We start from the raw sequence: 72,089 nt of genomic DNA, 5'->3' as shown, positions 1-72,089 counted from the left end.
GCTTTGTAGCAGACAGAGTTCAAGTGGAAATATTTGAAAGACATTTTACCTAGCTTTGTTTTTTTAATATGAAATGGCGGAAGGAGGAGAAACGGATTTAGTGGCGGAGTTACTGGGAACGCTTTTCTCAAGAAGGACATTTCTGAACAAACTGGACAGTAAGAAACGACCCCACAGCTAGCAGCCCTGACCAGCCAGGAAAAGGATCTGTATGCAGCGTCGGAGAAGCGTTGCACATGTTATGGCTGGGAATGTGTTTCATTTTAACTGAGCGTCGGTACTTTTGGAGAGACTCGAGTGGATCTACAACTCAACGACCACGTTCGCAGGGAAACAGCTCCACAACCGCGGCCCGCCCTTCACCGGTCCACAGCTGAAGACGACCACCGAACTGCGCGGAAGACGGACAACCGACCGGCAGCGGAAGACAACCGAACGTCGGTCGAAGACGACGAACGAACAGCGGCGGACCACGGACAACCGACCGGCGGCGGATCCGGTTGAATGGAGAAGGACTTCTTACTGGAACTGATGTACTGGGATTAAACTCTTTGTCAACAAAGAAAGGAGGATAGACAGCATTTCGTAAGTGAAGTTCGTTTGTTTACCTCTACTGTTCATTTGTCTATCGTGGCGTTTTTATGAATAATATTTGAATGGCTCGTGCTCGTGTGGTGGAATGCGTGGATCCGCTGCAGGTCTGCTGGATTGATTTGTTGCTTTGTTGTCATATGAATATATGCGACTGCTCTTGTGAGTTTGTCATTGTGTTACATTGATTTGGACTATATTGTCCGTTAATGACGCAGCGTCCCATCATGCTCGTATTCATGTATCTGCACTCTGCTTTTCGTGTTTTGTATGCTAGGTGTTGAACTTCATGTAACATTTTATTTCATTTGTCAAATGTTGCAGTGTTATGTGAATATGCGGCTTTTACACGAAACAAATAATAACCCGTAGCTGTGACGTCATAATGAGGTTATTAGAAGTGTCGAACAGCACTGAAGGCCCAGGTATAAAATCCCGCCACTGGTTTATGAGGACATCCTTCAGGCAAATGTATTTGCACAGCTGGTAGCATGTTACCTTGCACTGCAGATGGATTCTCGAGATATCACAAGATCACACCATAATCGCGGAGTCACATAGCACGCGGAAACATGTAGGAAACAATAACGCGCTTGTGTTTTTCTGTGAAAGTCCCTGCCCCTTTTTCAAACAGTTCCAAATGACGTCTTTCAGATGTGTCTGTGTGGCATGTGGCTGATGGTGGAAAATGATTATTTTACCACAAGCACAGCGAAGAAGCTCAGGTGGTTGCAGCTGCAAATGAATTCACTTCCATTGTCGCTGGTATCACAGCCGCTTGTGCTCCAATAACCTAGAAACACACGCACGCACAAATGATACAGTATAAATCATCTTTTCATTGAAGAGCAAAAAAGACTGTAGGCCACCCTGTGTAGCCTACCTGTTCCATCCTCAAGCAGTGACTCCTTCCAAAACACACAAGCCCCATCCTCCACCTGAAACATAACAAAGAAAAAACTATTCAAAACCAGAGGAAAGCAGAATAATACATTCTCCAACTGGGATGCCCTCACAGCTGCTTTTGTTCTTCTACCTGTTTGTTGTGTTTGAAGGTTAGTTTGATGGCTTGTGAGAGGTCACTGACAGGATGGTTCCCCGCCCTCACTGCCAGGACTAACCCCCCCAGAACAGTCCTTGGACTGGGCCTGTCTAGTGTGATACGTATCCCGCGTCCTGTTCCTTGAAGGGGGGGACTCAACTGCAATGACAGAGAGAGGTGACAGAGAAGACACGTGGCGTTAACACTGTTGTGTGGTCAATTACATTACATTACATTACACTACAGTCATTTAGCTGACGCTTTTATCCAAAGCGACTTACAATTCAGATGCTATCATACCGTAGGCACAGCTACGGGAGCAATTTTGGGGGTTAGGTGTCTTGCTCAAGGACACATCAACTTGCAACTAGTGGTGCCGGAGCCGGAGCCAGGGTTTGAACCACCAACCCTCTGATTGAAAGACGGCCCTGCCACAGTCGCCCCACAATCAGATTTGAATCAGCTTCTTCAATCGACCGTTTTCTCCATTTGCATTGATGGCCGACTGTGAGTTCATGGAAATCGATGCAAATCAGCATACTCAGTGCAAACAGACGGATCAATGGAGTCCCAATGAGACAGCGAGACGGACGAAAAAGGGAATAGAACATCCGCAAAACCTTTTTAAAAAAATTCATGTGGAGCATTATCCAAACGTCTTGTATCCATTTGTGGACTAATGGGAATCTAAACGTGACATTTTTTGCTGAACAAAGCATTTCCCATGAAGGAATCTGTTCAAATTCCTTCACGGAAGGATAAACCCATGATGCTTTATTTAGCAAGTCGTATGTTGAAGTCTATTTGCACTGATGTGCGTTTATTCTTCCTCTCTTCTTAACGCCATTCGACTCTTCTTTCTGGGCCCAAGGAGAGTCTGGGGACGTGAGTGCTGTACACAATTTATACTTTTGTTTGAACTATTTCTTTGAAGTAGAGATCGCTGTACAAAAACAGGAACTGAATTCCTGAACTGCAGCCGCTTCTCATTTCCCAAAGCTTACAAAAATGTCAAAAAAAGAGGTCTGCAGTGAAATGTTAGACCTTGAGAGCTACCGACCTTGAAGAAAGTGCTGTTGATCACAGTGGCCACCAGCAGCACCTCCTCCTCAGACGTGGCTCCTCTGCTTCTCTGGAGAGCTGAGGATGAGATTCGAACCCTGTGTTGAGGAGTAGGACTCTCATCCGCCTAAGAATTACAACACAAAACAATTTCTTTTGTTTTTTTTCATTTATGGAAAAGACGACACAGTGGAGCCGGACGCCCTGAACCCCGATTAGCATGATGAACTGAAATGTTTCTTCAGTTTCGCTCATCGTTGGCACATTTCACGCCCAACTCCCCATTGTTTGAGAGCCAAGTGAGACAACAGCTTGGGAGCCCAAAAATATGACCTCACCTCTTGCGTCCAGCTCACCCTCCGATGAATGAAGTTCGCCATTAAACGGCCTTTTACCGTACAGCTTCCAATTCTGTCCTCATAGCAGCTGCAACGCATATTTCACACATTTCAGCAATCCAGACAGATAAACATGAATAACTATTGATTTTAGGTCAGGAAACAAAACAAATACTTTGTCTTTTGTCCTTTGACATTATTCCTATGATTACACACAGCCATTTCCTAACACTGTGGTATAAACAGTCATGTGCTTTTGGTTCTTAAAAAGCTGACAACCTGGTGACTCCAACAGCATTATGGTATGTTATGATCATTTCTTATTATGTTTTAGGGAACACATGTGTTCTTTAGTGTGAGCTGAAGCGTGTGGGTTACCGGGTCCAGGGGACATCGCCTTTTTGACACGCGTCCCAGACCATTTGACAGGGTTCTGTCCGGGTGACAGAGAAGGAAAAATGAAAGAGACATTTTCGGGCATATTTTGATCACCACGTACAACTGTGTTTTCTTTTTTGTGTTGCACAAATGGTTGAGTAAGAGTCCCCAAGCAGCAGTATTTTTCTCTTGGTTTGAAACTCTTCGTCCTTAATATTACAACATTTAAAGCGGTATTCACCTCATAAGCTCGCAGCCGAAAGAAAAAAAACAACTCACCAAAAGCTTGGGTCATAGACAGCCACACGAGTGTGAGGGGAACGAGAGAAATCCACATTGCGTCTTGCTGTTCCTCACACTACACACACAGATGATGCACAGCCAGGTTCTACATGCTTGAGGTTTCTACTTGATGAGCAGGGAGTTTCACATCTACATATATCACATGGTGGTGGCGGAGCTGGGGGTGTACAGCTCACATGGACCAGAAGTCTTTTTTATCGGAAAATCTCACCGATGTTTCTCATGAGAGAGCAAAATGTCACATTGATTTATAGATTAGTGGTACTGAATTATCACTGAGAGAGAGAGAGAGAGAGAGAGAGAGAATTAAACCTCCTCCATTTATAATGTGAATGATTGTTCATAGAGAAAGAAATAATTTTTGACTATGAGGAAAGAGCTTAGAGAAAAGAGGAAGTTTCCAAATGTTACAGTTTTCCTACGCAAGAAGCAAAACACTTGTTAAGTCACAATGGCCAACAAGTACTGACACTAGCAGCTTGCTAGGGAAGTGAAACTCAGTCTGCTCCCACATTATGTTCTTCCACAGCTGGCAGCAGACATATGCAACTCACACGACCATTAAGAAGTTTTTTGAATAATTCCAAGATGCATAATGATTTCGAGGACTGTAAACCACACACAAATAGCAACACATTCTTATGTATTTCGACTTTATTCAGAAACACATGTACAATATTCTACAGAAGGCTAGTTAAGGACACAGCTTTACTGAAATCACACTTAAAGCGACACACACTTTTGAAGTTACAGAAAACAATGTTGACATCAAAAGTTCAGGGAATTTTCAAGCTAACACGTCAGGAGGGTTACATGTGGGAGTTTCCGTTGCTGTGCTATCAATGATTACATCATGGCTTTATAACCTAGGCCAGGGGTCGGCAACCAAAGAGCCATTTTGCCCCATTTTCCACCAAATAAAATCCATCTGGAGCCACAAAAGCAATTTGATACCACAGCTTATAAAGTTTGATATATAGTTATATTATATATACAAAAACTATAGTTAGTTCATTATTTATGAAATTATTGAACAAGAATAAAGACAATTCTTGGCAATTTATTGCTATTTTCAGTGACAGTATCATCTCAAACTCCAAGATAAGAGGTGTTCTCCCTTTGAAAGATTCTCCACTGTGCAAAAAATAAAATAAAGATAACCGTCATTTATTTCCATGTTATTTTTTGTCAAAGCCTCATGTCCACACTACTCCGTTACCATTTGAAGACGCATATGTTTTGCTACGTTTACACTACGCCAGAGTTTCAGAGCACCAAGAATGGAGGAGTTTGAAAACGCTCCCGAGGACGGATACGTTTGAAAACTCCGGGGTTGCTTTGTCGTGTCGACGGCGTAAACGCATACATTTGTAAACGATCACGTGTTCGCTCCTTGATTGGTTCTTAGCAGTCACGACGTGACGGAGATCATCTCGACAACGATGCTGAAACGCCGCGTGGACGGAGATTGTTTTCGTTTGTTAAACGTATTAGTGTGGATGTATCCTCAAGGAGCCGCAACAGAGGGACTGAAGAGCTGCATGCGTCTCCGGAGCCGCGGGTTTGCCGACCCCTGACCTAGGCCCAAACGCAGCGTCCCGCTAAACCCTGAACCCTCAGGGAGGGCAACGTCACATGTTACAGTATGTACAATTGTGGGCGTTTCTTTTTTAATGGGTTATTTGTCAAATAATATATTTAAAAATGTTTTTGTCAAAACGGCTTTAATAACAAAATGAAAAGAAATGGTTGATGAATAAAGTCGTGTAATTTCTGATTCCATGTGCTTTTGTGTTCCATCTTTAATCCCTAATGGCTTTGTGTAAATGTAATTTGCCAGGCTGAACACCCAGATGCCGTCCTCTTTGTTTACATTCTTTTTCTTACGTCTCCATGCTTCCACTGGTAACCCTGTGTCTGACGTCACATTGCTATGAATTGTGGGTAACTCAATGTCTCAAAATGTCTGCGAGAGAGCCCATAAACAGTCGAGGATTCTACACTGGGACAGAACTAAACCCTTAATGGACTTTGCGGGAACGCGCCTCAAAGTCTGTGAGTGAGGACATTAGGATTGGGCCGTGGACTGATAGCAGTCTAATCAAATTTGACTCCTGAAGTCTTCACAGGAGTGGAAGTCATTCTCTCCTCCATGTTTCTCTTCCTCTGCTTCTTGGCTGCCAGACAGATCCACAGGAAAATAAAGAAACCTTCACAAAGAGACGTATTAAAACCGTGAGTGGAGTTACAAGAGAATATATCTGACAAAGACAAACCCGTCAACACGTAGACAGATTAAAGAACCTTTGAACAGAGAGGAACAGAACGGGCAGCAGACCTTGTGTGGAGTTGAGGATGCAGAAGAGGTAGAGGATGGGATAGTTGACGTATCCTGAGCCCAGGAAGGCCAGGCCCCAGGTGGTCCCCATCAAGCAGGTGAGACCCATAACGGTGAGGCCACTCCTGCAGGTCTCACCGAACCTCAAGGGGTCCCCCTGATTTGCTCCCTCGGCCCCTGCTCCGGGCCTCGAGCTGCTCCTGAACACCCGTTTCATCTTGCAGATGTTGGAAGCCACTGCTATCAGTATGCCAGTGTTGAATACAAATATGAGGGTGAAATACACCAGGTTCAGGGAGTAGAAGAAGGAGTCATCCGTGATCCAGCAGCTGTGGGACAGACGTGGGACTATAGTTTCACCGATAATGCAGGGAGACATGCAGTAGAGCGCGTGAACATAATGATAAATAAATAAAATAACGTGATCTTAAATGTTTAAAGCTACAATCCATCCATTTTTTTCATGAAATCAAAAACAGTTTTTGATACTATTTACGGGGGGTATTTGTTCAGGAGTAGCCACTCAGTGTATTTATACTCTCTCATTACCTCTCTGTATAATAGTTTTCCTTGTTAGTGGCGGAGTCCGCCATTCGTTTGCAGCATTCAATTGTCTTCACTCACTCACACGTTACTGGTGTTATCACTGTAAACCACCTTGATGTTACCACCATAACAACAGGGGTGTGACCAAATTAGTGAAGATTATAATTTGAAGGCCTCTTTCATACACTTTTGATAGAAGATTATAAATACACAATATATTTTGTATGTGATATACAGCACGTCAGAAGATGTTTATTATGTACACTATTTCTCCTCTCGGACATGTTTGTCATATTTAGAATAATCGTGTATATAAATCATATATGTGAATAAACATAAGCTACATTGTGATAAACCATGTGTGAAAATGGGAAGAACCCTGCAACACAAACCCTGTATGAGCATACAAAGTATACAAATGATGGATTGTGATTATTATTCATTTTGTAAAGGGTTTGGATTATTATTCTAGTGAGAATTGATTATTTCCCTCAGCTTGCCAGCAGCAGCTAGTAATCACTTACATGCCGTTGGTTTGGTTAGTATCAGCCACCCTCATTTGTGTGACTCCATAAAACTGTTTAAAGTCCTTCACTCCCAAAGAGACCGCCACGATGACACCGGGGATCCCTGAGAATCACACAAACACACACGGCTCAACATCGCAGCAATTCTGAGGTGGAAGATGCGTTTAAAGACACAACCTGCTCCTGATGGACTTTTTCCACATCAAGTGCGCACAATATGACATCACGTCAAGAACGTCAAGACATTTCCAGTGTTTCGACAACAGAGTTTGATGGCAGGAAACCTTCGAAAAACACGAAGGAAGCAGCTCAATAGCCAAAATTCAAAGGCGCAGGCGGCAGAGAACGGGTTTTGGGCTTCACTAGTCTGAGCAAAATCACTTCAGCTTGTTTTAATTCTGTCTAAAGAAGGAGTGAGACCAATCATACACTTGTGTCACTGTGAAAAACCTTTCAGTGATTGCACGCTCAAAGTTCTGCTGGTCATATTTCTTGACAATCCGGGACGTGTTTTCAACAGCTTCATTAAAAATATCCAGCAAGGCTGGTGATGTTTGGACAAATCCAGGGCCAGGCACGGGTTTGGAACTAGTTTGTCATGACACACATCCTTCAAGTTTTTTTTTTTGGATTTGACAAAGAATTTCAGAATTTCAGATAAATAGTCTGATTTGTGTTGTGCTATGCTCATTTTTTTGTTTTTCCATTTGAAGCGCCCTGTAGTGGTCGAACTTTCAGGGGTACGTTTCAGGTACTCTCGTGGACATATCCTGCAAGTTTTGGTCTATGTGCTGAACCATGTCCTTCTAAAGTTCATCGGTCAACATCTTGAAAACTAAATAAGATATTGACAAGCTCTTTGATACTTACCGATGGTGTCATTAGTAAAACGGAGTAGGCACTCTTGCAGCACTCACCCCATCCAGCGAGAGACAGTTTGGCCAGGTAGTGCTTGAAGTAGGTGTTGAACACCTTTATCAGCAGAAGATAGAGGTGAAGTGCCTCTATGGCCATCCAGGTGAAACAGCAGAGCAGGGAGTAATGCATGAGGGCCGCGACAAACACACACACCCAGGCCGGCTCCACCGTGGCCCCCCACTCGGTCAGCAGGAAGGTTGTATTGAGTAGGAACAAGGCCCCGCTCAGAGATACATGAATGGAGATGGAGAAATCCATTCTGTGGTTTCTGAGGAAGAGATAGGAGGAGAACGAGTACACGGTCGTCTCTTGGACATCAGCTGAGAGCTAGCTGCACAGAATACACGTATACCTACCGACTGAAGACATATATGATGAGGGACAAAGCGGTGAAAAACGCAGACAGGCTGCAGCCTATGTAACTGATGGAGGACAGGATTTTCCAGTGGACTTCTGAAATTGGGTTTTTCATCTGCAGAAAAATATCGACATCGATATTATTTCCAATTTACAGGTTCACTTTTACCAAACGTCTGGGGACAAGTCAGAGAGTGATTTTCAACACTGAATGAAGCGGTACAGTACTAAATAAAGATGAGTAAAGGATTGGCTAACGGGTTAATGTATCATGGGGAACACATCAGTCAAATCAAGAGAGTCTTCTCACCAGCAGGACGGCAAAGGGTGTTGAATGGTCACAGTTGCAAATTATTTCAGTTGGGTAGACAATGGTCTCACATCCATCTTTTTTCCACAGCAAATCTGGAAACATGAACACGATAACTTGGTTAACTCTATCAGGTTGAATTCTGCTGCTGTCTTAAAACATCATTCTATAAAGATGGGACATTTTCATGCAGAAATAATCCGTTTTTTTCCATTTAGTGCAATAATAAACAATAAAGATTACATTACTTGTCATTGCATGAATACAAATAAAAAGCATATATATATACATATATATGTGTGTGTGTGTGTGTGTGTGCTAAATTGTTTTTATATACACACACCCTTTTGTTGTACAATGAATATGAGTTATAACATGTCATTGACGGCTGACAAACAGTCTTAAACACAGAAAATAAGACACTATAAGACTTCTTAAGACGTCTGAAGATGCAAGCTAAGGCATTATAACAATAATAATGATTGATATATACATAATTTATTAATATATGTATACATTGTTATTATTATTAATAATAATAATAATGCTTTGCTGTTTATCCTGCTGTAAACAACAAACTACATATACAACCTACCATGTTCATGAAAATAGTGACACTGTAACCGGGAGTCATTCTGTAAACATACAAAGAATACAGAGCTCTTGAAATACAAAAGCATGAAAACATGGCTTGTCACGTGGCATCATCAAAATAGAGTCAAATCAAGTCAATCTCATGAAAACTTTTGCCAAATTGTTTACATCCGTACAATCTGTGCAGCATACAGCACCGTCTATCCTTAGAACGATCGAACTATCGAAACAGATCGATGCTAAGAACGTGAAAGCATGCATGCACAGACAGACTTACTTCCATATCCCTGAGTGAAAGATTTCGGAAAGTCATCTTGATTGGCGTCTCCAGATTACGAAAGGGTTCTTTGCCCAGTAGCTCTATCCTGAGAACCATTGATGAGATTTCTCCCTGTCCAAACTAAAAGACAATTTCTATGACAGTGTACATATATACATAGTATATATATACATATATATGTGTGTATGTGTACTGTGGAAAATGCAGGAATAAATAGGATGAACGATATACTTGGAATTGGCTATGGTGCATGTAGCTGACCAAACCAACAACCCTGCTCTCCTGAGGGATGCTCTGCAGGTTATACACAGGCAGCCAAACGTCAGGGATGGATGACTGGTTCTGAGGCAACAGCTGACCGTGGAAAGAAGAAGATGAGGTTAAGAAGGGCAGTTTGTGGATCACATTCAAAGCGCAAAAAAACAATCACCAATATTAATCTTGATCGACATTTAATAAGTTCTAGCTGAGAACTGCCTAAACCGCCATCCTGACGTAACAAAGTATTTAACATCACGTAATCGTTGTCATCGCAGTTCCTTCTCAAGTCATCGGCGCCATCTTCATCGCAGCTTGTGTACCTGTGGCGCTTTTATCTGGATCCTGGGGTCGGGGGAGTTGAGCGCAGCCTCACTGATGTTGACCACGTGCAGAGACAAGCTCTTCAGGCTGTAGATCATGGAGCCGCCGGTGTCAAGCTTGGACATCTGCATGATGTTATGGATTATCTGTCTCTCTGTACTGCAGAAAGACAATGAACATCAATAATTTGCCGTCATTGAGGATGTGGAGAGGAGAGGAAAAGAGTGGAGATCAAAATCTGTTCATTGATTGGTCAGCTGATCTGATGGCCGGGCTGTTGTGGGACCAGCATTACTGTCATATTAATAACATTGAAAGATTGTTAAACTGTAGATGATAGGTCAACTACCTGTGGAAACAGGAAGGACAGCAGCGACCGCTCAGTTATTCATATGTATTCATGAATATAAATATTACATGTGTTTAGGAACTGAATCAAGAATTGAGAAGACACGCTTGTAACGTTGTTTATTTTTTCTTCATAAGCCTAAAGCTTTTCTTATTTTCCTCTTTTGTTTTCTGTTCTATAATATTAAGTCGCAGGTATTATTATTAATCCTATAATATTAGCCTGAAGCTATAGATTTTATTTAGAAAATGTAAAGCTACCTTAATGGCTCCATCATATCCAATCTGTTCTTCGGAAATGAACATATTTATACAATTTGAGATATTTCTATCAGTCACGTTCTATGATTCCCAGACCCCTCAATATATCTATCTATACTGGAGCAACAGTCATCAGACATCATGTATTAAGCTCTTTAACTGTTACTTCTTTCTCCACATTTGACAGCTGAGATGCTGAGCATCATGAGTAACTGCCTCAGGGGTTGTATAGAAGTTTATGAGAAAGTGACTCTACTTCTCTGTAGATTTATTACCTCAGTAAACATTGTAAACATGAGTTTATACATGAGATGGCGGCAACGAATAGTCTGAACTTTAAAACCGTACATTCCTCAAACCAATGGGTGACGTTACGGTGACTAAATATATATTTTTTATATATATTAGTGTAATTGCCGCGTAGTTTTTTTTTCAAAACCTCCATTCATCCTCTGGGAACCATGAATGTTTGTTGAGGTATCTCAGTCTGGACCAAAGTGGTCGACCAGCTGACGGACCGTCATCGCTAACACTAGCGCCCAGGCTAAAAACGGATTCATAGAAAACAGTGTGAACTAAATGTGTCTGCAGAGCAGCAGCCGGAGGAGTACACGAAGCATCTGGTCTGACACTGACCTTATGAAGGCTTCCTTGATTGCATGGTCCGTACTGAAGAGCAGTGGACATGAATCCCTAAAGTAGAAGAGATCCATCATGTTCTCCTGGTAAGAGCTTTCACTTTTCAGCGAATGAATCAGCCCCAGGAGGGTCACGTTGTTGCATAAGTTTAGACTGCAATTGTAATCTGCCAAGTGAGAGAGGAATCAGACATATATGCAGATATGTAATCAGGCTGTGTTTTTGGAGACAGGGCAGATGGGGATGGATATAAATAAGGCACAGCACCTCTTTGAGTCGGCGTGTATGCACGGCCTGCTTGAGATTCAGCGTACTCACTTGGTTCTATGCTGACCGCAACTCCATCAGGTGACACGCTTGCCTGTGAGCAATTAAACGTTTCATTGAACTTCAACGAATTGTTGGAGGTGCACTGAAAGATGCAGGGGAAGCCATTCGCCAAGCATCTCAGGTAACCAGGCTGCTCAACAGCGGCGTCACGAACCGTCACGTTGATTTTTTCCATGATGATGGTGATGTTACCATCTGAAATGTTGAAACAAGCTGAACACAGAGACAGGAGATGAGTAACAACTCACTGCGTCTGTACAAATATTCAGTAACAATTATACAAAAAAGGACTTCTCGTCTTTTTTTTTTATGTTTTTTTTTTTCAAGCAAGCATATATTTACATTCACAGTACAAGAAAGAAAAATGGCAAGCCTTTTTTTGCAGAAGAGATTAAGAGATGCTGAGCTACAGTGGCATTTTATTAGACCCGTTTGTGCAATCACTTGACTTTCAATACTCTTTATTTTCTCTTTTTGAACTCTACAGAACCAACGTTTAGTCAATTCTTCTGTTCTGCTGTGCTCGATAACCAACTGTGTGCTGTTCTCCTGCCGTGTTGAAACAGGCTGGGTAGCAGCTACGTTTTTTTATTTTTAGGTACACTGTTCCTTTAAGATTGAGAGAAGTCAAAAATAAAGAGCAAAAAGAGATCGACATAATTAACGAAATTAATACTATCTATTTTATCCCATCTAGAACTGATGCATTACTCCGTCTTTGGTGTACGAAGCCAAAATGGAAGATAAAATTCATACCTCGGTCAGCCAGTGCTTCAGGCAGCAGCAGTAACAGCAGTAAGGGAACCATTGTACTTCCTCTGAATACGTGTCTGATGGAAGGATAAAGAGCAGGGTGACACAAATATGATAACCCTCATTCATAAATGATACATTTATAGTTCATTAAATTGATATATTACTGTTAACAAACAATTAATTTACAATAATTTTACAACTTAATTTAAGTTATTTTAACAATTTATTGTTGTTTGTAAATTATTACCAAATGATTTGTAAAACATTAAGAAATCACTTTGTAAAACATCTATCTCAACATTACAACATTACATAAAAGATACTTGTAGCACTTTTGGCTAATAATTGGTAGCTAAACATTATTTGGATGGCTAAAGTTGCAGCTGATGATTCTAAAACTTTGTTAAATGGTTAATAAATACTGAAATGTAAAGCATCTACAAACATTATTAACTATGACAGATAGTTCAAACGTTTTCAATGGCTAATAATTGGTTTCTGGTCCATCTATTTATAGATGTTTTACAAACAATTTCTGAAAGGTTAACAAATCATTTGGTAATCATTAACAAATACTTAATATAATGAATATAATCAGAATGTAATTATTATCGTCTCTTATCAGCTATGATACAATATAACTATTTAAAATGACACAAACTAATGATAGCAATACTAATAATTAGTAAACATTATTAATGATAATTCCTAACTAAGATGCAACTAACTATTAATGTACTATTTATTAATGATGGCTATTATAAAGTGTTGACGTACAGTCGGACAAAAAGCAACTAAACAGAGCAGAGCTGCATGTATGACGCCCTCTGCTGTTCTTTCGCAGCTCGTTCTATGAAATCCAAAAACCCACAAATATGAATTTTCCCTCCAGATTCCCTCATTGGTAAAGACATACAAGCAGATCGCTCCTTCATCAAAGAACCGCACTTGATTTCAACTTGAATATAGTTCAATTCAAAAAGGATTTGAACTCATTACAGCAATAAGTGACATATATGAGCCCTCCCAGTCAGGCCAGTCCAGTATGGGGGTCACTGCTAATGACAATAGAGTACAGAAAGAATCTAAAATTTAAAATGAAAAAACATACAAAACTCAAAAAGGTAAAATTTGAAAAGGCTATGGCTTTGTTATTGGTGGCCAAAAAGAGGAACATCTGTCATACAGTTCCACCTGAAGGGACATTTGAAGTCCATCACCAATATTTCTGTATCTATAAAACCAATCACCGAAATTACTGTTATATTCTAACAAATACTTACATTATTACTGCGAGGCCATAGAGTAGTCTCTTACTTCTGAAGTGAACAGGAGGAACCAGACAAACACTGATCCGTGCCGGTTGGGTTATCTCTCCATCAGGAGCCAAGGCAACAGTGCTTGTGTTCGGTCTGCTGGATGTCTTCTCTTCATGCAAATATATGTTTTGTCAGTGCAATAAATGTACTGCCGGTGAGTTTCTTTCATGCTTGTATGTTGAGAACTGACGTCACAGTCTAAATTCCACTGCTGCAGTAAAGGAGGGCTGTCAACAGAGATGTGCCATCACGTACACCCTTCCTGACCCGGGAGCCCCCGGTGGGGGGCTTTCAGAGAAAAGTTTAGCGTACAGCATGTCGTACAAAGCACTTTTCAGAAACGAATATAATGATGTTACACACATGTTATATACTCAGTTAAAGAAAAGTCTGGGCAACATAACCATTTTACACACTGCAAACACAATTATAAAAAAAAAAAGCTAATGGCTAACACGACCAGCACCTCACCTTTAGTTGAATCACGAAAAGAACGGCATCATTTTGTTATTTTGCCGGCTAAACACTGCTGCTAGACTTGTCCTGTGTCTCTCTCCTCTGTTTCCTGGAGAAGGGGGGTCAACCTAACTTGTGGGACTCCGGGGGGAGGGGGTCAGACTTTTGGCGAATGGAATTTTACGCATTGGCGGTGCAAGGCGTTTTTTAAATTTGTACTGCTAAAAACTCTGTCAATCAACACCAGGCTTCTACCTCCGCATTGCTGAGACTCTGATGCATCTAAAAAGGTGTCATTTTCTAAAATTGACCAATCATAGGCTGGCTGAGCTTCCAATACACACATGAAGACTGGAGCTCAGACGAGAATCATCCATGGTTTACAGCCTTAGAGAGGATTCTGGCTCTTAAAATGATGCCAAACTGCTGTAATAGGTTAGATTGAACACTATTAGTGATAAAACAAGTGAAATATATAGTTATATAGTATATAAAATTAGAATAGAACAGCTGCAACAGCTGGTTCCAAAATGAGAATTTGGCTTGACCTTGCGTGACCTCTCCGTACTTAAACCTCTTTAACTTTGTCCTGCTTCACTTTATCAAAGCCAAATCTTTTTTATGAGACTACTGACATGTTGTGCTATGATTTGTGAGATTTGTTAGGCTTTCAGCTGCATTATTTCAAATAAATAACATCAATAAAAGTGCTTTTTATTCAGACGAACCTGAACATTTTCAATTTGAGCTGTGTACCATCTTCATTTACTATTAACCAGTAACATATACACAATATTTACACATCTGAACACATCTCACAAGTGTTCCCTTTAATATAACATCAACACATTTATTAAAATAGACTTTGTAGTTACAGAATTACAGTCTTTTTAGTATGGGAATGCAATTTTCGAGCAGAGGCCTCAAAATGGGGCTAGGGTCTAACCTTATGGTTTGGAAAATCATTGAAGACTGTAAAGGTTCCAGGTGTACTGATGTGTCAGCCTTTCATGATTTAATAAAGGTTAAAAAAACATTATACGTTACACACACACTGACATTGTGGAAAACATGAACCAAGTTTAACATGCCAAAATACAATCTGCAACAGATATAAAGTCAGGAGGCTACACTCTCAGAGAATCTATTTCTCTCTCACAGACATTCTGGGATCTTCTCACTAACTGAACCATTCTCTCTTGAAACATTCACTAAAAGGAGTGAGATGGTAAAGACCTGTCACCCTGCCCCAAAAATAGAAAAAGTAAAAATGTGGAACCATCCTATCTACGCTGCATTGGAATGTGCCATAAAGGGATAGTTTGGATCTTTTGAAGTGAGGTTGTATGAGATACTTATCCATAGTCAGTGTATTACCAAGATGGCGGTCAGCATGCTCCCCAGTTTGGAAACACAGACAGGAGTACGGGCACGCAAGCACCAGACTCATTTTTACCTGGCAGAACACAGGAGTTGCTGGTCCACCGCTGCCTCGATCCGTTAGTTTGTTTGTCTTCTTTTGGGACTTTGGTGAATCCGAATTGACCCTTTAAAACACCAAATCCAAACAAATAAAACAAACTAACTAACCTATCGGGGGCAGCGGTAGACCAGCAACTCCTGTGTTCTGTGAGGTAAAATGACTGTTTTTGTCAAAGGAGTCTTGTAGCTTTGAAGAGAGCATAGATGGGATATGACAGCTTCAGATCCCCATCGGAAAATGCTGCCTGAAGCAAAGTAGAGTAGTGAAAATATTGTAAATATTAAACTGATATTGTTTTTTTTAGGTGGTTAAAATACATTTTGCTGCTGACCCCGTCCACAGCAGTACATTACTTTGCCCCCGAGCTGGTACTCATAACTGGGGTGTGCCAACCGCCATGTGTTGGAAAAGTACCTCATACAACCCCACTAAAAAAAAAGATCTGTACTATCCCTTTAAGAATGGTCATGACTAGCATCCGCATAATAAATCTCCTGGTTTATATTGATAAACCCTTCACCACAATGTTTTTATTAGAACACCAGGGTATGACAATAGTACAAAATATCACTGAGTTGCTAAAAATATTTAACATTTATTATTACAGTCACCTGCATGAGTTAGCTCTAACTAGCACGCTTGCTTCTCTTGAACATGAAAACATCATGATCTAAAGCAGAAATGATAACGGCAAACTTTACAGTGTTTCTGCATAAATTTCCCCAACACACACACGCACACACACACACACACACACACACACACAAGCAGGCACGCATGTACAAACACACACAAACACACACAGAGAGAAAAAACGTCTGGGTGTGATGAGTTGAGGCTCAGCTGTTGGTGCTGGGTGTTACACTAGTCGTGTTATTCGTTGGTTTTCTCAAAGACATCACAAACCACAGGAAGATGAAGAAACCTGAGACAAAGGAGTGACAAGAGAAGTGAGACTGCAGGATCATGCAGATCATGCAAATACTACTGATATGTTGTCACTATACAAATAGTCAGGCCAATATCCACTACACATATTATCATATATTATGCACCGTTTATTATTTCATGATCCTGACATTACAGCACTCTTGTCATATTGTAAGAGGAATACAAATCCTGTTGTGTTGAAAATGCAAAGACTTTGACCATTTATTGGGAAGCTATCCATGCGCTGAAGAAATTTGTGTTTCCATTACACATTGACAAGTTGTCCTGTATGGTCTGGCATAAACAAACCATTACAGCTCCTTCTTTTAACCCTTCTGCCTCTCTGGGGACATTCGTGGCTTTAAAAACAAATTGAATTCATCACTTGTGTTAATGCCAGACCCTCAGACCCTTAATGACAGAGATGTCGCCATTGAAACCCTTTAAAACCACAATTTTTGATAGTTTTTACTGTTTTCCACCAGATTGAAAATGTTCTCATGTTTGCATGCTATTCTCCTGGTTTCCTATCCATCAAAATACATTTTTGGGCTAATCATTGACATATCCACGACTGTGGGGAAAAAAACTTGCATTTAGAAAATGCTGTGTTTTAAAGTTAAATGAATTCATATGTTGTCGTCATGATCAGGACTGATGTTGGATAAAAGATTTAACTCAGTGAAAGTGGAAAATAATATTAGCATAGTATTTTTATGGCAGTTTTAATCCTCATAGCATTTAGTATAGAGAAAATAATTAAACTGTTGTTTTTCATAACAACAGCGCCATTATACTATTAATCTAATGTCTCTATGATTCAGGACTGAAATTGGCAATTGAATCAGTGAGAGTGGAAAATAATATTTATACTGTATGGAATGTCATTAGGTTTTTGCCGTAAACTGTTTTGTGTGAAGTTCACCAAGTGAAAAAATATATGTATTATTAATATAAAGACTATAAAGCAATGTTCAGCTTTCCATACTGTTGTTGTGCTGAACCAAGAGGATCAACTCCGCATAAACAACAAGCGTCACTGAAATATGCAGCCAATAAGCCTTTCTCTCATTTTTACAGTATAGCATCACCATATAGCATACAGCTGAACAGAAGGAGGCAGGTTGTGCAGACCTTGCAGCGGGTTCAGGATGCAGAAGAGGTAGAGGCCCGGAGTGGTCAGGTAGCCAAACGAGAAGAAGACCAGGCCCCAGGTGATGCCAAGCAGAGTGGTGACTCCCAGCAGGGTACAGGCACCTCGCTTGGCTCGGTTACCGTCGCTCTGCCCAAACTGACAAGCAGAAATATTGTGTAAAAATGGACACATTAGCAGGTCATAGACGTTCAGAAACTACTAAGTTAGAGAGTGTGACATGTATGTTGTTGTCTGGTATTGTGACAACAACACATGAGTGTAGAAAACTCCTCCTGAATGGAGGCAGATTTGATCTTCAGTTTATTTAAAGCCTTGCTCTCAGGAGTCGTATTACATCATCAACATTTTGAGTGCTTCCTACGAGACGCAGTAGTTCACCTATACGGCTGGGTGGAGACAGCGTGGACTAGAATGAGTTTTAATGAAATTTATGAATAAAAGTTAAAGAATAAGACGGATGATGTTCTACATTTTCCTTATTGTCTATAAATCCCATGAGAAGACCAAAACAAATAACGTGTAGGTCTGCCTATGAATACTTTCCAACCCGTTGGACAACAATGGAGCTCTATTACTCTTGATAAGTGAATACACGGACAATATTCGCTAGCAGGATCACTTCGTTGTTGGTTTCGGCTTCATGGTGTATTTTGACGGCTGAAATATAAAGAGCAGCACCATACTCTGAAGACAAGAATAGCAGAATGCAAAGAGTGCAGATCGACTCGAACCTCTCCACTCTGGCGGAATCCCACGATGTGTCTGACTGTCACTACCAACATGATCATGTTGAAGACGAACACCAGGCCAAACGCTCCCACTGTCGTCACCATCTTCACCGTGGTGTTGACTATGTAGCATCTACAAAGAGCATGGATAAGGATTTTATCTCGTACGCTAAAGAAATCTGAAATAAATATGTCAATTCAGGTGACTAAAGATTCAACAATATGTAAGTAAATATGTACGTAGGCCAATAGATTATTTTCTGCTCGTCACACAGAGTATATCAGTACAGCGGTTCCTTCCTTTCATTTATAATATCAGTTGTTACTGTGAATGCGGTTTGTGCACCATTTCCCAAATACACAGGATGGCCGATGCACATGCAAAACACCTGATAAATGTCTGTTAATTATTAGTCTAGATTGTACATGCTTGCAAATGTATTTCCTGCTTCTCCCTTACACTTCGGTGCTGTTGGGGTTAGACGAGTCCAGAGAGACGCGTCCATAGTAGCCTCTGTCGATGGCGACCACCACGGACACGATGACTGCGGGGACCCCTGAAACACAAGGATGAATCCAGGCAACGAGGCCTTCACTGAAGGGGCAGGGATGGAAAGTAACTAAGTATACTTACTCAATAAGTACTGTACTTTAGTACAATCTTGAAGTACTTATACTTCAGTGTTTGCATTTCATGCTACTCTATAATTCTATTCCATTTGAGAGGCAAGTATTTCATGTTTTACTTCACTTTTATATTTATTTGATAACTGTAGTTAGTTTGCAGATTCAGATTCTTGATACAAAACACAATCAACAAATACATTTTGATGTATTACTATGGATAAAGATGGCAGCTAAGCCATATATATATATATATATATATTAGTCCTGGGCAACGATTACAATTTGTAATCGCGATTAAATGCATTGTTATGCGCAAAGTTCAATAATTAATTCAAAAGTAGTACTGCTATATGAACACAAGTGCAATCACATTTGGTTTATAACACTTTAAACAAATAAGGTTCTTTTTAACAGCAGTATTCCCTTTACACAGTAGCAGTTAAAATACAGTTATGATTCTGATAATAGATATTCAGCCGGTGTTCATAACTTTATCTTCATGTGTGTAAGAGATGCAATTTGAAATATACTTCTTGAAAACTGCAAACCTATCTACGTCATGTTTTTTCCTTTGATAAACTTTCAGTAGCGATAACTAAATGATATGCTTATTATACATATTACAAACAATACAACTTTAAAAACTCTTTTTTTCGAAATTTAAATTAATCATTTCTTTTTTGATTTTTTGGGTATTTTGGTCAGACACATATGCAACGCTGATTACCGTAATATGTGTGGTATTTGTTATAAATGTACGTTGGTACATAGAGGGTGATAAGAAGCTATAAATGGAGGGATTTAGGACCCAGGGGAATGTAGGTGAAGCAAGGGAACCTGTAGTCTGTACCGTGGCAGTAACCTGCATGAGGAAGTTAAGCTAATAAAGAGTTGCAGTTAAGAGCTGTTTGTTCTCACGTGCTTATATGTTTGTTTAACTTGCCCAGCACTAATATATATATACATATATATATATATTATTTTACTATATATTCTGCTAGCTTAGCTGCCATCTTTATTAATTCTGAAATAGGCCATTCTGCATAATAAGTACTCTTACCTTTGGTACTTTAATTTCATTTTGATGCTATTACTTTTAATAGTAAATGTACTTTTATTTAAGCAAAATGCAGGACTTTTAATCGTAACCAAGTATTTCTGCACTGTGGTATTGCTACTTCTACTTAAGCACAAGATCTGAGTACTTCTTCCACCACTGCTGCACAGTTTGTTGACTGGCCTTGGTGACTCCACTCACCCCATCCCAGCACGCTGAGTTTGAGCAGGTATCTCCTGATGTAGATGTTGAAGACTCGGACTAGGAGAAGGTACAGGTGGAACCCCTCCAGGGCCATCCAGCTGAAAGTGGCCAGCAGGGAGTAGTGAAGACAGAGAGCCGTGTAGAAGCAAAGCCCGGTGGAGGACAGCGTTGCCACCCACTGGCTGGGGAGGAGGTGCAGGTTGAGGAGGATCAGGGCAATGGCCAGGTTGATGTGGACCTTCATGGAGACATCTGCTCTGACTTTTCTGTCAGACAGAGGAGAATCGATCCATTGTGAGGGTTAAATCATGTGCAGATTTCACTTAAGGTGAGACTGAATTTGATGATAGCAAAGGGAAAGCACGTTGCATTTTAAACTAATAGAAAGAAGAGAGGAAACAAATCAGGCAACACATGGAGAGAAGCGTTAAGGTATTACAGCAAGAAAAAGTCAAACAAGGGTAGAAGAAGAGAGCAAGTGAATGGAGCAAGGACAGAAAAGGACGCTGCTGTTCTCAAAGATACGTGAGAGGATAGATTGAAGGTAAATCTGAGGAGAATAAATTACTTATTTGTGATGAAGAGCAGAACGGTGATGACCAGGGCAAAAAGAGACAGACTGCAGCCAATCAGAGTGATGTATGTCAGAATCTCCTGGTGTTCAGGTGGGAGGTCAGGAGAAGACACCTGAGGAGGGAAGGCACGGGACATTTTGTCTTTTTACTTCATTACCTTTATTTGATAGAGAAGATTAGGATTTTCATACAGTATGATAAGTTTATAAATGAAGTTACATTGTTACAAAGGAAATTACTCTCATGCACATAATGTAAATGACCTCCATCCTCACCAGCTTTATTAACAGCACCTCATGTTATTTCATCATTGTGTTAATGTATCAGTGATAATAAAATATCTATAATCTAATTCTAACGAATACACTTTGCTGATCATAATTTATTTGACTTGTATCTTTACCTTGTGCGCTCGCCATTTTTAGTTAAAGCTGGATGCGTAGAGTTTGATTTGTTTGTTTTTTGTAACTTTTGTGCCAATTAGTGGTAGCATCAAGAATGACTCTCACACAGGCAGCAATGCCGAGTGTCAAGATTCACTTCAATGCACCTTTGAGGGAAATGTTCGGCAAGCCGTGGCGGCCATGTAGTCGGGGAGAACATACTAAAAGGCTCTCCACTGTACGCAGTGCTTCTCACAGCTACACCTGCTTTTAAAAGATGTCATGGATTCATGGCCCAGTTGTTTGCTGCTGTGCTGTTAATATGCAGTCTCAATTAACTTGGTTGTCTCTATGCAATTGTTCCTCGTAAGGCGAAGAAGGTCCAGCCTACCATGAGCACGCCGAAGTATGTGAGGTGATTGCAGCAGCAGGTGAGGATGCTCTGACCCCGCTCCCAAAGGGTTTGGCAGCCATCGCTGCTAAAACCTGATGATAAAACAACAACACAGCGACAGATCCATTATGCAAATAATCCAGATGCATTTGGATAACATCAACTCACCTAACTGGCCGCAACGAATCCAACTTATAAACCTTAAAACCTCAAAACAAAAAAACTAATTTATTCGTACTCACTCTCTGTTGAAAAGTTCAAGAACACACATCTGGGCTCTTGGGTATCCTGTGACACAACAATATACTAGCTTTACATTAGGGTTTACGTCGTCCGTATGTTCAAATGTTTTACTTTTGTTGGGCTAAAGATACAAATGGAAGGAAGTTGTAGTTACATTTACATGTAGATTCACTGTGATGTTGACACGCTCCTGTAGTCCTGAAACATTCTTGCCCTGCACACTCAGGCCAATCAGTCTGCTCTCATATAATACACCTCCCAATGCGGTCTGCATGGTCAACATACAGTCACTCAGTTAGTTTATACAAGACAATTCAAATGTGATCACTCTCCTGAAGCGCTGCGTTTAAAGGAAAAAGCCACCGTGTGATCCTCTTGCTGCTTGGTATTATCAGTCTATCAGTATCGGTGAACAGACTTTGCTTCCTAAAACCAATTATGGTTTGCATGTTACTGCAGAGAGCAATAGTGAAGAGCAAAAGCACAACTACTTCTACTTCAGAAAAAGAAAAGTGACGGCCGTTCATGACCTTCGTGTGATTTGCTGTCAGATTGCATTTGAGGATATTGTATTTTGTCAGGAATGCACATCTCTTCCTCTTTTTGTGTAGGAGTTCTGCCAGTGTGTTTATCAGACTATTTTGAAAGCCACACCTGTAGTTCATCACTACAATATGTTTTCCAGTTATATTTAAAAGCAGCTCTAGGTGCCCTCTCTTAATGCCATATTATCTAAATGTGGCCCAAAGAAGCGACAGATAAAACCAGGCTGAACATCGAACAGCAAATGTTCCCAGAAATGTAATGTAGAGTTGTTGTAGTAGCTTTACTAGCTTAGCACTATTTGAAAAAATGTAATTATTGAAATACAGCAATGCTGGTCATCTTATCAGAACGAACCTGTGCCGTGTTCATCTCACTTAACTTGACACAGTTTGTCCTCCTGCAGTTAAAATGAGTTGCTGGGGGTCTCAACATTGAACACATGGCGGCCATGAAGGAAGTTTTGCAACGTTGTAGCAAGTGTTCCTCTTTTTATCTTCCTGAATCACTCAGCCTGGGGAAGAGAAGCTCGTAATGGCAATAAAACGTATTCCTAAAGGTGCTATAGGAATTTATTTTTTACAAAAATGTCAAGACAACAAGGGATTACCTGTAGTCTCTGTAAATTGGTTTCAACGGAGTACCAATGGCTGCCTCGAATGCAGCAAAAATGGGCCGTTATATGACATGTATACAAAGAGATATATCTTCACAACCTGAGTCTAGTACTAAAATACTTCTAGCCATTATTGCAATTTGTTATGATAACATAATTTTACTCAATAGCTTGAGTTAATATACGTTGTGTGTTATCTAACTTAAACAAGAGATCGGGCTGCTTCTTAATAAATCCCAATAAAACCCAATGACCAACCATTTCTTAATATGAGCATGATAACAATGATGGACATGCATGACATGTCCACTTTAAGTTTCCACTGTACTCCAGAACTGCAGGCATTCACAAGTATGGCATGAACTGCAGGTCAAAATTGAACCAAGGGAGTAGCTGTGCAAAGACTTATGGATGATTTGGGTCCCTTGGTTTTCACTTAATAAGTGTTGCCCTGCACTGAGCTTTATTCATTATACCAATAATCTTATTTGGGCTGAAACATGCAGAATCAGAAGTGGTCCTTTCATTTAAATGTACAATGTAAACACAATACAAAATGATTATATCCTCAGATTGTCTCCTACAAAGTTTCCTGTAAAAAAAGTCTCTGACCATGTTTGCTTCAGACCAGGTAAGCATGCAGAACACAATGGTGTTGTTTGATCCGGCATCCAACTCTTTTGGCAGTCGGACCCTCACTTTGCTGTTCTTGACAGCCCTGTCTGCCGTTATCTATATCAGAGGCACAGAAACAAAAACAGGGAAACCCTCCACGTTAATACTTGTAACAGAACAATGTAACTCCCACATATACATTGGTACCTTATGGCACCAGCAGGGACAGACTTTACATGTTCAAACAATGCTGGCTCAACACAGTATACATGCTCCCAACCAATCTGGGTTTCTGAGGCTGACCCCTGACCTTCCTGTGGAGGGGTCGACGCAGAGCAGAGCATTTGAGGGGTCTTGTATTTATCATGAAAAAAAAGCACAGGGCATAACATTATGTCTTTCTTCTGGACGGGTAACTCACTACCGATTGCAAACGTTTTAAATGGATCCTGATAATAATTAGTCATTGATTAACTAGTATTAGTGATTGTCAATGAGAACACATTGACATACTCAACACCGTAAAAAATAAGAATTGAGGAAGATTGCTTGTAAGTCGCATTGCCATTGTGTATAAGAAGTGGACGTAGACACCGTGACGTAGCATATTGGTTTGTGCACTGCCGGGTTTTTTTTGGGCCGCCGCCATCTTGTTTTTTTGCAACCAGACGTGACATGAGAGGGGGGAGTTAAGTATCACAGAATGCTGAACAATACATTTTTAGCAACCAAAAAGGTTACAATTAAAACGCTGTGGTAGCGACCCGTCAATAACACAGTAGCCCCGCCCTCAAGCATACCCTGCTTTATGGTCTGTTTGACTCTAAATGGACCATAATTTACTAAATGAACATCATGCTGTATTGAAGAAGACTTTAAATTAGCGATTGAGACCATAAACTCATGTTTACAGTGTTTACTGCGGGAGATATTTCAGTCTGGATATTGACATCCCTAGGGCCATGCTACTTGCATCCTTACCTCTGTGTCACTAGCATGTATTTCAAGGCCTTTGAAGGGGCCATCGGGTTTGTGCAGGAGGACCAAATAACGGCTCTCGGTGATGGTTGTAATGTCATTCACCTCTGTTTCCTCTAGAACCTGTTCTAGGTTCTGAATGGCTCTTGTGGAAAAGGACAGGAAATTACAAACATGTACATCATTCTCATTTATAACTCTTTTCCTTAAACCAAATAATTAATTCTGAACCACTGCATGCCTTAACCCAAACCCTTTGCAAATTCTTCATATTGCCCTGTTTCTTCCACCCATGTACAAATCTGGTGAAATACTAAAACAAACACAGATGCTCACACAAACAAGAACCAACAGATATAACATGCATTATCTTCTACACAATTAAAATGTTTACTTGATAGCGTTCCTGTGGTTTCCATTTTTCAAAATCTTGTTTGCGTCTTCCATACAATTTCTAGAGAACATAACACCTGTAGAGTAAACAAATGATTTATTGATATTCAAGATATACACAAATAGTATATTTGATAAAAAACATAATGTAGCATCTCACATTTCTTTTCCCTTTTCTGACAATTTGGACCCCGATTGTTACCCTTGGGTGAAACTGGTTTCTTACACTGGGATGTAACTGATTCGTCACTCTGACCTGAATCTGGTTTGTCACCCTTACATAACCATGGATTTGCACAAGTGAACAGGACCAGCCAACAGAGGAGCCACCACTCCATCCTGTGAAGAGGATTCATTTAGAGAAAAAAAACAGACATATGTCATAAATATATGGTAAAAGAATGAACATGTCCTTGGACCTCTCTCTCATGTCATGTATTTAAGCCTTACACACAGACACAGAGGGAAGTACAAACACAATCTTCCACCATATTCATTGATCTTAACTGGCACTACAACGAGTATGTTTACATTCATTTCCATACAGTTAGTTAAGTAACTGATACATATTACTAAGGCCTAATATCAGCATCAAGCTAAGTTATATGGTTCTGACCAAAAGAAAATCTAAACATAGCCTACCTTTTTTAGGTTGCTGAGTGTACAAATAATTTTGCCTGAAGACGCAGACTACAGCTGATGTGACAACCGCACAAAATCAAGTGAGGAAACCTGCTGAAGCCATAGAGCTTCATAGGAAGTGATGAAAAAACAAAACATGTAAATGACATACCGAAATAAAAAGAGGAAGCAGCAGCAGTCAGAAAGCTAAAAACATCTATTGTATTGCTTGCTTCTGTCTGTTTCTGGCGTGTATACCCAGTAGGCTACTAACCTGAATATAATTACGGAGGAATAAAACACAGTGAGGCATCAGTTCTGCTCAGTGGAACTCTTTCAAAAATACAACTTTATGTAAAATTCAGCACCTCTTATTGTCTGTTCTCTTTGTCCATCACACAGTACCTGCACTAAATCTATCAAGCCTGCTCATATGACAAAACAAACAGATATCTTTCGCAATTGAGAACACATTTCCTTGTGTATGTTAACACGGTCACCAATGAATATGGGCATTAAACACTGCACTTACTCTCTGTATACACATTAAGCACTAACTTTTTAGAAGCTGGTTTATCGTGAATATAGCAGTTGATTGGTTAATATATGCTGCACTTCACTTAGTTTGTGGTTGTATATCCCTACTCCCACCAGCAGAGGGGAGTAGCACACCAAGAAACAGGCGAAACGAGGCGTTGAGAGTTGGAACCAAGTGTTAATCCTCCAATTTGTATATTAACTAAATCAAAAAAGAATAATTATATGACAGGTGGCCTTTCTACCAGGTGGCCAGCGCAGCATAGTGCCAACAAAACAGACTCGACTAGTCTTGATCAGAAAAGAATAGAACAAAACAAAAGGGAACATAAAAGAACACATTGCAACTGGTTACACACATTTCTCATTAGCCTTCTAAGCGTACTTTTTGAAACATCTTTACGCAGTCGACACAACAGTGAATAACTTTTTCATTTACCACATCTTTCAAATTTCATGAATGGTTTCTCACTCAAACTCATCCACCAAAGCTGTAGGTAATGTATTTACAGTCCATTTGGTGTTTTAATAACACAAAATGACAACGACATAACACAAAATTATTGTAAAATAGACTGTGATTTGCTACCTTCCAAGACATTACAACTTTAAATTGGACCATACAACACAAGAGTGCCTTTTTTCATTCATGTGTGACATCTGTGGAAGACATTCCTCATAGTGCCCTGGGTGAGAAAAGGGGGGACACGAGAGGACGTAAGGAAGACGTAAGGTGTGATGTGGATGGGAATTTGTGGCCAAATACAAAACTAACATAATACTGAAAGGTAATCCATGCAATAAATACAATGGTGACACTTATTGGAACGCTGCTGGTTATTGGGAGACAAACATCAGTGTTTGCTTACTAAGGAAAACAACGTAATACAAATGCTACAAAAATCTATCAGGATGGGGATTTCCCCATGTTTGCTGCCAAGACAGTTGAGATCAGTGGTATGTAGGAGAGGGCTGGCTGATGTTAGCCTCTGGGGGTTTGATCCTACCTGAGACAAACGCATCATACACTGCTCACCTGGATACAAAGAGACCAGTGAAGCGATATGACTCACAGGCATGCAGGTGCTGATCCTCGTGACTAACTGGAAAAGCCTGGTGATTAAAACACTTTAAAACTCTTTATTTGTCAGTTAATGTAGCTTTTTTTTCCTTTTTAATCATCAGCAAAAAGGCCATGCATTATACAATGGGGATTTCCAAGGAGCACACGCTCTGCACTTTTGGCAAAATGTTTGCTTGTTCTGTTGCTTTTTTCCTCCATCCCAAGTGGAATGGCTTGAGAAATGTCAGTTTTTTGTTTTCATTTGTACAAACTTTTAAAAAACTCGCTGAGACACACTGTAATCCACCACATGAACTGAGGCTCAAATATTGAGAAAAGCTGAAGGGGGGCTTAGCAGAGACCTCTGTGTGTGTTATAGAGACTGTGTATTGACCCCAGGCCACAAAGATAAGTGAACCCTTTCAGACAGACCTCCCTGCTAAGCAACAGTGCATGAACTGTACTAAAATAATGACTTCAAAACGTATCTCCTGGTATTCCGATGGCTTCAGGCCGCATGGACCCATCATGTATCGCCCTCTCGTTCGCCTTCTTTAATCTTTTTTTTGTGTGACTCCTTACTGAGTAACAATAAGCTGTTGTGGATACGATTTGTGGTTATAGAAGCCCTTAACATGCCCATTTGACAAATAGCTACTTCCTTTTTGCCTTGGATTGGATCCCCTGATAGGGATCTCATTGTGTAGACATGTCTCTCCACGGTCTCAGAAAGGGCGCAAAGGACAGGGACTGCCTGAGGAACTGGGGTCATTCTCTGCTCTCCTGTTAACCCCCTCTGCAGCGATGTCAGGTGCTTCCTTCTCACCTGGGCGCATGCTGACTGTATACCGGAATGTTATTATTATTATTATTATTATTGTTAATTCTAAAGAAAACAGGGCTACATTATTTCTAATAAGGATTTCAAAGCAACATTTGTGCAAAGAGCAGAACAGGCATATAAGATGCCGTCGCAAACATAAATTGAACGAAACTTACAGCAACAACATTCTCATATTGATTGAGTTTACAGTTAGTTTATCACACATAATGGTGGTTTAAAATCTCATGTCTTATCAGTAGCCTACTTCCTGTGATATTGAGATCGTGTGTGTGTGTGTGTGTGTGTATGTTGGCTGACGTCCGCCTCGGGCTCTTTCTTTGCTCCCTCCCCACTTCCACCTCCATCCGTCCGGTTGATAGCGCATTGAAGTTGGTCAGCTCCATCAAGTCGGACACAGAAAGATAATACAATGCCGGAAACGATTTGCCTTCAAATTAAGAGTCAAAACGTAATCACACCTGCGAAGAAACGTATCTTTTTAAATTATTTGACTATAAAACAAAAGCATGCGGTTTGCAGTCACACTGACTGGCTATGTCAAATATTACCACAGTGATTAATTTAGCTAATATATCTGTTCCATGAGCTGCCTCGAACTTTTCAACATTTTAAACTATGATGTTGATAAAAACAATAATTGATAAGAGAAAATATCATGTTCGGTATTTTTTGGGGGGGCATTCTGCATTAGTTTCCCCTCATTCTGTTTTTAATTTCCATTACAATCCGGACGGGTCGGGCTACTCTGCCTTTTATTGTGAAAGTCATGACAGGGACACCTCGTTGCCGTACCGTCACACTTGACGCTGGCATCCCAACGTTCGTAAAAGGTGCCGAAACACCACGAGCTGCGGAGCCGCAGTCCGCCCTGCTCCGGTAGGGAGACAACACACGGAGCCACTGAACCGGGACATGACAGATAGCAACTAGAGCTAAGTATCGGCTTCCTCTGGGGAAAGGGAAAACTGGACGTAGAAGGCACGTCATATATATATATATATATATATTTTTTTTTTACAATAAAGGTCGCGAGCTAAAACAGCCGCGTTCGCTTACAGCTACGACACTGCGCGAAGCTTCTGCCGAAGGAGTCGGTCAACTTTGGGCTCATCATTTGGTCGCTGCTTTTAGGCTAAAGTTTGCAACTTTCTCAGGGTGGACTTTTAACTGCACATCAACAGGCATTGTCACGAGATCACTGGATTCGAACATGTTCGTACATTATTCACTAGTGGGTAACCCGCTAGATAAGAGTAGGCTACGTGAAGAAAAGTGAGACAGTGCGCGCTTGGAGGCTCACACATGAGCGAACTCAGCTCACGTTGTAGTGCGGCTCTCACTGTAAAACTGGCATGGAGCTCTTTTCCTGGACGCTCGCGCACTGTTGAAAACTTATCGTAACATTCTTTCTAGGGAGTACCTTACAGTAGTTATTTTTTATTAGGGCTTTTACCGCATACAACTACCATTACTCCCAGTAAACCTCGTTGAAGACGTCGTACTGCACCCGGCGAGATAGAACCACGACGAAAGGCGACTGATTCCACCCCACGCGCCCGGACCATGGCTCCCACCTCGCGGAACAGCTGCGTCTGGTTGCTCTGGAGACGGACTTTCCTCGCGCTGTGGCTCTGTGCGCTCGTGGCGCGGGGAGCGGAGGATGACGGCACCTTCTACTCAGAGGTAGAAACACAATTATATAGGCCAGTGGGCTACTACTGTGTTTATTTATAGATTAATGGTTATTTTCGTGTGCTTTAATTTAAATCAACTGACATGGAGTGGTCGTATGTAACAGCTTCGGACACGAGCTAGCCAATCAGACCGCAGGACCATCCAGCGCACAACATCCGGGTTAAGATTCTACTATTAATTGTATTATTATAATGAAACCCTGAACACACTCTTATTTTTAACCATGGAGTTTATTTGCTTGCCTGGCAGGTGTATAGTCTGTAATAATATGACCTTATCCTTAAACACTCTCTTTTGACCTCCACCTCTTTCAGTAATCAGACATGTTTGATAAAGATGTGTTTTTCTTCTTCTTCTGGGCACCCCCATCACACCATTCTAAAAAACAAATACTTGGTGGCCTCTGGACCCTCCTTTGATAATTACTGTGCTAGAATTTAGGTTTGTGCTAAACATATTTCAGTAAATGGGAAAACACACAAAAGCAAAACACTGTCATGCTCATTGCACTTGTACCGATCATCACTAAAGGAGCCATTATTTAGAATCAAACTTGTTTCTTTTCGGTGATCGTCGTAATACAGACCAGAGTCAGTACATACAGTGGGGCCTGTCTGGCTAATATTATGTTTAATGTCTTTTCCCCTGACCTATTGACCACCAGGGACACCTGCACACAGTTTCTAGGTGTGCCGTTAGAGTCCAAAGTAGCAAGTTGGAACGTGACCCAGCACTTCCTGCATTTTTTGTTTCGCCAGTCCGGCAGCCAGCCAGCACACTTGTTTGTTTTTCGAGAGGGATGAGAGCTGACTTTATGCTGACAAGGTGATTAGTGGTGGAGCTTTTGTTTGTTGTTTGACAGACAGACAGACAGACAGAGAGACCACCCGGTCATTAGAGGTGAGCTTGCTTTTAACAAAAAATCAGTGACTGGGGTGAGGGGGTGGGTCTGCTTGTCAGCCAGGTTGCAACATCGTCTAAAGAGGTAGTGTGTGTGTGTGTGTGTGTGTGTGTGTGTGTGTGTGTGTGTGTGTGTGTGTGTGTGTGTGTGTGTGTGTGCAGGTGTTTGCTAATGTGTCTTACTGAGACAAGAGACGGAGGGTTTACAGTGCGTTGACTGATGAGGAATTCCTAAGCACTTGTTGCTAAGTGTGTGTGTGTGTGTGTGGCTTCAGCTTTATTGACGCTGTTCCAACAAAAATGAATTCAGGTTGCATAACTCATCGGAGAAGAAAGACTATTCTCAAGTCGATAAAAAAACATTGCCCCCCCCAGCAGTTCTTTTATTGGGTAGCTATTTATTTAATAACCAACATAATTACAAAGCACGGAGAACATAAAGAAGGCACCACACACTACTCTCTTAAAACCCTTAATGTGCAGAACACAGCTGTTTGCATTAGTAGTCAATTTATTACACCAGGGTTGTTGTTGTTGTTGTTGTTGTTGTTGTGTTGCCTCGTGGAAAGTTGAAATAAGCACCTGTCGCTGACAAGTTCAGGGGATTTGAATGTGTAGCAGCAGCAGCAGCAGGTGTCTGCGTGTATACGAGCAGCTGGTACGTGATGACTTAAAGAAGACCTGCCCCCTGACCTCTGTGATGGGGAGACGTAAAAGGAACCCAGACTGTGATGGTTTGTGTTGAAACTACTCTACAGTTTATTCACACACTGGAAGAGGCCTGTATATTGATGATTTAAGGGATAATAAGCCAATATTAGGTATTGTTATTTAAACTAACTTGTTTTCAGATGTTAGATAAGAATAATCTCTAGTATTAGCCCTACTGTGCATTTAGAGAGGTTTCTGGAGCTACATGTCTGCCCGCTGAGCCCCGTACATCAGCACCAGTGAATGTTAAACTAACTTCACTGCAAACCAGTTCTCCGTCTCTTTTTTCTATCTGACACCCAGCGCCTCTGTTCTCCACATGCTGGCTCACCAGAACATCGCTCTGTGTTATGTAAGAGTAGTTATATCGTCATAGATATGATATGGATTGTGACGTAAAGGATAAGGGATAATAAAGTCAAAAGGGACATGATGCTGTGAAATGGTTGCTGTCTTTTCTTTACTGCTTGTTCTCGTTACTTTAACTGTGTTGTTTGCAGAAAGCTTTAGAAATCGTTTACATGGCCAGCACAGAGGCTGTGTGGTTTCCTTTTGCCAACCCCCCGGCGATCAAATCGTAAACTCGTTTAGACGATATGAAAATAGAAACGATCGCCCAACCCCGACTGAATCATGTTTGCAATGTGATCCCCATCCTTCAGATGTAGTTCGATCCATGTGTTAAGGATTTGGCCCGGGACCTCTACTCCCACTCTGTCTGGATAAAGAGGACGAGGTGGGAAGGAAGGAGAACGAAGCAAAAGAGAGAGAGAGCGAGAGAGATCATGAGTGTGAGGAGAATCGGAGAAGTTTTGATTGAAGAAAGGAAACAGGCCGAGAGAAACCTGTGGCCGAGTCGTCTGTGAGAGACGGAAAGTGAGACAAAGATGGAGGGAGGACGCGGACGGGAGACGGCGGCGGCGGTCGGTCTCAGCTGTGCGGCATGTGATGGCTGAATATGACAGCTGTTCTCTAACTGGGACACACACACACACAAAGACAGTGCACAAGCATGCTGGTGCCCGGGACTCCAAGGCATCCCAGGAAATACAATGGAGCCTTTTGTCCGAAGAAAGAGAGAGAGAGAGAGAGAGAGAGAGAGAGAGAGAGAGAGAGAGAGAGAGAGAGAGAGAGAAAGAGAGACACACAGAGAGACAGACAGACAGAGAGAGAGAGAGAGAGCTGTGAGAGATAACTTGCGAGGAAGAGGACGAGAGAAAGAATCCTAAAAGTGCACGACAGCAACTTGTAGCTATAAAGCAGAGAGATGTCAGCGAGTTGAGGGGCCGATCTGTGGCTCATTGCTGCACATAACGGGGCAACTTCCTCAATCTCGTATCCTCTTTGTATCCATGTAATCTGCAGCGTGCTGTCTCTTCGCATTCCAGCCCCCCCCCCTTCCCACTCCCCTGTGATTGGCTGTCACCATGTCCTCAAAGACTTGCGATGCTACAGCGACCGGCGGGACGAGGCAGGGGAATGGGATTCTCTTGAGCGTGTGTTAGGGTGATCGTGCATTTATTTACACGCTTCGGGGGCAATTCTTTCTCCAGCGTTTTGCAGAATCACGTCTATGTGTCCCTGCACGCATCCCACCCTGTCCATAACTCTGTATCGCCTTGCAGAAGAAGAAGGGGCCTCTCCTTGTCTCCGTCTGTCCCGCTGCTCCTTTTATTTATTCATCCTCTTTGGTCGGACTTTGGGGGGTAAGAGATGGCAGCGGACCAAGTCTTGGAATAAAAGCTCTGTTAGTATCTTGGCTGACATTGTAGCGGACACACACACACACACACACACACACACACACACGGTCCTGGCAGCTTTTACAACTCCTTGTATATTGCTGGGTCTGGTTTTGGCAGGTGAGCTCAAGGACTCTTTGAAAGATTTAATAGACGAGGCCGAGCGTGCACAAGGCTCTCCCTCTTGTTTTGTATTCAGCCCAGCTGATGAGGGAAGGTGAGCGGACACACTGAGGTGCTTTGCTGCTTGAGGCGACGGGTTCTCGTGCCTCCATGCGTCTTCCCCGACGGCGCTGCAGCTCCCAGCGCGTTAACCCGACTGCAGCCTGTTGTAAATACTTGTCCCGAAGTGTGCAGAGACAACATCAGATTCCACAAACGCCAACGGACATGAAGGCATTTCCCTTTTTCATCAAGTGCTATCACTGCTGCAATGACGACCGTGTGGAGATGCAGATCACAGAGGAGGGGGAAATTAAAACAAGCGCCTGGTTTTTATCTTCAGGATGAAATATGAACCATTAAGTGACATGAAACACTGCTAGGTTGTTTATATCATTCAGTAAATCCATGTATTGTATTCTCTTCAACTCAACTAGTGGAATCTATTTAGTAAGAACGATACTCTGCATCTAAAGAGTTTGGAGGGTCGGTGGCTTTTTTAATCACTTTATGAAAAAACAAAACAAAAACACATCAGCAAGGAAAGTTAGGCAATAAACACAGATGAGTATGTATTTAATGTTGATCGAAGGCTTTTACGAGGACATGTTGGTGTTTGAGCTGAGAGAGAGCCACCAGTTAACACGGTCTCTGGTTGAACCGTAACACCGGCGCCGACTACGGCTGCAAGCTATCAAACGTGTTGACCGTTTGTAGCTCCTTTTATAAAGAAACCCAAGTCATGGTTTCTTTATACCACGTTGTGTTCATGAACACGGTGAAACGTTACACGCTAGGTTCCTCCTATACATGCATATCTGTTGCTTACAAACTGTCGAAGGCTTTCTACTGATCTTAGTTATTGTGTAGCAGATGAAAACATGAACGCTTAGGTTTTCAGAGAAGAGTTTTTTGTGAACCCTGCCACCTGTTTCCCTCGCCTGTGTGTGTTCGGGTGAGAGTATTTAGATAGTGTTTCAGGAAGTGCATGTTTGCATTGGACAGTGTGTGTGTGTGTGTGTGTGTGTGTGTGTGTGTGTGTGTGTGTGTGTGTGTGTGTGTGTGTGTGTTTGCTGAAGCTTCCTTATCTTAAAGGCAGAGGTTGGTCAGGGTCACGTCCAGTTCAGCCCTCTGTACTCCTCTTCCTGCTCCCACACACTCACCCACAGAGCGGACCCCGCCACTGCCAAAGAGAGAGAGAGAGAGAGAGAGAGAGAGAGAGAGAGAGAGAGAGAGAGAGAGACCCGAGAAAATGCTCAAATATGAAAAAGTTTTTTAAGCTCTACGTCTGCAAGAGGAAATAATAAAGGTGTTAATGAAATGCGAAAGAGATGAGATAACTCTTAATTGATCCCTGGGGTGAAATGAGGTGTTACAGCAGCAGAAGAAGAAACTAAATATGATAGTGGTGACTACTGCACTTATATCGAAAAACAGTTACGTCTCTATTCAGATACAAAAAGTACACTGCAAGTAGAGAAAATGTACAACAGACTGAAGTAAAAAGCTTTAGTGTTGTGTGTTTACTGTGCAATAATGAGATATGTGTGCTCCCACTGCCGATACAAATTGACCAGCAGTAGTTAAAGCATTTGTGTACATATAGTATAGTATGAAGTATAATGGGACGGTGTAGGGTGACACAACACATGTATTACAAAGTGTATAGTGTTTTAGCTCTGCACTGTATGATATTAATATAATATACTACATATAATAATACGTAATAACTGAAAAGGGCATCAACTGCTGGAGTAGCAGACCCACAGAGCTCGCCACATAGCAGGCTTTACAAAGATGAAGCATGCTGTGAGGGCCTGAGGGCTCGAACGCTCGGTGTGCACCCTGGACCTCCTGGACCGCCAGCAGAGAGACTAGAGAGACACCGGGTTCTCCGTTCGGCTCCTTCGAGTGTGCCGTGTTTTCACCACAGACATTACTTCTGCATTGACTTCATCAAATTGTAAAGATGCGTTTTATGGAATATGTTTTGTAACCTAAAGAGAGAAAGAGACCAGAAGAAGCACATCAAGACTTGTTGAGCTGAATTACATACAGATCCTCCAACATTTGATCTTTTATTTCAGTGCATCTTTCGTTCTTTTTGTTGGCATGTGAGCTTTCTGAAGAACTTTTTTGCTGCTGTCAGAAGAACTTTTGAAGTAAAAGCTTAACCTTCAGGGGTGCTACTTCATCAGAGGCCTTCTATATGTAACGGCCGACAGTAGTCATAGAGCCGTAATTGATCCCAATGATCATGATGATGGATGAGAGGCCGTCGGGCTCTGTCAGTGATTGATTGATCAGACGTTACTGCATTAATCTGCTCTAATGGTGGAGGATAGTATCACCCAACTGGGCTTTGTGTCGGCAACGTCCATTCCTCTCGTCGGTGGGCTCTATTACATGCAGTCCTGTAGTAGAGCAGACAGAGCAGGATACTCAGGGAGGAGAGGGGAAACGGTAAATCAAGGAAGGTCTGGGAGGCTCTTTGTAATTCCTTTTCATTGCACCGTGGGGACATTTTGTTTGTGTGGGACGCACATACAGCATAATAAACCCTTTGTCTGTCAATTAATATCATGTAATACACACAGTCTTCTCTGATATAGATGAACAAACAATAGAACTTTCTATTAAAGAAAAGCTATAAAAACTGAAATTGGTGCATCTCTGCCCTCCGACCAACATGGTGGGCATTACATATATGTTTCCAGCTTGCTTATTTAATACATTATGTCAGATTTATAAAATGTTCTGTGTGTGTGAGAGAGAGAGACAGAGCAGAGGTGAGTAAGGCGTTTAAGGAGTGGACAAGTGAACACAACAACAAGTGTGTTTTGCGTTGTGAAAGACGGGGGTAAACTTGAGAAGTGCACGCAGAAACGTGCGTGAGCACACGTGCACACTCAGACACACGCCCTGCTGCGTCCCCCCCCACACCACCCGTGGGGAGCGTGTCCATGTGTCGGCCTATCTGGTGTCTCAGACTACCCAATGTGCAAGCGCTTGGCCTGTGTGTGTGTGTGTGTTTGTGTGTGTATGTGTGTGTGTGCGCGTCATATTAGGTTTCCACATAACAGGTGGGATGGACTTTTGCATCATCTGTGATTGGGTTAGATTTCACGTTTTCTCCCTAAAGTATGTCATTACACCAATCCCCCCCCCCCCCCCACACACACACACACACACACACACACACACACACTCCCAGAAGACAGTGCGGTAGAGTAGGCCTCACAGTGAGACGTCTGAGTATCAGGTCAAACCTCATGACTACAGAAGGAGGAGAAAGACAGTTTCAGTCACTTTTCATAATTTCTATTTGCATTTTCTTGTCATAATTCACTTCTAGATCATAAACGTCTGTGTAGAGTAAACTGTTGGGGATTAAAGGCCTATTGTCTCTCTGTCTGGGTAAATCTTTATGAATTTGATGCTATCATTTTGTCGATATGAATCTAGTGAGCCTTGATTCAGTATCGCATTTATTTTAGGAATACTCAGTATCTGTTACAGATTCCTGTGTGTTTTTCTTCCTGTCTCCAGTCATGGCTGAGGATGTACGGGTACCTGCCCCAGGCCAGCAGACAGATGTCCACCATGCGATCGGCTCAGATCCTGTCCAATGCCATCAGTGACATGCAGCGGTTCTACAGCCTGGAGGTCACTGGACAGATGGACCCTCAAACCATCAGGTCAGCATGGATTAAAGACTTACACCCACTCATAAGAAGAAAAAAAACATGGACTAAGGACCACTGTCCTGCAACACATTTTAGGCCCCAAACTGTAGTTCATTTTTGCAGAGCCACTGAAATGTTTTTTTTCAATAGGATGGTTTGACCTAGAATTTGGCAACATGGACTTGTAACTAGAACAGGATGGGTTCCTTTTGAGGAACTGGATCCGTGAGCTGGCTGCACTAGGCGGCTTTAAATTAAACAACACAAAGAACACAGACATCAAGAGGAGAAAGTGGAGGTTTTAACATGGTGTTCCCCTTCATCTCCTCTCCTTCCTGCTGCTGACTTCCTTTTAACTCCTTCAGCGCCATGAAGAGACCCCGCTGCGGTGTGCCCGACAAGTTTGGAGGCCAGATCAAAACCAATGTGCGGCGGAAGCGCTATGCCCTCACGGGACATAAATGGAACAAGGGCCACCTCACTTACAGGTAACAGAAAGACCGTTTGCTAGTCTTACTAGTTGTAGGAGGCTACTGTCAAAAAATAAATAATGTTTTCAAGTTGGGGATTTGAATGAATTCAGCTTTGATTTTTTAAAGTGATATGCTTTTCCCTCTTCCCTCATTTGTTTCCGTAGCATCCAGAACTACACTCCCAAGATCGGAGAGTACAACTCATACGAAGCCATCCGTCGGGCGTTCAAAGTCTGGGAGAGGGTGACCCCATTGACCTTTGAAGAGATTCCCTACCAGGAGATCAAATACGGACGCCGCAAGGAGCCCGACATCATGATCTTCTTCGCTTCGGGTTTCCATGGAGACAGCTCTCCTTTTGATGGGGAGGGAGGCTTCCTGGCGCACGCATACTTCCCGGGACCCGGAATGGGCGGGGACACCCACTTTGACTCGGATGAACCGTGGACCATAGGAAACCAGAACATACAAGGTAAACACTCACCGCCGGTAGAATAGGGAACGTGCGTTGTGGATTTTAGGGACAGCGGTGGTTTTCTTTAGTCACGGCCAAATGCTACAAAGGAAAATAACTGACAGCAGAATTAACAAGTGGGAAGAAAATGTCGTTCCAAACATGCTAATCTACAACAAACACCTTTCTAAGAAAGGTCTTTAACAGAAACGCCGTCTTCAGGTGGGTGGAGGTTTTGATGCACAAGTTGACAGCTTACACTGTTGAGAAGCTTTTTCTTTAGGTCTTTAGGGATTTCGGTGGTTATTTAGGCCCTCGGCCATTCCAGCTGATGAGCAGTTTGCATCCCTGTGTCGTGTCATGTAGCGGGTGTAATGGATCTGTATAGCTGATTGCAAACAGCTGTCCCCATCGCTTTGCTCCGCCCCTAACTACAGTTAGCACGGCTCAGCTAGCTACATCATCTCTAATTTGTCAGGCTCCAGCTGCTCCGTTTACCTCTGTGCAGGTTCAAAGCCGACCTCTTTGTAGTTCTCTGACGTACACTAATCCATTACCTCTGTGATCCCTCTGTACGAGCAGCGCCAGGCACGTGTTTGGACTTTTGTTCTTTTGAGGACTTCAGTTTGCTGAAACCCATCCGAACACTTCCCCAAACCCAATTACAACTCTTAACACCAATGTCTAGCACTAAGCTCATCGTATGCAGCAGTGAGGATTAAGACAAGTCTTCAGAGTTCCTCCTCTTGCTGTGCACCCATTAACCCTGCTGAGGGATTTTCTTTTTCTCGCAACAATGGGCTTTCTTGCCCTGTTATCTCCATACACACAACAGACACAGACAGACAGATACACTGTGTGTGTGTGTGTGTATCTCTGCGATCAGCTGTGTGTGGGATGTGCAGCAGGACAGATCACAGGGACGGAGGAATGCCACAGTAAGTGGGAGTGTGTTCCACTCTTTAGACCGGTCCCTTTGTTGCTTAAAAGCAAAGCAAAGGCAAATTACAATCCTGTCTGACTTGAGTTGGACGCACGGCTAATTAGTCAAACTTTTCACAGATGAAGTCCTCATTCAACTTCAGCGTTCCTACTATCGTCCTTTCACACTAATGCTAAATCCGGTGGTGAAATTTGAATTTTGTCTTTATTTTTTTCTGCTGCCGAAACTCATGCAGATTGATTCACCGACTGGCTGATTGGGTGACCGTGTCTTTTGTGTTGTACAGCATTCAGACCAATCAAGCTTCATTCACTAGATCTGTTTTGGCTATTATCAATCAAAACAGCAACCAGTCTATGGTTCTAGTTAGTCAAATGTAAAGATGTTCTGCTTCTGAATATCTTTAGGTTTTACACTGTTAGTTGAACAAAATAAACAATTTGAAAATATCAATCGGACAAATAACCCATTTACTGATCACCAGTACCGCAGTACTGACGCAGATGTTTGAGGAGAATTCCTCCAGAACCACTGTTCATATGCTAGGGCAAACAAAAGTAAAGGAGATTGTATCTTAACCTCGCATGAAACAATAGAATTGTTTAAAATGAGAAGTCATCTGCCCTGCCCAGAATCGTGACCTCTGACCTCCTTTTAGGCGGGGTCAAACAGAGACAGGCGTTGGCTTAGAGGTCAATAGCTACACAAAAAAAATGAATGCGACGTCAGTTGGCGGTAAAAGCACAAATACCTTTCATCCGTTCTTTGCAGTCATGGTCGCTTCTCTTTCCCTTTTTCCTTGAGCTCAGTCTCATTCGTCAGCGGAGAACAGTTCTGTTGGTGTAAACCTTGTGACGCACAGTGCCATGAATCAGCCTTCTTTTCCCACGGAGGCTCTAACAAAAAACTGCTTTTTGCTCTTTTCATCTCCCTAAAACACACCTCACTCAGATATAAAGGTCAGAGTCTTTCATTGTTTGTGGTCAGATGAGACTAATGTGAGTAAGTCACTGGCAGAGAGACTTTGGTTGTCGTGGCGCTGCTTTTAGTGTCCTTCGCAGACGTGGTAAACAAGCGAACAATGCCTCGGAGAGCTGAAGTGGGACTTGAATTACAAAATGTGTAGTCAGAAATAACAATAGTTGCATTGGCTGAACTCCTAACTTTGCCGAGACCTTTGAAGTCTGCCGCTGTTTTTCTCCGTCCAACTGAGCGGTTGTCACAGTTACCTCACAAAGGCCTCTTTATCTCCTCTCTCTCTCCATCCTCGGCCACCTCTAGCACTCCATCTCTCCCCCTCTGCTGTTTTCTCCCCTCACGGCTTAGGACGCCGCGAGGACGTTCATGTGACTCTGAAATTACAGATGGTGGGGGAGATGTGCACTGTGTGTGTCCTTGTGTGTGTGTGTGTGTCTTTTGCAAATGAAGAGATGCACAAGGACAGGCATCCAGAGCGTCTCCCCTTCCCCCCCACACAGCAGTGACATCACCAGGTCCCAATTCCCCCAACAGCATGATGTCATTAGCGCTAAAATCCGACCAATCATCGCGCCAGACAAAATGGCTCGCAAGTTCAGAGTTCACGGAGAGCAGGGCCGGGCAACAAAGAGGTGTTGACTGAGGGGAAGTACCCAAAGTCCCTTCAGAGATGAACTTATTGGAATATATTGGTCCATTGTGCTCTGTAAGAAGTCTGACGTTGATGCAGCGGTCAGTGTGTCATAGTTGTAATTGTCGCAGTGGACAACGGCATTTTGTGATTGGTTAGCAGTGTTTCACATGTGTGTTGATTCATATCACCAATCATCAGTGTCAGATCTATGGAGATTTGTATTGGCATCATAGCTGGGAGAGAACAATGAGCAGCCATTCTTATTGACTGCATGGATTTATTGGGACTTCCTGCTACCTCTGAGCCCCATGAGTGATTTTCATAAGACACACATGTATGAATGCAGAGGGATACATCTATTCTCTCTTTCTTCTTCTGAATACACTCAAGCATTCCCTTTCTAGAGATTAAGGGTAAACAAAATGAAGTGCATATTTTACGATTGTCCACACAGGTAATGACCTCTTCCTGGTGGCGGTGCACGAGCTGGGCCACGCCCTGGGTTTAGAGCACTCCAACAACCCGCTGGCCATCATGGCTCCCTTTTACCAATGGATGGAGACGGAGAACTTCCAGTTGCCCGAGGACGATCTGCGGGGCATACAGCAGATCTATGGTAGGGTGTTTAGTGGACGACGCTCAGCTTACAGTGTGTTGAATCACCAGGACGTGAGCTGGTGATTCACACTTTCTGTAGTATAGAAACAGAACAACAACAAAAGGACCACCTGTCAAAGACAATTTTACCAATACCAATAGATTGACTTGATTTATCTTGGAATTTATCTTGGAAATATTAAAGCAATAGTACGACATCTGTCTTTTTGCTGAGAGGTAGATGAGAAAATGTATTACATTGTCGTATCAGTTAAATATGGAGTTACAGCCGGGAGACGGTTAGCTTAGCATAAAGACTGAAAGCAGGGGATTGTTTTTTTACCAATACCTCTAAAGCCCGCTAAGTAGCACATTTATTTCTTGCTCGTTTAATCTGTACCAAAAATAATGTCAAACATATTGTGTAAATGTTTGGTTCTGGTCACAGACTCTCTCTCCATCTTCCTACACTTGTATTTTGTGTGTTATTCATTTGCCAAAAAGCTCAGAAACAAAGTAGCAATTATAATTGTTTTGTTTTTTTATTCAGATTTTCTATTAATTATCGTCATAATATACTTATTGTGAATTATTTTGGCCACGATAATCGTATAGTTAGTTTCCATTCTTTATGCTACGCTAAGCTAACCATCTCCTCGTTGTATCCGTCTGTATCTAAAAGATGTACTGTATATGAGAGTGGTATCAATCTTCTCAGCTAACTCCTGGCAAGAAAAAAAACAGATGTATGTATGCATATCATGTTTAACTATTCCTTCAAGCAGTTTTGACTCTTTGACGCTAACCTCACCTTAAGTTAATTCCTATTCATACCCAGTTCTTTCATTCATGTAAATGAGGCAGTATTGAGCTTTAGTGTGCTCTTCTCTTTTCATTCACTCAGCCTTATATCTTGTCATTATGCATAATGTGATAAAACATGTTAACCCCCCTCCTGTCCGTTCCTCCATACAGGTCAACCAGGCGGCGTCCCCACCCAGGCCCTGCCCACCGTGACACCCCGTCGACCGGAGCCCAGGCCCCCTCAGACACCTCCTCGGCACCCTGACCGCCCCAGGACCACCGAAAGACCAGACCACTATGGACCCAATATCTGCGAAGGGAACTTTGACACGGTTGCTGTGCTCCGAGGAGAGATGTTCGTCTTCAAGGTAACTGGTTTGAGGATTTGAACTCCAGCCACGGACCTGCTAGCTTCTTAGTTATGAGCATACAACTTTAGAAGAGATATGTTGACCTCCTCAGTGATTTACTACATGTCCTTGCTTGGAAATGCAGTGGGCTTCCAGCAGAGGAGCTGTACTGACAGCTTAACTGTGTCAATAAATTAGTTATCCCTTTTCTGTAGAACCAGATTGCAACAAATGGCATGTGCACAGCCAACAAGGGGTCTGTTTTCAATCAGGTCCTGGAGGATTGTAAACAGGGCCAGTGTCTTTTATGAGGCGGAACACTGTTAAAAGGGTGGAGTGTGGTCAGGTGTTTGCATTAAAGAGCCCCTGGACCCAAACAAAACATTCATAAGCAGAGCCATTAGCTGGCTTTTTACCTTTATGGTAAAGGTATGTTTTAGACTGTTTGCCAGGACAAGTCATTTCGCTGTTGGCTGAAGCTGCTGTCAGCTGTTTTGTATTATTTATTTAATCTTTAAGCTCTTCTGATATTATGCAACTCGTGTGGTCACATGTTGTTATACATCTGCTAAGTGTTTTCACCTATCCTGGAGGTAATGGTTCCTGGTCAGAGTTTTTAATTTATTTTAATTTATAAATAAAACAAGGGGAACGTGTTGCTCTTAGGAGAAGACTGGCCAGAAGAAGCACATATTGGCACAAGGGCAACGGCAACAAAGATGGAAGACTCTCTGGAACCATCTGACCAGTATGATATTAACATATTAGCTACATAATGTTTTGAGTCATTTATTAACATGGTAGATACCAGTAGTATAATAATAATCATAATTGGATGATACAGCAGTTTAAGAAATACACAACATTTTGTCTGTCCATCCTGTCTGTGGTCGGTCAGTTTACGAAAGGTGACACTTTTGACTTTGAAAAGTTGCACTTTTTAAAAGAATGTTTCAACAGAAATGCAACTGATATTGCTACATAGCCAGCTAGCCAAACCCAGACCCTGCTTAGCTTATCCATAATGTCTTCTGTCTTAACGCTTGAGCTGCAAAACCTTAACTAACAAACTGTCAGTCAAGGTTTGGGAGGAGGATGTGGGCTTGTGCTTAATCAAAGTGGGCCGACGACTCATCTCTCTCGCTCTTGTTTTGTGTTTTGCGTCCCGATGGCCAGGCCGACTATGGTGGCGATAATGCAAGACGTTGATGTGGCCATTCTCAACGTTGAGTTAACTGAAAGTTCAGCAGCAAACACGACTCCATTTCTTCCTGTGTGCTTTCTCCTCTTTGGGATCCGTGCGGTGATGCTCTATACATAGTGCAGCTCTACAGAGATAAGTGAGGATGTGTTTCAGGGTCAGAGGAGGTGTCCAGTGTTGGCAGCGCTGAGCGCTGAAGAGGTGTGCAGATATCAGACAGAGCTGGACAGGAAACACCCAGGAAAGGAAAGGAAAATGAGATGCTGTTGTGATATCTGACATGTCATGGGGAAGCGCAGCAGTAGGGATTCAAACAGCTGAAGATATCCAACAGCATCAAGCTATGAGCCACATCTTGAACTGGATCCCAGTAAGCCGTCTGACGTGCCTGTGTCCAGAGTGAAATATAAAACTACTTTGAACTGATGGAAAAAAGTGATGCAGGTGCTTCTGTTTGTATTTGTGTTATCGGAGAGTTGAATATAACAGAGCCCTGTCCCTCTAGACACACAGAGATCAGCCTATGAATATCTCCTATCTGACACTGACCATTAGAAATCAGACTTGGTGTACAGCTGTCTGGACAAGTGCTGCACGTGGTCAAAGGGTTATATCTGTGCTCTTGGGTTTCATCCCAGCCAGTAATGTCTATGTTCTTGGGTTTCATCCACAGTCATGAAGCTAGTCTGGATAGCATTAATCAGTTTCCATAATTAACTTTTCCCTAGCCCGCTGGTGGTTTTTAAACGGATACAGATGACCGATCGGCCCCCTGTTTCTTCATTTTCAGCGATCAAGCGCTGCAGCTCTATGCATTGCATTGTCTGTTTCCCTACTTTGTTTCAGACTGAAACATCTCAACATCTATCTGTGGGACTGCCATGACATTTTGAACAGACATTCATAGTCTCCAGAGGATGCTTCCTAACAATGTTTGTGATCCCATGACTTTTTCCCAACTAGTGTCACCCAGTAAGTTTACATTTGTTGTTTTTTAGTGAAAAACGATTGGACGGATGGCCATGAACTTTGGTTTACACATTCACGGCCCCTTTCAGGATGAATTGTAATAACTTTGGTGCTGTTCCGTGTTTGCGGCCACGCGATGGAACGGCAACATCTCAGGTCAACATGTGTCCATATTCTCTGGAAATGCTCCAGCCTTTGCGTCTTTTCTCACTTCTTGATAGTCTCGTGGTCAGAGAGTGCGTCAGAAAGATTGACAGGTGACATATGCACATCAGATATTATTGTCTTATGTCTTGTCTTATTAATGTCTGCTATTAATTCCTTTGTTTTATTGTCATTTAGCAGTGGACTTCATTTCTCACTGCGCTGTTCATATTCAAATTGTCCTCATGTAGATTTGCACTTATTAACGGTGGAAACATGGCTCTGCTCTGCTCTCGCTCTGCATAGGCACAACGACTTACTTAATGTACTGTGTGAGAGTGGGAGCAATCCTCAGCACATCAGTACCACTCTCTCTTCTCCACAAAGCCCTGTCCATTATAAGAAGAAAGGGGCTGTCATTTCTTTTCTCCGCTCCTAGTATTTCTTCACAGCAGAGGGCTGGACATAGAGACGGCCAGCAGAGCTCCATATTGAAACTCCCACACGGAGATCCGCTCTGTTCTGCCGAGGACTAATATGGTCAACTCAGTCTTAATCTGGGCGCCGCAGAGGAGCGGCTGTCAACCACACAAACGGAGGCGCACGCGGCCTGTTCGGTTGGTTCGCGTCCCTCAGCTGCCTCCGTTCCGTTCTGCGCCGTCCTGTCTGCCAGAGTGTCCTGTGTGAAGGACACAACTGGCTGTGCTTGCCAGAAAGAAGCAGCACGGAGCGGTTCACCGTTACATTATCCAGGACGAGCAGGGCTACTGACTCACCACTTCTGAATGAGTGTGAGGGCTGCTGGTGTAAATCTGTCTGCTGGCGCGTGTGCGCAGCATAAAGAGTAGATATATGTGCTCTGTTCTCGGGTTCAAATGCGCCACCAGTGATTTTCCTTGTTTCTTGCCACCAACGACAGTTCTTTTATGAAAGTTCTCTGGTATCCGGCCGTGATCAACAGAGGGAGGGCAATAAAGCCACCAGAGCGGAGACTTGACTATTATTAGCCTGCCGGGGATCCGCTGTTGTTAGTTTATTGTACGTTCTGGTCTAGATATCCTGCAGGCCGCAGTTTGCTTGGCATGATGACCATCAAGCGTCGGACCTCAGAGAAATATACTTAGAATGAGATATGAAGCCATACAGTACGTGTTGAACCTGTTTGGGAATTTGATTTACTTTGGCTTCGAGCCTCAGGAGTTAAGAAAGACAAAGAGAAACCAATGAGTCTTTCAAGCTGTGTTCAACTGGCAATAAAAGACGACGCACACTCAAAACACACCGGTTCATTTCTTCCCCCGCAGGGCCGTTGGTTCTGGCGGGTGCGTAGGAACAGGGTTCTGGATAACTACCCCATGCCCATCGGTCACTTCTGGAGGGGTCTGCCCGGAGACATAGACGCTGCCTACGAGAGACATGACGGCAGGTTCGTCTTCTTTAAAGGTAAGCAAATGCTGATGCACAACGCAAGTTTTAGTACTACAGAAGATTTATGTAGTGTGCTGGGATTTATTGCAGGGAAGATCATCTGTACCTCGCTGTGTTTTAGAAATAAAATGATAACTGGCCAGTACCATTACATGTTGGCTTTTATACTGTAGGTCAGGGAGGAAGTGTCGAATCAAACGTTTAATATAGCAGAAACCTGCAATTATCATGTTTTTGAATTGTATAAAACAAATACTACAGTTTTTCTCAACTCTACACACAAAAGCTAAAACTCCACTAATCTCCTGCTAAATAAAACTCTGCATTCAAATCAATGCTGTCTTCTCAAAATAGTATTTTGTGCTCAATTGATACACACACACACACACACACACACACACACACACACACACACACACACACACACACACTATCATATGACATGTTTAAGAGCCAGTTGAACACTTATGTGCTCAATGTAAAACTCTACTATGATTGGAAAACAATACGATGTAAAATTCTAGTATGAATTCTTTATCAGAGACTTGTGCTTTCTGTATATTCAATGATACATTTATGTACAGTCTGTCATAAAATCATTTTATGCTTCTAGTTTCTTCAAATTTGGCACAAACAGTCCATATGGATGAATTGATTATTTGGTGGTCAAAGGTCTCTGTGACTTCACAAAACAGGTTTTTAGCCGTAACTTGACAATCCATATGCTCATTCATTTTTCACAAATGTCTTAATATGACACAAATGATAAAGCGATGACAGTTTGGACAGACATGGATGTAAATGACAACATAACTGGTAAGTGGTAATTCTGGTGTTAGAATGTTTTTCATACTCAAATATAGAAACACAAATATACTGTAATATAAACAAAAACATTTCCCCCCCAAAATACTGTATACATCCCAACAAACACAGAGTCCGATGTGTAAAGTATTCTACATACAGATCAATGTGCTGTAGACAGCTATAGTAAAAAACACACCGTCTGTTTGAATCTGGCCACAGCACTTCATCAACATCACAGTAATGTTCCCCCACCTGTTAATATAATAACTCCAGCGACAACTGTACATGTTTAAGACTTTACTTAAAACGTATGCACGACATCAACAACAATGGCTACACGAACTAAAAGCGTTACACACATGCGCACTAGTTTACTTCATACTTAACAGACCAATACTGTAAATACTGTCTAGTTCTCTCTCTCTCTCTCTCTCTGTATATATATATAAGCACCACATTTTAGTGTGATTTAACGATTGAGAAAAACTGTAAACTCAAAGTCTTGCATCTAAAGTGCATTTCTTGAACACACTGGTCTATCTTTCTGGTTATTGTTGCAGTCCCTGAGCCTGTCCTAAATCCACTTCTTCTGGTATTATTAGCTTGTCACTGTTGTAGCATGACAGACCTCCAGCCTTTGAGAAAATGCGGGTACGAGCTGTCTTACATCAGGCAGCAGAGTAACATACAGACGTTGTGTCACAGCACTGCTCCTGCTCAAGCAGTAACAGTGACAAACAACACCAGTGTTTGCATTCAGGGTCCAGTGACCCGGCGCCGTTTCCTCTGCTACGCCATTACTCAATCAGTTGGATTCACTGGACGCTGTGCTAGGACACAGGATCCAGGTTTTATCATAAGTCAGTCTGTCCTACGTATGTAGCAGCATGTCAGCTCTTTAAGGTGGAGAAGTTCTTCTCTTTGATCTTTGCAGATAAGATGTTGCAGTGTTCTAGTAGTGCAGAGTTTGCAAACCCTTTAACATCCTCAACTGCATGGAGAACCGTCCACCATCTGGTTTCCTCTTTACAATACATTCTAATGCTCCATGGTCATTTCATCCCATCATGTCTTAATGAGTTCAGATTTCAACAGTAAAACAGATTCTGGAACTTGTTTCATCTCCTTCAGATTATGCTGAAGATACCCCCCCCCCAACATAATGTATTCTACATGCAGAGTATAAATCTCTTTTAGCACAGCTCATTATTTGCACTGTGAGTCACTGAGGGCAGCTTGTCTTTTACAACGGTGGATAAAGTTAGTCAAACGCAAAGGGAAGAACCGGGTCTTTAATGCAGCTCAACTCTGGGAGCTACGGGCAGCTGTTGATGAGGAGGAGGAGGAGGAGGAGGAGGAGGATGATGTCATCGGCAAGCCTCTCAGTGTGACACTTGGCTGCAGGCCATTAGCAAAGAAAGAACAAGAGAAATGGACGAGGAAGGAAAGGAAAAAAGGAAGGAAGGACTGCCGGACCTGAGCACACGAGAGAGAGAGAGGGGGGGGAGACAAATGCAGATCTTTGAATGGACCAATCAGGTCAGTCCGTTTCTGTCAGCGTGAAGACAGCAGTTTTTTTCTTAAATCTGTTAAAAACGATTACAATTTTTAATCGCGATTAATCGCATGATTTCTTTGCGGTTAATCGCATTGTTATGCGCAAAGTTCAATAATTAATTCAAAAGTAGTGTATTGCGCACTTTCATTTGAAAAGTACTGCGGCAGCAGCAGCAGCAGGAAGAGAAGGAAGTGACGCCACACAAACAGCTGTTCACCGCTTGCTGCCAGGTTCTTGTGTTAAAAATGTCCGCTTAATAAAAACATTCTAAAACTGCGTTAACGTGCGATAATATAATTGTCGCCGTTAATGAATGAATGCGTTAACGCGAAAATAACGCGTTAACTTGCCCAGTAGTAATATATGTAGATATATATATATATCTACATATATATATAGTTGACAATACACTTTTTTTGGTAATTGCTAAAGCACAATTTGTGAAACAACGGCCCTCTTTTGTCGAAACTCTACACACACAAAATAACTCTTTCCATAAAACACTATTATCATTTTCATTTGTCAGTTATTTGCTGTAAAAATACAGAATGAAATCAACATAAATGCACAGTTTTTATGCTCAATATTCATGTATCAGACACAATAACCTCATCTGAAGATGAGATGACTGTAGTTACTGTAAACTAAATACAGTATATTGTAATTACAGTCCTCTGATCTCTCTCTAAATTGGCCTCCATTGTTGTGAACGCCAAAGAGCAAACCTGCATCTTATTTATAGTGTTGTAGCTCTGAATTCTAGGTGATCTAATTGGTTCCAGGTGTTTTCACAGGTGCATTCTGGGTGCAGGTGATCAATCATAGAATGTGGTATTTCATTGGCAGTGTTAGGTGAACAACACACACAGGCTTTTAGTTTTGAATGGTGCATGTGGGTGAATGCATTGAATGTAAAGTTATGGTTGAACAAACCTGGTCAGTAGATTCAGGAGTTGATGGTTTCAATAATTAGTAAGTAACAGTTTTTGTGTCTTGGCAATTACAAAGAAACGTCTTATCATCACTTCCTGCTGTGCTGAGCTAGGTGTTTTCTGTAAACACTGTACATATTCTGTGTTGACAATGTAATGCATGTTGGCTGTCTGAACAGTATTATTCCCAAATTTAATTTGGGGATTATTTAGGTGAGGAATATAAAAATGAGGTATAATTATAATAGCAAGTAATACCTCAATTATTTTTTTTCTGACGTTCTTCTAGCAAGCCAAATGCAAGCAAAATAAAATGACAAAAAACGCCCCCCAAAAAATAAGAGCCCTAAAACAAGAAACCTGCAACGTACTCATCCAATACCACCTAATAATCAGCTGATATATTCGTCCAGGCACCTAATTCTAAAGTAATGACTCTATAACAGTGAGATATCTGCTGATGTCAACAAGAACTGCGTTCCATTCTTATTAACTGCCAAATTCAATTTAACAACTTCCAAGAAAGTAAGTTTGAACGTGGCATTCTATGTATTGATGGAGGCTTCAACATTTTTAATCAGGATAAATGGATGGAGAGGTGGATGGAGGGAGTACACAATTTGGACATCAAATATATGGAATATCTACGCTGTAAGATGTAATCCAGACTTCCTCTCCTGTTTCACAGCTGTTTTGATCCAAGACAAGCCCAACTGTAATAGAACCCAAACTGTGTGAAAAACAGCAGTTACACAGCACTGAGAACTCTTGAGGTCACTGAAGCGCTGCACTGTAGTCAGGGAAGGTCATGGAATAAGTCATGGGATTCTACACCAGGGCCCGTGCACGCCAGGAGCCCCGGGAAGCATTGCGTCAGCCTCTTGTTCTCTCCAGATGCTGAGTGCAGAGCTTTCATTTTAAACAAGGAGCAAGGGGCCCAGAGGTGGGGGGGGGGGGGGGGGGGGGGGGGGGGGGGGGGGGGTAGGGGTGGAGTGGCGGATTGAAGCCAAGAGCAGATATGTAATGGTGCCAGGAGGAACGGAGTCCCCCTGTCTGACACAGTAAAAAACAATAAAACCTTCCCTCCAGCCTGACATGAGACAAGCCGCTCCTAATGGATAATTATGAGCTCAACCAAATCTCCACAGTCCATGATGTGCTCCGCTCTGCCTTTCTGTTTTTTTCTGATTGCTTGCCAACAAATCATTATTGCGTTCACATTATTTACAAGTGTGCAAATGCTGGTCTGGCTTCTCTGATTGTTTTTATTGTTCTCTTTTTTGTATTCCTCATTCATTTTCAATAATTGAACATATTCTGTGCCAGCAAGCACATGACATATACTGTGAGATTGTGTGAGCTAATATTTTCCAGAGTCCATAAGGGTTATTATGAGTGGGGGTAGATAGGGAATGTACCGATGTAGACACCATTAAGCATTTATTCCTCTCTTCTTCACCTCTCCTCTCTTCTCCTCTCCTCTCCTCTCCTCTCCTCTCCTTTCATCTCCTTTCCTCTCCTCAGGAAACAGATTCTGGCTTTTCCGGGAGGCTAACCTGGAACAGGGCTATCCAATGGAGCTGGTTGATTACGGTCAAGATATTCCCTACGACCGGATAGACACGGCCATCTGGTGGGAGCCATCCGGCTACACGTACTTCTTCCAAGGAGACTGGTACGTAGCCTGCCACCTGTCAGCATCACATGAACACCCTCTAATTCACCTGCTACCCAGTAGACAAGTATGCATCAGTATATCATTAGTTTGATTAGCTATTATTCCATGAAACAAATCCCAAATGCATTGCACATGCTCAAATACATGGAGTCAGTCTTTTTGTTAACAATGCTAGCGGTGTGGCTCTAGTGTCTTTGGTCCAGACTGTAATATCTCATAACTGTAGAAAAGACGAGCATGACATTTGATACAGACGTTCATGTCTCACACAGGATGAACTGTAATCCTTTTAGTGTCTGTCTCCATTATTTTGAGTGTCTATTTTAACGGTCAGAACTCCGATGTGCCCAATGTTTTTTTCTATGACCTCACATTCCTATCAGCTGTACTGTGTTAACATGCTAACACGCTAAAATACGTTGGCTAACATTATATATATATAGCATCACCGTGCCTGTAAGATCAGCCTCACACAGCATGTCTTAGTTGAACACGGATGGTTAGTGGAATGGTAACCTCAGGTGCAACAGTAGACACAGGCTGCAAAGACAAACACTACTCTTTGTGATAGATTTCTGATTTTAGCTGTGTGTTTTTGATAATTTATTTTATATTTAGCTTTTGTTCTTATTTCAATATAAAGAATGACATGACTGAAATCACAGGAAAAGTTTATGTTAGAAGTTCCCAGCATTGAGTATTAAGCTGTGGAAGAAGAAGAGCAGCAGCAGCTGTTCTTTTGCAGTTCTTTGATAACAAAGTTTGAAAGTTATGTGAACAATACAAACATACTGAACTGCTGTGGAGCAGAAAAAACACAAATGTATGTAGGGGAACCTAATTATGAAAATACTGACACTTTGGCACATGACTCACTGATCTGCTTCAGGTTCATTAGTGCATTTACACGCAGAACAGCTTTAAATGTCCAGTGTAAACCGTACCGTTATACCGTTATACACACCCCATGTGGACCCGTCATGTTCTGTTACTCTGTAAGAAGTCTGCTCTTTTCTGGAGTAGAGAGTTTTTAAACGCTAACAACATTCTTCTCCTCTGCTCTCTGCAGGTACTGGCGCTTCAACGAGCAGTCGCGCTTGGCCGACCGAGGCTACCCGAAACCAATCAACGTCTGGGGATCGTCGGTGCCCTCCTCTCCCAAGGGGGCCTTCCTCAGCGATGATGGCGGTGAGCTAAGACAGGAAGAGTGGTTTCTGTGTGTGTGAAAAAGGGGCAATGAGGGGCTAGGAGGGGGACAGAGACACGCCTGAAACAAAGAATCAGGGTGTGGTCATGCAACCATCAGGAGAGAGAGGGGACGGCATATGTGTGAATTTGAGCCTACATGTGAAGTGCTTTTTGCTGCGCTGTGCTCGGTTGGAGTGAAAATAGAATGGAGCGATCCAGTCTCCAAGAGTCCTTGTTGAGGACAGTTAATTGAAAAAGCAAATTGGTTCAGATAAATAAACAATTTTAAGTTATTAAAGGAATAGCTTGATATTTTGGGAAATAGATTTTTCTTGCAGAGAGTTAGATGAGACAATTGATGCCACTGTCATATCTATATGGTAAATATGAAGCTACAGCCAAGCAGTTGGTTAGCGTAGCTTAGCATAAAGACTGGAAACAGTTAACTGCTAACAAACTGCTTACCAGAACCTCTAAAGTTATGTATAAAATCTACATAAAAAGTATAACTATTTGTTATGCCTTCTCCAGCGTACACCTTCTTCTACAAGGGTTCCAAGTACTGGAAGTTTGACAACCACCGCATGAAGAGTGAGCCAGGCTACCCAAAGTCTATCCTGAGAGACTTCATGGGCTGCAGCGTGGACCTGGACCCAGACAGAGACACGGACACGGACACCGACGCAGGACGCAAGTACCCGGACGTGAACCGCCCGCCGGTCAACCCGGACGTGGACGGACGCGACAAGGGCAAAGACCGCGAGGGGACGGACGGCGGCGCGACGGACGAGGACACGGGCAAGGGGTCGGACGACGGCAAAGATGAAGACCACCGCGAGGGCCACGAGGAGGACACCAACGAGGTGGACGTGGTGCTGAAGGTGGACGACAGTGAGGAGCGGACCATGAACATCCTGATGGTGACCATACCGCTCGTCCTGGTGCTGTGCATCCTGGGACTGATCTACGCCATCATCAACACACTGCAGAGCAAGGGGGCGCCGCGGCTGCTGGTGCACTGCAAGCGCTCGCTGCAGGACTGGGTCTGACCCCCTTGAACTTACGGGGACTCTGAACTTTGAACTTAAATTGGACCATCGACGCCGCCCTCCTCTAATACAAGCCTCCTCCCAGTGATCCATCCGTCTCGGCGCCTCCTGCAGCTCTTAGTACATGTGGTAGTAGATCCAATACTGTACTGATACACACACACACACACACACACACACACACACACACACACACACACACACACACACACACACACAGACTAGAAGCAAGCATTATGTCTTACTTATACATACCCACACACACCACCCTAACCTCCTCCTGTCTCCCATGGTGCTCTACAATGCGTTGACTGTAGTCTATTTATATGAGAGAAGTTTGCACATAGTTTTTTCTAGTTTTTGTGTGACTTTTTTGTTATTATTATTATTATTATAACCAGGAAGGCCGTTCTATTCTCTCTGCACCGCCTTCCTCCTCGGCCCTACTCTCAGTAGGAGCTTTGTCCTCGCCGATAACTTGACATCTGCTCACGCTATCCCCGTTGCAACGAAAGAAAACCACTGCTCCGAGTAGAGTTCGGTAGTGCTCCTTCCTCCTCTCGTCATCTTCTTCTTCACCCCTTCCCTTTTGCTCTGCAGCGGGTTTGGTCACATAGAGTCCCTCTGACAGCGATTAGGCTGTAACTCTGAAGGTTGGATCACAGTTTCCATACAGGCACTGCTTTAGATTTAAAGGATAATTCCAGTTTATTACTTAGATCAAATTTTTATACTCTTTTTAATAAGACCACGGTATTCATCAAGTTAATTGCTGGGACAATGTGTTGACATTGCTACAAGGATGTGGAAACCCACAGGCCTATAGAAAGAGAAAGTGAAGACACGATTACCCAAACTGACTGTTACTTTGAAACATAAATCAGTTTACAGACCAGCTTCCTGCTTCTACCCATTTGACCCATCGTACTTGCCGTAGCAGTGGTTTAGACCATCCGTCCCACATGGGGCTCTGTTTAAGACAATTATTTACTTTCTTGTGAACAGTTAGAAGAAGTTGAGTCAATTATATTTATATAACCCAGTATGACAAATCGTAAACGTGTTTTAGATTCGATTGGGAAACAGAAACATTTCTGTGCAAAATTTCGAGGTGCTGATAGGCAGATTTTTTTGCATTGGGCAGAGCCAGTGTAGCTGTCTCCCCTGCTCCTGGTCTTACAGCAATCTTACAACAACAGATAGAAACCTTGGCTTTAAAAATAAGCCCCAAGTTGTGATAAATAGTAATTATCCTTTAAATTCAGACCGCTGCTGCCTTATTCTCCTTTTTATCTTGTCCTCACACAGTTGGGCAATAGGTCCACTTTCTTTCTTCTCCTTGTTTGGAAAGCGTTTAAAGACCTCTTTGGCTGAAAGGGTTCAGACTTTATGGATCTCTTCCCTCAACTTTCATTGATGTGGCTAATTCTCGCAGAGCGTCCTTTCTGTCAACAGTAACACCTTTCCTCTGAGCTCGAGAGGAGACGGACTAATGGGTCATTTAAAAAAGTCAGCTCGCTGTGAAATGACACAAGAGAGGGAGCATCCGTTGTATCTCTGTGTGTGTGTGTGTGTGTGTGTGTGTGTGTGTGTGTGTGTGTGTGTGTGTGTGTGTGTGTGTGTGTGTGAGACATAAAACAAGGGCCAAACAAAGCAAAGCCACGGCCCTTAACTTCAGGATGTAACACCACGAATGCAACACAGCAGCGGCAGGGTGCAGCTAACGTACCGCGCAGTCTTTAATGGACTTTTTACCGCTGGTGTTTTGTCAAAGGACAATTTTAAGAAACTTCACAGATGACCCGCGGCCCATGTGTTGTTCGTATGATGTCGCTGTAAGCAGCAGGGTGGGCTCGGGCCATGCAGGCTCATGTGAACACGGACTAATCCTCTTCATTAAAGAACAGCAGGTGTGTGCAAATGCTGTTAACCCCCAGCGACCCCTAAACTAAACCTTGAACTGCCAGAACCAAAACACTCCCCACTCCCTTTTCATCTCGCAAGAGCGGAGACGGGTTGATGAGCAGTGCGTGTCTTTGCTACTCATTATACCGGTGTTAGGAAGACGTACGCCTTTTCTTCCAGCTGTTCCTGGTTTACAGTTCACACTCAGATCAACTCAAGCAAGTTTTAAGAGTTTGCTTACTGATTTTCATACTGTACAGAAATGATTGGAAACTTATGGCGGAAAGTCTAAACAATTTTTTGTTTAGTGAAATGGTTCCTTCACCGTTGAATAGTAGTAAAGGGGCTAAAACGTGCACAAAGGGTTAGGGTTCAAAAACAGAGTTGTCCCAGCAAAAACATATTCATCAAAGACAAGATAATTCCACTTGACCAATTTGGGAACACATTTTCAAGAATATCTTTGGTCTGTTGACATCACCCATATACCTTTGGGAATCAGGAGCCCAATTTCAAATAGCGGAGCAGTAATCGGAAAATATTTTTTTCTAAGGAAATTAGATTTTGAGTTGATAAACCAGCTTAAGAGAAGAGAGAGAAGGAGCGAGAGTGTGGCTTGAAATATGAATGGGAGGAAGGCTTATCTGAGGTGGCATTTAGAAGTGAGCTGCCGAGCTGACGGGGGGGGGGGGGGGGGGGGCTCAGCTCAGCTCAGCCGGCTCAGGTTACAGATGTGGACGGGGAGGGCGAGGAGGAGAGACTGGGTTTCTTTTGCAGCTGAGACAAAAGAGGGGGGGGGGGGCTGACCTCGTCCCTCCGGAGTCTGCAAAGACAGAGGGCTTTGATGGCTCTATCCCACTGGCAGCAGCCCATGTGACCCACATTCTCTTGGCCAGAGAGGACACTGTAGCCTACAGTAGGTGACAGAATGTCGTGTAATACAGAATAATATCAGAGACCTGCTCTTTGATTCCAGCTGCGCCTCAGAAGCAGCAGCAGATTTTGCCAGTCCGACTGGCACCAGACTTTGGTGCCAGTCGGACTGCGTGATGACGGACGGTGCAGAGACGTACCGCTGCTGTCGAGGCGCAGACAGGTCGAGGTGAGACACCTCTACGTGGACAGAGGTGAAGTTGACACTTACTGAAAGGGACAGAAAAAAAAGGAAGAGCATAATCAACCGTCACCAGAAGTCTGGTGATTGATCTGTGGCCGGTCAATAGCAGTTGCCAGGAAACGCTGTCCTGTGTGCATCGTTCAGTTCACCTCATCGCCATCGGGAGATGGCGGATGTAGCTAATCAGCGTTAAAAGCACCCCCCCCCCCCCCCTCTGTGCTCCCTCCTCTCCTGTCCTGTTCCTTCCAATCGGGTCCGACGGGTCGATGCCTAAGACAGCCCCGGTGTCTGGACAGGCTCAGTAGAATGTCCCCTCATTGCACCAGGCACCACGTTGTGTGTGTGTGTGTGTGTGTGTCTGTAGCTCTAGTTCATCAACTCCTCTTCTTCTTCTTCTCCTCTGAAACCAGCCCATAGGGGAGCTAACCAATTAAAAAAAAAAGAAGCTAAAGTAACCACTTTAAAGTCTGTTGCACCTGGAAGTTTCTTTACTTGAAACCACCAGTTCCTGTTATTCAGCAGTTTGAGGGATTCTCTGCGACGCCAACCGTCTTAAAGGACAGCGAGCGGAGGAGAAATCTTGAGAGGGTTTGGAGGGAGAGCTGCCCAGGCTGATTGATGCGTGTGTGTGTGTGTGTGTGTGTGTGCGTCGAGGTGTTCAGTTAATCAGCTCCACTCTCTATAAGCGAGGCTTGTTTTTTCTGACTGTAAATCTCTCACGCTCTCTCTTTACCGCCACCCCTCCGCAGACTCGGCCCAGCCCTCTGAGCCCGGGGGGATCATAATAACAACAATGGCCTTCTCTCTCTCACTCACACACACACACACACACTCTTTCTCTCTGTCTCCTCCCCCTATTTTCTCTCTCCCTAATGCACACACAAACACGTTATTGTCTTCCCCAAACCTCCTCCCTCCCCTGAAGGGAACTAGTCCAGGCCGAGGTCCAGCCCCACACTTTTTTTTTCTTAGATCCACCTCCTTATTCAGCAACTTTAAAACATTGTGGAAGGATTCACTGAAACACGCTGTAGCTGTCACATTCAGAAGGAGTTTTTTTTATTTTTTATGTTAATGCCCTGTTCGTTTTGAAGTACAGGGCCGTGATGCAAAGTTTAGGTGAGGTGAGGATATCGCTGAGCTTTCATCTCTCTCAGGATGTGTTTCTGTAAACACTGCATGTTTGAGCGTCCCTCTGTCAGCCCTGCTGTTTTGGGTTTCATATCTTCTTTTGTCTTTTTTTTTTTTTAATGAGCATTTCTGTTAAAATCGCCACAATCAATCAAAAGGCAGGTGTTTTTTTAATTCCAGGCGCGTCTGTGCTCTCCACTGTGTGCACTTTCTCTTTTTTCTGTGTTTCAGCTTCCCGCCGTCACTGCGTAGCCCTGCACTTCTTAGTAACCGCAAGCTTCAGAAAGTCGTTGCGTCAGCCCTGTGCAAAGCCTGAACTCTTCCGGAGGAAAAACCAGATCAATAAATGAAGAACTGAACAGATCAAAGACACAAAAAGAACGTCCAACAGGACTGTGTTCCGTCAGCTCTGTGGCTCCAACACAAAAGGATAGTGTGGGTTGTCCAGATGTTTCTCTCACTTTCCCAGAGTGCATCCCACCTCGCTCACTGACCCCGTCCACTCTGACAGCACTCATTTTAAATCGCCACTCTGCTAACTCAACCACTCATGAAGGCGAAAAAGATGGCTGACAAATGACTCCCAGTATCTGTGTTTGTCTCTCTGCCCCGGACGAGTGCGGCGGCTCGGCTTCAGACCGGCGTTGAAGCTGTTGAGCGGCCCGCTTTAATAACAAACTGTTTTCATCCACTAACTGCAGCTACAGTAGAGAGTAGACTTTGTTGGATTCGGTCGATTCTGTACCGACCGTCAACAGTGGAGCTTCTTGGCATCTCACACTAGGCCTCTCGTCATTACTGCCATAGTAATGGTTCAGTGACTCTCTGAGCTCAACATCATCCCTGACTGGGATGAGATAGAAAAAAAGCAGCAGTTGATCAAAACAGTTGTTTGTCTTTGATTTGATTTGGTGCATTTTATTTCTCTCCAAACTTGATAGGACATTTTATTTTGTTAATAACATTCCAATTCTTTTTTTGATTGGTTGTTAGTGTTTTGTTTTTGATTATCTGTAGAAAATGTAAGATTTTATACATTTGTGTTGTTGTGTGTTCACCTCTAGTTGAGTGTGTTAACAAGCCATGCTGGACATGTACACATTAAAAAATTTCCCTGAAAATATTAAAATCAGTCTTTTTTTTTGGAGCGGTGCCGTGCAATGCTCTGTGAACCATCTGAAGAGAACGGAGGATTACAATTCAGCACACACTTACACTTACAGTACACACGCCCTCCGTTCTCTTCCTGCAGTGAGGTCACTGTCCATAGGGCTTTGCTTCCTGTCTCACACGGACAGGCAGCAGAACTGGCTTTATGGACCAATGAGAAGTGGTGGGGGGGGGGGGGGGGAGGGCTCTGGCTGATTGCCAGGAAGCCATATGAGTGGGGGAGGAAGTTAGCGGGCTGCTGGTTCAGCCTGTAAGAAAGCGACGGGGCTGTGGTGTCATCACATCATTGAGAGGAAATTCATTGTTCACGGCACCACAAGGCTGTTTCTTGTTTTTGATTTGATCCAAACACCAAAATTACAGACTGACGGCAGCTTTTAATGAGATGTTTTTGTGACTCCGAGTTGTTGCCTAGTTTGAAGATGAAGCGACACCTACGCACAGATCGTCGCAGGCGTAATTGGCCCAAATTGACACCAAATTATAGAGATTTTGTCTTCATTCGAGTCGTCGTGATCAATTAATGGAGGAGCCTTTCTGAGGGCTGCAAGCTTTTCCAAAGAAAAAAGGTGTTTTTTACGGGGATGAGAAAAACAAAACCAGACAGTGTTTGTCGGCCTGGTCCAGACGAGTAAAATATCTTGCCAACCATTGGATGGGTTGTTGTAGTAGCAGTAACTCAAAGGGAAATAAGGAAATAAATCTCAACAGATCCCATAAAAAATACCCAAAACAACACTACATTAGTACATCTTTTAATACTTTCCGTTGTCTGTGGTACTCAGTCAGAACCGTGCACGTTTGTTTAAGGAAATAATAAAAAAAATGTTTCTTCAATTTCAATTATCGTGAATCACATTTCATTCACACTCAAAAACAAAGTATGATGGCAATCAGCTCGAAGTCGTTATATAAGACGTTTCATACAATTTTGCCAAAAACAAAGCGAGCTGTCTGGCGGCGATGTACTCAGCAGTATGTGTAGCCTACTGCTAGTTATATTAGCTGTTAGCCAAACACACTGTTTGAATCAGCAAAATCAAATTCATTTTGTGTACCCCAAAATCACAAATTTGCCTCAAAGGGCTTTACAATCTGTACACATACGACATCCTCTGTCCCACGAGCCTCACTTCGGTACAAGAAAAAAAAACGTGGAGAAAAGAGGAAGAAACCTTAGAGAGCAACAGAGGAGGATCCTCTATCAGGATGGACAGAAGTGCAACAGATGTCATGTGTACAGAATGAACAACATAACAACACACGTTACAACACATTCAATGCATAGGACAGAAATGATTCATATCATGAGAGCAGTGAGCAGAATAATGATGCAAAAAGTATGACTACTACTAATAACAGCAGAAGTGGATATAGTAGAATAACAATGACAACAAAAACAAATCGGCAATAGCAATGCGACTACTAATAATCAAAGTGTGCAAACTGATTTTCCCCACTGTGTCTCTGGCCGCAGAGCAGCGGCCGAGAGATACTCAGCAGGGGGTGTGTTGGTAGTTCCGTTACCTGTTAGCCAAACACACCGTGCTGTGTTTTCACTAGCCGGTACGCCGGTCAGGAATAGTGAGCGAGGACTCAGCAGGCAGTCAATGGCAGCATAAAACAGGTAATAAAAGGTGTTTTGAGAAAGTGCCAGTCATTGAAACCAAGAGAGGTCCTTAACTGGCCATAACAGCCATAACTGGCCATCCAAAATATGATGCGGTTTGCTGCAGCAGAATGCGAGATTAGCCATGGACAGACACAGAGGTTCACACTCACTCACAGACACACGTGAACACACGGTACTCATTGCATCATCCTCCTGCCGGAGGTAAAACTGTCGGACAGTTTATCGTTTACAAATATCACGATACCAGTAGCAATACCACTATCCTTAAAATAGTGGTATTGGTGGTTATATTTTATACCTTTTTCTACTTCATTCAATACCCATAATGCATTCCTCTGCATAAAATGCCACCACCACCGCATTTATTCTTAACAAAGGCCGCATGCAGTATAGCCATACTTATGAACGTATTGGAGACATCTCGGCACGCTGAACTGCTAACTCCGTCACGTACAACACATTCGACCACACCTAAAACTGTACAGGTTGTAGCTGCTGAGGCCAATCACACGCTGCGTGCAAACGAAGAACACAAAACCGTACGAATAGCTGTTTCTAAATCTGGGTCGGCTTAAGAGGTGGCTCTGAAACATCAACAGATTCCATCAAGGATCCGGTCTCACAGATGTCCATATTTCTCGAACCACTCCTGCAGCCGTCGTGATGTTTAAATTTGATATATTGATATCTCGTAAATAATACAAATGATAATATTATGTAAAAGATCTACACCTCTTAAATCATACTTTTTTAAAGTTCTGGTTACAGACTCTCCACCTCTAATTTGCCAAAAAAGAGACATAGCGCACAATAAAAAAAGATAGCATTATGATTAATATTTTTTTCAAATTTTCTTTAGATGTTTCGATAATATTGTTATCATGATGGCCACGATACCTGTGTAGTGAAAGTCTGATATTGTGACTGCCCTAACCCTTTCGCTTTGGTCTATGGCTCATCCAAATGATCAGAAAACACTCATATTTTATGCCATGATATGACAAAATACACCATTTTGCTTCTATTTCGGTCAGTGTGACGGCTTCAGGGTCGACCCTATCTTGTGCCTGGTTATTGGCTGTGTTTTGTCAGTTGGTGGGTGGAGCTGAGACCTTCGTCAGAGGTGCAGCACACCTGAGCATACTGGGATAGGGAGGCTATAAATCACACCTGCATGATCCTCTTAGTGTCTCCCCTCAGCTATGTACCTTGTGCTTTCACACACAATCCTCAGTACTCCCTCGCACCGTCATACTGACCTGCTGACAAACACACCCTGTTGTATTGTTTGCTTAATTTACTTGATAAAACATGTTTTCATTATCTATAGACTCATGTGTGTGTCCTTCCTCTTTTGTTACATACTTTTGAGCTACATTGTGACATTGAACTGTTAACCATTAGCTGTTACCACCACCGTGTTTGCTTAAGGTGCCAACATTTGACAAACACAAAAAAAAAATCCACAACGTTAACAAAAGAAGAGAAAAGCAGAGCTGTCTTTCCTTTCCTCGTCCATCCAATGGTGGGGAAACACAAAAGCTGTAAACACAACAGGGAATCGACTGGTGAACAACATATTTACACATCCAGCCTGACCAATGTTCACTCAAATGTTTTGCTCTGTTTTGACCTCCGCCAGCTCCTGAGGGACACTTGTGCCTCTTTAGCTGATAGATGCGCCACTGTGCTGCTTTTGGTGCTGGGCAGGGGCTCCGATGAGAGCGGTGAGAGTCAACCAAAACAGTGAAGTCGTTAAAATGCTCCATAGAGATGATGGGAACTGAGTTAGGTGATAGTTTTCTGTGGGTTTTAATTACTACGAAACAATCTTTTTTTAATCATGCATGGACATTTTAACCATTGTTGATATGATATATTGATTGGAATATCTTTAATGACCATTGCCGTTCCTTGGGTTGCTATAGAGTTTAGCCTTTCTGAGATACGTAGTCTTTGTTTTTTGCTGGTCTCATGTCCGATTATTATATAAGAGTCTGGCCTGTTGTAACACTGGAGGAGGAGGATGCACACCCAGCGTACAAACTCTCTCCGTCTCCTGAAAGACGACCTTAGATGCCCTGTTAGAATTTGTTTTTCAAAAAGTCGGACATACCTCTGTGCAGTTGGTGAACAAACAACTTTAATAGAGCGTGTCGTGTGTACACGCTATTCGAACATGTCGGCTTGTTTTGCACCGTGTTTACATGCTTTTAATGCTTTCCTGCTGTGTATGTGAAGTCTGAGCCGGCCCAGGACCGTCGCATCGTTAAATCTATCTGCTACAGTTATCACCAGGTACACCCTGTGGAGGACCATAATTACTTGCAGTCATCTCTCTACTCTGGGTAGAAAATGAACTCACTTTTAGCTCCACTACCACACACACACACACACACACACACACACACACACACACACACACACACACACAGAGGAAGTTACTTACTAGCAGCTACAGCTAATGAATCAGCTGCAAATGTCTAAATATGGTGAAGCTGAACAACCTGTTTAAGAACACTTTGACAGAAATACACTTGTTGGGCATCCTGAGTGCTGTAAACAAACAGGCTGAGATATAAATCACTGCGGTTTAGTTTAGATTTAAAATTTAGTCTGTTATCATTGGAACTTTGACCCAAAAAAGTATGGTTGTGTTTGAAATTGCATAATTGCGATGCTCTCCACTACAGAGACTGTTCACGCTGAAGTAAACTCGAGCAACAGCTCTTCTCTGCATCACGACTGTTATCCATCACAACGATCCAAGACCGTTGGATGAAAATTGTTTTATCACAAATGCAAATCAACAATTTCATATTTTCCAGTGTTATTTTAAGGCAAATTAAAAATAAGAAATATTTGAGTGTTAAATATGCTTTCTACAGTACATTTCCAGTTTTCCCTACTAACTGTACCTTAACGTCACTCGCCCATCATTCGTAATTATTTTTACGTTCGCTCCCAGGCCAGATAACATATATAATCTCTCCAGCGTGTTTTGGGTCTACCCCAGGGTCTCCTACCAGTTGGGCGTCACATTCCCCGGAAACCTCCAAAGCAAGGTGCCCAGGAGGCTTCCTGATCACTCAAAACCACCTGAACTGGCTCTTTTAGACTCCGGTTTCCTGAGCCCAGCTAACACCCACCACCTTCTTGAAAAGATGAATGTTGGACGGTAAAAAGTGTTCATGTATTATACAGCATGCATTGTAAAGCAATTTGGAGACTTGTAAAATATATTAAGTCAAGAGTAAATGTGCTATAAATCCAAAAAGGCTTCAATGTTCTTTTACTATACTTTCCTTTTGGTGTGACTTCACTTCTTTAGATTAGCCGATTAGATGAGATGCAACTTGAATGAGTGCTGGGGCTGAACTGAGGCAGCAGATAATGGGATACAGAAAAGAAAAATAAGATGTACACCAACACAGCAAATAGAAAACATGGCACATATTGGATGGAACGTCACATTATTTGTAATTTGAAACTAAATGAAGGTACTTGACATGTACAGAATCAGAAAACAACTAAAAGGGAGTCGACCCCGTCATCATGTGCTGATTGTCCATGGACAAGCACTGTGACCGAATGACACACCTCAGTAATCCGGCCTCATAATGTTTACTATACATGAGTGAATAAATTCCTTGCTATAAAAATCACAGTTTCCATTTTTTCCCTCTTCCTCTCTGTCACATCCCCTCCTTCACTTTTATTGCCTCACAGTGAGGTAATGTCGAGGTAACATCTGGAGCTGTGGTGGAGCTCGGCCCAGTGTGTTTCGGTGCTATAGCTTTGGCATCGCCATAGCGCAGGGCGTGAACATGCTCCTGCAGGGCGGAACGGGTTTACTGGTGAGATAGCCAATGTTTTTTTTTTCAATATCACGGTAACCCCCCATGCTTGTAAAATACTGGGTAGGTCATAGCTGCAGTGATACTGGTTATGTCCGGCTCCTTCAGGCTGTAACAGAGAAGGACACACAGCAACATTTAAAGTTATTCATTAATTAAGGAGGATGACTAAAAGCCACCAGCCTACCATGTTGGACCTGGATCGACTCAAACCGGTGAGGCCGATCCCTTGATGAGGTGGGCGGTGTCATACTGAGCAGCTGTCACATGGTGCTGAGGAAATGGGTTTACGTCAAGCAATTGTTCAATTTTGGTTTTATCATCTGGAATAAGCCTCAAATCTTATGAGACTCTTACAAACTGTCACTGTTTCTTTTTTTGCCTCCTTTGGTGATAAGCACTCATTATCATCCAGACTTTGTTGTCAGGCCTGGAACTTTTTTCCCCTTGAAGTTCTGGTAGCTTCAGTGTCTTTGTCTGTCCAGCTATCAGTGATCGTGTTATTGACCCAGTCCTCCTCTCTCTGGAAAAGACGGTAAGTCCACTGGCCTTATTTATCTGTCAGGAGTCCTAGTGCGTTTTTTCTGTCACCATGTAACCCGGACATAAACCCTCCTTATCTACATTGCAGACCTGTTTCCTGCTTTATTTACAATTGAGCTTGAAAGGGGTTCATTTGCTAGAAATCAAAGCTGGAATTTCAATATGGTGAGTTTTTGTTTTACCTCTTAGAGATTTTTACCTCCTAACTCAACGGTGATAACATTTCTGGCATGAAAATCAGAATCTATTGCATTAAGGTACATTTTACACCCAGCACTACCAATAACAATGCTACCAACCAGGTGTTATTAGCAAATAACAATTCTTATAATTTCAATCACTTCGGGTTTTGGATTATTATCTAAAAGTAATGTTCTTCTATCATTCCTCTGGTAAGTTTTGTGTAATTACTGTAATTTAGCCATTTATGTAATTTTTAAGTGAAACTGTAGACTTTTACTCAGCATGTACCTCAGTGAAGTATCTGTGTAGAGACGTCTAGCCTACTCAGCTGCTAATGAAGCCCAGCTGGCCTCCAGCGTGGAACCACAAACAACACCTGGATGTACTCACGATATCCATCTGGACACGCAAGCATGCAAGAAATGCATGAATGTACAGCTGCAGGTGCATGAGGAACTTAAGAAATACACACACGCAGGTGGGTGTCAATTAACCCTTTGTTAAGCCCCGCCCCTCGCCACTGCTCTGTAACGCTGTCAGAGCAGCGTTACCGAGGAAGTCCACACCATCACTAACTGCACTCCCTGAAGGAAAACAAATGTACATTTTGGTCAAATGAAAAAGTACCATTTTAAAACCCAGATTGAAGCAGACAGACGGCTCCGATATGTGTTTGAAGGATGTATCCAGGAATCAGACACAATCAGCAGCGAGAACAAGTTGACGATCGAGACAGAAGACAATGAAATCAAGGGACAAAACTGTTCCTGTAGATCTTTACTCACTGTTACAATCATCAACTAGAACCACTACCACTACAGTTTATATCCATGCATCCAAAATGTCATCACTTCATCACTTTATTTATCCATTCTTTTGTGTTTGTGGGCTCACAGTGACATTTGACCACCACAATCTGATCAGTAATTCCTAACAGGGCTTCCTGAGACACCGCTTTGATGAGACTGGACATACTGAAAGACGTAGGGACGAACAACCCGTACACATAATGCATAAAACTAAAAATAGTCCAAAAATCTGATATTTGCACCATCAATGGCATATTCTCTAAGTATTAGCATGAATACAGTGAGCACTGCGGATGTTTGTGTTCATGTGTTAGTGTGGATCTGTCCCCACAAAACCTCCACAGTCAGTCCGTCTTTCCTGAGAGAAAGTTCTGACAGTTTCCACAGCAGCTGAATCTCAAAGAGTAGCTGACTCCGAACTTTCCACAATCCCTTGTGTTATGAACCTTTGACCTCCACAGGACCAGGAGAGACGAGTAACAGCATGAGACCTACTTTCTGGATGAATCCTCTCTGGTATCTGTGAAGTTACTGTGTTCAATATTTCAATTTGTCATTTTAAATGACTCATTTTATGATAACTACACAAGTGTATACTTAAACAGTTTTGTTTAGGCCTTTACTCACTTTCTTGTGTGACTATCAATATATATGGCAAACTGTAGTTCATGAGTTTCACTCAGAACGCAAATATAATGAGAAAAAGCAACATGATGATTTTGAAACAAGGTTGATTTTTCTGAGATTTCCTTCTGAGTCCGAACCAAGACAACAAACTTTATTACTTCTTTCAACTTTGACAGAGGCAACACAGACCAGATTCACTTCTTCTGCTCTTACCTTTCACAATAAAAGCCCATTCATTACAGTGAGTAATTGTTTTACTCCCTCAGAGCAGTTGCTGAAAGGAAACTCAATCAAATATCTAACAGTAGCTTAGACTATAGACGACACTTGACCTAAGACAGACTACCAGACGCTGCTCTGGGTCAGCAGGATCCAGGTCGTTCCTCTGCCTGAGAATCCATTCAAACCCTTTATTAACAACGTGTCGCAACTGTCGCAAATATGCTTCGCTGCCGGTGTGAATAGCTTAAATAACAAAATACGCACGCTTATTTAACATGTTTCGTTCCGTTTGTTCGTTACACCCTTCAAGGGGAAAATGAACAGCCTTTCTCACGGGCCTTTTTGATTATTATACCTTAACATCACAGTTGCGTAGATGAACCATAATATTCAGAACATCCTTCACCCTGTGGGAAAACACTTGCAGCCTAATAAAGATGAGCTTTCAAATTCCCTCCATTCATCTCACATATGAGCATCCACAGGGAAATCGCCCAAAAGTCATTGGAAGACTTACCTGGTCATCATGTTCTCCTGACTTTATATTACCGTCTCTAAACTTTTATTGCATCCTACATCAACTCGCCGGTTGACGTGCAGCGCTGGGCATTGATGTGCACTACAAAGCTGAGGCTACAAAGAGAACCCAGATGAGGTGGTGAGATTGAATGCAGACCTGCTGTGTCCATGTATTTTATTATGATATGTAGTTCCCCCCTCTGCACAATAAACCTTGTGTCTGTGTGAGTACGTTTTTTACACTGCATTAGAATGTGTATGCAGATACAAACCCTGCACACGGTCTGGTTTCATGCGAATGTTACACCTATCATCATAACAACTGGGCAAGGAAAGCTCATTAAATTATGGGATGTAATAAAGTTAATGAGGAAAACAGCACAAGGGACACATGGTGTGTGTCTCTCTGTGTGTGTGTGTGTGTGTGTGTGTGTGTGTGTGTGTGTGTGTGTGTGTGTGTGTGTGACTGCAGTGAGAGAAAGCTTTGGAGATGTACTCTGTCAGAGACCACAGAGGAGTACTGGTAAACTCTGTGGGCCAGTGACGCACTCATTTATGCCACTTCACTGCGGCGTGATTACTTTTACTATGATAATACTATCATAGATTACCATTTTAAAATCAGTAATTCAATTAGAGTTACTTATTCCAATTATGCTAGGGATGAGTATATCTGCACACTCAACCCCTGTGGGTCTTCATCAGCCAAATCAAGTATATTCGGGCACAAAACTGACTGTATCCCGTAGACGTCGTAGTCAAGTGATCAGACAAAATGTGTATGCCACACCACATTCTCATATTAATCTGTCACATTATGCAGCAAGGTCAGTGGCTCTAAACTCAAACTATGATGCTCAACGTTCCCCTCTAGCGTCAGTTTTGCATGTCTCAGTGGCAGGTTACCAGTACGCTTGTTACACGCACAGCAGCTTTTCTAAAGAAGTTTCTGTCTTCACAGGAAGTTAAGACTTAGGCAACAAAATCACTTAAGAAAAGGGCATGGTTGACGTTAACTCGACTAAGTAAGTGACTACCGCAAAACTGACTGACGGGACAAAATGTCAACTTTTACTTTTAGTTTTGCACAGAACATGAACAGTGGTCTCCTACCCGAAAGTCCCACGTTTGTTTGAGTCGTCCAGCTCCCACACGCCATGTCAACTATCATGTTCTCTTTCCTCTGCCCATCTGTCTGGTGACCTGGATGTGTCACTCGCAGGAGAGCGACTGTTGCATCTTCACCACATCCGCTGGTGGGAGTGTGCTCACCTGTGTGTGTGTGCGTGTGTGTGTGGGTGTGTGCGTGTGTGTGCGCGTGTGTGTGTGGGTGTGTGCGCGGATCGGGGTGGAACTCTGCCCGTGCGCGATACAGAGAGCAGAGGAGAATTGTAAACGCGCGACCATGTAGAGACAGAAATGACATGCCGTCGTGTAGATACGATAGATAACATAAGGCTGTTTATATATATTCTATAGGAAAGGAACCTTAATGACTTCTGTTGTGATCTGGCGCGATATAGAAAATAAAATTAAACAAAATGAACTTGACCTTCAAGGGGGGGCGGGAGGGGCCGTTGGGGGGGTGTAAGAAACACTGGAGTTGGAAAGTGCGTGAAGGGCAGCAGTCAGATGTTGCTGTTTTGTGGCCACTGGGACACAAGTTTCCCCGAGCTCGTATGTACCCTGTTCCCTCCAGTTTCCATTAAGCCGAGCACACACAGCTGACCACCTGGCCCCAGGTTGTGTGTGTCAATTAGTTTGTGGTATTTTTTTGATTAAACACTCCATATAAACTAAAAGTAGATTTTGTCACTTCTACAAAACAGGACTGGAAATGAAGCCAAAGTTGTTACTTTTGGGGCCCTTGGGCGTGTGGGGCCGTGGGTCTGGATTACCAACTGGGCAAAGCCTTTTCAGTAATGTATCCCTTCTACTGCTGAGTAATTACTAAAGTAATTCAAATTCTCTTTCATTGGTGATAGTGATGAACGGTGAGCTACTGAGAACATTTTCTAAGTAACTTGCCCAATGCTGGTGAGACTGAAATGGTTGTTTTTATAGTTCGTATGTTATTTAATTTATTTATTATAGATAAACTACTCAAAAACATGTTTTGTCTCTTTTAATTCTGACCTCTTTTTGTTAGTCTTTATTCTTCCATGGTTACTATCAAATAGTGTTATATTAGTTTTTAGTGGAAGGGCTGTAAAAGCATGGATGCGTTGTTGTGAGGGTGTCTGCGGTACGTGTATTTATTACAGACAGAACACATGTACACACACACACACACACACACACACACAGACACAAACACATAGAAGCTGAGCACCTGGATACAAGATTAGTCAAACATTCTCATGGTTTCCGGCAGTCTAACAGCTGCTACGGTTGCACCCAGACACACACACACACAAACAAAAACACAAACAAACACACGCACACACACACAGTACCTTCATCTGGAGGAACTCTTCCTCCATCAGGGCAGGGACATCTGGAGCTGAGTCCAGCGAGAGGCATCGTTAGTGGGCCACACAGCAGGAGGGGAGCCCCTGGTCCTGGAGAAGCTCTGGAGATGCCGTCATGTTTTCCAGGCAGCTGGAGCAGGAATGGTGAGGCGGGCTACTAACCAGCAGGAAACAAACAGATGCCAAATGGAGAACGAAATGAAAAACGCACAAGTGCATGTGTGTGACTGTGTGTGAGGAAATGGGAAACATTTTACGAACCAGGTTGATTCCCAACTCCCATTGGCCTAATTCTGCTGAGGGAAAAGATGTAATCATGTTGGATATTTAAAAAAAATGCATATAGATAATTTATATCCAGAATCAACAGCAACATCAATAACCATTGATGACATTTAGGACAAGGACTCTTGAGCGAGAGCGCTTCAAGGGGATAAATAGCTGCAGCTGGGTTAAACAACACTTCTGGACATGAGACAAGTTCCCTTAGCTCTAACGGTCCTTGTATACATAAGAAAGGGCGATCCACTTTCATTTAAAGAAATACTGGAGTCAAACATTCTGGCAAATACACAAGTTCATATGCTTCTCAAGAGTTAGATAACAAGATTTATACCTGGAGGCTTAAGTATGGAGCCAGTCGGACGTTAAGCCAAATACGTCTCTCAGCATCTGTAAATATCACTAATGTACACAACGTATTCAGTTTGATCTACAGACAAACCTGGAATGTAAAAACAACAATGTGTGGGCTTGTTTGCCACAAAATATTGAAATGGATTATGTTATTCTCTGTTAAAGATAAGAATAAGTTCTAATTACATCCCTCTATGTTATTTGCTCTGTTGTAGTAAAAATATAAACAAAACAACAACAAGTTGATCACTTGAAGACAGAAATTCATTGGATCAGGGCTCTATTCCTCGTACGTGGTTGAACTAAGTCGATCAAATGTCCTATTATCCAGCTTAAATTAACTCGATGATTGACATCAGGCTATCTCGGTTCCTCAAAGGCTGATCCGCGCTCAAACAGTCTCGTTAATTCGAGCCAGATGTCAGACAACAGGATCGTTGCGCGTGTCCGTCCTACTTCAAAAGGGGGAAGCGTCGATCACCGAAACCATGATTTTCTAACAGTACAACAGCAAATCAACTCAAAGAAAGAGCCTCTTTTTACTCCGCTGACGAGCAGGAGATGATCATGAACGCATATGAGGAATTCAAGACCATAATCATGGCGAAATCTAACGCTGCGAGGGCTAGACGAGAAGCATGGCAAAATATCGCAGATGTCGTTAAATGCGCAAGTGTTGGGAAAATGTATCGGTTAATTTTAAGTGCCTCATCACCTCAATCAATCAGATGATATTTCTTTAAATGTGCCTGCTGGCAGTAGGCTTAATGGAATGCATCATCCAATGAGATCTATAGCGAAAATAATTATATCAACTCTTTCAGAATAAGTAGATAAAAACAAGCCCAAAGAGTATCTAATTGATACCAATTAATAGATACTTATGAGGATATATGTACTGTATGCACTTATGTATCATGTACTATATATATATGTGTGTATATACATGTATGTGTAGATTACCATATAGAATAGGAGTTTGAATATGTGTGTGTGAATCTGTGTATGGGCGGATCAGTGTGTATGTATTATTCATAATAAGCAGTAAAAATAAATTGTGTGTAATTCTCTCTATTCGTATCATGAGTCCACCTTAATCATGTTCTACAACAATGATATCTATGGTGTACTAATAATACTGTCATATCATTATGAGTGCTTTCAACCATCATGTAGTTCAACCAGCCATCAAGAGGACACGGGAGCAAGTAAACACTAAACACACAAACATGATTCAGAATGATGAGTCAATACAACATGTGCCATGGTGATGTAATGAACACATCCATAAGTTTCTTAAGCACCAAATAAACTTTATGAACAGCACGGCATGCAGCGTCTTTCCCGATGTTCTCCACGTCACCGACACTGTACAAACATGAACCACTCGCAAAACAGCGCGAGGCTGTGATACAGTCTGTGAGACAGTAGATGGCGTGTGGTGTTCAATGTAGGGCTCGAGAAGGTCTTTAAATAAATGATTCCTTGTCGGCAGAATCGATAGCGCTCGTACAGGAAGTCATCATGATGTGATAACGGATCTTGGCGATCTCGAAGAACTCTCTCCCTATAAAACGCTAATCTGACTGATATCGCTTCCTCATCGATGGATCTCTGAGGAAGGGAGCTGACACTTGTTTCCGGGGGAGTGGCAGCTTATCCAGCGGATCTAGCTCAAGCCTGCTCTGGAGCAGGTTCAGGCTTATGGATGTGTTGCTATGGTGATTTTTCCAAACTTGCTTCGAGGAACCGAAAAGCCTCACGTAATCTCATCCTGGAAATTATCCGGCTAACTCAGTTAGCCACGTACGAGGAATAGGGCCCAGATGTGATTTTGGTCTAGCTAAGCCCACCCATCATATAAACTACTATTAGAGGTGTTTGGATGTCAGTTGACAAAAACTTTACATTCCCAAAA

General features: G+C 42.5%; 4 protein-coding genes across 4 annotated transcripts in view; 1 reads left to right on the top strand and 3 right to left on the bottom strand.

The window, feature by feature from the left end:
* The window catches only part of adgrg3 (adhesion G protein-coupled receptor G3), a 9,870-nt gene extending 6,118 nt beyond the window's left edge, over positions 1-3,752 (bottom strand). Inside the window, exons 1-7 of the mRNA XM_079157653.1 lie at positions 3,691-3,752; positions 3,412-3,466; positions 3,034-3,121; positions 2,694-2,822; positions 1,628-1,792; positions 1,475-1,529; positions 1,293-1,384 (exon numbers count right to left, since the gene is read on the bottom strand). Of these exons, the coding sequence (XP_079013779.1) occupies positions 1,293-1,384; positions 1,475-1,529; positions 1,628-1,792; positions 2,694-2,822; positions 3,034-3,121; positions 3,412-3,466; positions 3,691-3,748 (642 nt within the window). The 5' untranslated portion in view covers positions 3,749-3,752. The remainder of the gene's footprint in view (positions 1-1,292; positions 1,385-1,474; positions 1,530-1,627; positions 1,793-2,693; positions 2,823-3,033; positions 3,122-3,411; positions 3,467-3,690) is intronic.
* Positions 3,753-4,366: 614 nt separating this feature from the next.
* On the bottom strand, positions 4,367-10,297 carry LOC306697307 (adhesion G-protein coupled receptor G2-like; the record flags this gene model as incomplete). The annotated part of the gene is made up of 6 exons (XM_079161132.1): positions 4,367-5,924; positions 6,053-6,381; positions 7,123-7,228; positions 8,043-8,370; positions 9,846-9,938; positions 10,166-10,297. The coding sequence occupies 6 exons, from the start codon at positions 10,295-10,297 to the stop codon at positions 5,812-5,814; spliced, it is 1,101 nt and encodes a 366-aa protein (XP_079017258.1). The 3' UTR covers positions 4,367-5,811.
* A 6,300-nt stretch (positions 10,298-16,597) lies between these two features.
* On the bottom strand, positions 16,598-25,488 carry LOC306697299 (adhesion G-protein coupled receptor G1-like; the record flags this gene model as incomplete). The annotated part of the gene is made up of 12 exons (XM_079161122.1): positions 16,598-16,683; positions 17,823-17,979; positions 18,576-18,705; positions 19,033-19,129; positions 20,458-20,726; positions 21,029-21,147; positions 21,810-21,904; positions 22,055-22,100; positions 22,216-22,323; positions 23,827-23,946; positions 24,811-24,952; positions 25,481-25,488. 12 exons carry the CDS (start codon positions 25,486-25,488, stop codon positions 16,598-16,600), a joined length of 1,377 nt encoding a protein of 458 aa, XP_079017248.1.
* Positions 25,489-29,683: 4,195 nt separating this feature from the next.
* Positions 29,684-53,684, top strand: mmp15b (matrix metallopeptidase 15b). The gene is made up of 10 exons (XM_079179514.1): positions 29,684-29,948; positions 37,025-37,173; positions 37,527-37,649; positions 37,799-38,106; positions 41,098-41,259; positions 42,216-42,412; positions 46,013-46,151; positions 50,958-51,108; positions 52,181-52,299; positions 52,831-53,684. The coding sequence occupies exons 1-10, from the start codon at positions 29,829-29,831 to the stop codon at positions 53,346-53,348; spliced, it is 1,986 nt and encodes a 661-aa protein (XP_079035640.1). The 5' UTR covers positions 29,684-29,828; the 3' UTR covers positions 53,349-53,684.
* The last annotated feature ends 18,405 nt before the right edge of the window (positions 53,685-72,089 follow it).

This window comes from Pholis gunnellus (assembly GCF_910591455.1).
Source record: "Pholis gunnellus genome assembly, chromosome: 1".
Lineage (NCBI taxonomy): Eukaryota > Metazoa > Chordata > Actinopteri > Perciformes > Pholidae > Pholis > Pholis gunnellus.
The sequence above is the reverse complement of the archived record's forward strand: the minus strand, read 5'-3'. Positions and strand labels throughout refer to the sequence as shown.

What these genes read in the sequence shown, in the direction of transcription:
- mmp15b (XM_079179514.1), top strand. Translation starts at nt 29,829, where the DNA reads ATGGCTCCCACCTCGCGGAACAGCTGCGTCTGGTTGCTCTGGAGACGG. An exon ending in ATGGACCCTCAAACCATCAG is followed by an intron (nt 37,174 to 37,526) that starts GTCAGCATGGAT and finishes TAACTCCTTCAG; the next exon opens with CGCCATGAAGAGACCCCGCT. An exon ending in AGGAAACCAGAACATACAAG is followed by an intron (nt 38,107 to 41,097) that starts GTAAACACTCAC and finishes TTGTCCACACAG; the next exon opens with GTAATGACCTCTTCCTGGTG.